The following is a 72,089-nucleotide window of genomic DNA, read 5'->3' on the forward strand; positions in this document are numbered from 1 at the left end:
AAACAGATCGTGTAATTATTTGTATCAACTTTGTAAATTCTAAGTCTTAGAAGCTGATGATTTGTACCACCACTTCTTGGTTTAATTTGTAAAAGTTCAGATAATTTTTTATTATTTTCCTACAATTTCATTTGGATTGTATTGAATGTTAGTTGGCTTACCTAGCGGGTCGAGTTAGGTGCCATCACGACTAGTGATTTTGGGTCGTGACACATATAGTCGTAGATTAGTTACTCCAAATAGAAAACACATCAAATAATTTGTTTGTCCTAATTTCAATGCCTTATTATTTAGTATGAGTGTTAAATTCATTATCTGCATTAAAACTTAATTTTGATGTTAACGATGATTGTGTATGTACTGTTTAAGTATTATTCATAGCTATATCCTTCTTGTGAGACAGTATGTCATAATAGATAATACAATCCTTTTTTTTTCTTTCTTTTTTGTTGTAGTGTTGTTATTATTTGCTTGTTTGATTATGATTTTGGTGACTTTGTAGCATGTCAATTTTGTATGTTTAATTTTCTTAGTTATTTAACTTTGACTGTTTATTTCTTTCATCTTCAACAGTTATAATATTTTTCCATTATAGTTTTTTTGATAATCTTCATTATACTCCATAAAAGTGCACAATAAAGTATCTATGGTGGCAAACTTGAGCACACACAAAATATGTATGGTTCCTACTTTCGTGTTGTTGTTACATACTTTATTCATAAATTTTATCATCTTTTATATTTTCTTCAATATGAAATTTTTTACTTGAAAACTTATGAGATAATATTTAAATTCTCATCAAAAGATTAATTTGCGTGAACCATTTTCTAATCTATATAAGTGGTAAATATTTTGTGAAGTACGACTAATCAAAACATCAAACTATCAACATTGATATGCGATTGTTGTGCTAAAATTACTGATACTATTATATTTATGCAATTCAACTAATATTCTTCTATTAAATTCACATATGAAATGGCTCATAATTTTGAATCAGACAAAGGGTACATGTACTTGCAATTATGATTTATAAGTATGAGTCAAATTTATTAATTTCAACAATTATTATCTATTTCTATCACAATTAACTACTATTTCTATGCAGCTGTACACCATAAAATTGACATTGATTTTCCAGACATATTAAGGAAGAAATATGTTGATCGAATTTCTCTACAGCTTCTACAAAATTATACTTTCATTAGACAACTTCTTGACATGTACGCGACTCTAAAAAAGAGTAGGTTACAATTTCTTAACACAAGGCACAAAGTTTAAGACGGGTAACACTTGAAACTAAACCTGTTTAACGGGCCGGGTTAATCCGTTTTCGGACCGGCCCAGATCAGTAGTAACCCGGACCGGTGGTAGGGGGCCGGGTAGGGCTGGGTTAAGGGGTTGGTCCATATAAAAAAAATTTACCGGTTAACCAGACCGGCTCGGACCGGTTCAACGGCTATTTCGGAATTTTTATTTATTTTTTAAAAAAAAATGTATTTGACCGTTGGCAACTGTCATCTTCAAATTTGATCGTTGCCCAACGGAATTATTGTAAGAATGGCCCTTTTTTGGGTAATTTTTTTTAAAAATAACACTTTTAGTAATTATTAATTTAGCCCTTTGAAAACTATAAATACACCCCCTCTCTTCTTCATTTCTTCACTCATCTCTCATTTCTCAAACTCAAATTCTCAAATCTCAATTGTCATTCTCTCATTCTTCACCTAAATTGCAATCAACTATTTGGCTCTCATTTTTTTTGAAATTTAATTTATCGTATTATTTGAAGTTTGAAGTTTGAACAATTGATGTTTCTTCGTGGTAACATTGGAGTTGCGAAAATCATGAAGTGTTCAATTTATTGCAGAATTCGGTGCACTCCATCCAACTCTTTCTCTTATTTACTATTTTATTTATATATTTAATTTTTGTTAGTAGTTAAATTTTCACAATATGTTTAATGCTGCAAAAAGAGTTTATAATAAGGTTGCTAATCGGGAAAATAGAAAAAAAGGTACTACTTCAACATCTAGTAGTAATTTAAATAACTCTACACATATTTTTAAAACATAACCTGATAATAATATAGATTATGAACAATTATAGGAAGATTTCGGTATAGAAGATAATGAATTAGAAATTGAAGATGAGACTACACCTAGCAGTGTTGGAGTTGGTAGCATGGGTGGTGGTCGTGGCGCTAGTAGTAGACTACCTGTGGCCCCGATTACTAATCGGAGGAAAAAAAGTAAAGTTTAAAAATATTTTGACGAAATAGAGAATTCTGATAGAGTTAGATGCAAACTTTGTAAAGATGATTTTAAACATAAGACTGGAGGAAGTTTAGGGGGGGACTGGAACACTTAGTAGACATATGAAAATTACTCATCCTATAGAATGGGGCTCTGATTTAGATGAAAATCAAGGAACTCTAAACCCTAGTACTGGAGGACTTATGAAATATAATAAAATGAAGGATCGTGAGGAGTTAGCAAAAATAATTATTTTAGATTGTCTACCTTTTTCTGTTGCTTCTTCATCATATCTGACTATGTATATTCAAAGGATTTATAATCCCTTATTTAAAGGTATCCCTAGAAGTACTTGTAGATCTGATATCTTTAGACTTCATGGACAATACCAGGCATACATACGCTATTTGTTTGACCACCTTCCTTGTATTGGCCATGCTGTAAATGGAAATGATTATTTGACAATTACATGTCATTGGATAAATAATAATTATTGTATGCAAAAACGTATTATCGCTTTTAAATACGATGAAGATCAAAGCCATACTGCTATTTTTATAAGTACTACTATTTGCGAAGTTGATAAATTTTATAATCTTAATAAAATAGTATTGTGTATGTGTTTTGATAATACTTCTAACAATAATGCCGCTATTTCAATATTAAGACTGCATTTGAAACCACCACTAGACTAAAATTTTCATGTTAGGTCTGCATGTCATGTTTATAATTTAATCGTTAAAAGTGACTTTGATTTATTTTTGACTGGGATTACTCATGTTAGAAGAGCAGTGGGTGTTATTCAAGGAAATAATAGGCAATTTATAATTAGGGAATTTAAGACTAAGTGTACGGAGCATAACCTTAAACCCAGATTCATGCCACATGAAATTGTTACTAGATAGAATTATACATACTTATTTTAAAAATGTTGCTACAAATATAGATTGCCGATAACTGAAGTTGCTAATGCGCATTGTACTGATCCAAACTATATGTTAACAACTAATACTTGGAAGGCCATTAATGATGTTCAATTTTTACATAAATTTTATACAGCTACTAGTGAGTTTTCTGGAGCATATTACCCTATTGTTACTATGGCTTTCGTACATATAGCTGAAATTTTTTTTTCTACTCTCTGAATTTAAGAAGAAAGAAAAATATAAGGACGCTGTTGAAACAATGCAAGCCAAATTCAAAAAACATTTCTTTCTAATTTCTCTGATTTACTTTATTGGTGTTGTTTTAAATCCTTCTATAAAGATGTCTAATTGTCACCAATTAATCAATGCTTTATATAGTTATATGGAGATTGAACCAACTGAAACCCCAGATATGTATTATTGTATGAACAAGCTAAATAATTATTTACAATAATTATATAATTATTATGCAAATATAATTGATGATGTTGCTATTAATGAGGCAATGTTAATCCCACTATGCATTGTACTACTTCTACTGCATCTGCGAATATGGATGAAGATGAAGATCTTGATTATTATAATATTTGGGCTACTTTTACTTCCACTCAAACCAGTAGCAGGAACATTGATGAATTTCAGTTCTACTTGCAAAAGCAATCACAGCCTCGCAATAAGGATTTTTCACCGTTGGGATGGTGGCATGAGAATGAAAAGCAATTTTTTGGTCTTTCTGCTATGGCTCAGGACGTGCTGAATGTGCCAATTTCAACTGTTGCATCAGAGAGTGCATTTAGTCAATCAAGACAACAACTAGAAGACACCCGTCACTCATTGGGAAGCAATGATTTGAAAGTTTTAGTATGTTTCAGAGATTGGATTAGATCGGAACGAAGAAATCAGGGACGTGAAGATATTGATAAACCAGAAGACGAGGAACTTGGAGATATATTAACACATGGTCACCCATCTGAATTTAACACTCTAGAAGATGGCCAAGAAGTTCATATTAATTATGAAGAACTTACTAAGGCAATGCAAAACCTTTGAAGTTCTAGATTTATATTTAATAATTAAACTTTGAATTTACTCTTTTTCGTTAATTTAATTGTTGTTAAATGTAAACTTTAATTTGCAAGTTTGAAATAAAAAAAGAACTTGCAAATTATAAGTGTAATTTTTTTCCATTTTCAATGTATTATATTATCTTAAATTCTTAATGAAATATTCAAATATAAGAATTTTAAAGTCTTTGCATCCTTTATTCAAACGCTCTTTTTATAAGATTAATTTTTTGTTTTATATTTTTAATTTAGTTATAAATTTTTTTTACATAAACCCGGCCCGGCCCCTTAGGCCTAGAACCGTTCCGGTTCAATTTTTGACCGGATGGGGCCGAACCCGTTAAGCCCAATTTATAAAACCCGGAACCCGGCCCGAATTGGTGACCGGCCGATCACTATCTTTCTCGATCCGGACCGTCCCGGCCCACCCATTTGTCACTCATACTTGAAACCATAGCCAACATTGCTCATATTCATGTATAAAGTATGTATTGTTTAAGCATAGTAGGCTCACCATAAATTAGTTTTGAGCTTACATTTTTCTTCTTCAAAATTTGTCTTAACTCATTGCACGCTTATTCTAAAAATATTCATATCGCTTTAAAATATTTATACTAATTAGCATGGGATACACGTGCAACGCACGTGTCCAAGAACTAGTATATAAAAAATAAAAAAAAAATAAAAAAAAAAGAACATTAGTCGAATAAGCTAAAAACAAGAACAACTCAGCAGATGCTGAATTATATCTCCCATCAGACACAGAGAAAGTAGGTAGAAAATGATGAGAAAACTCAAAACTCCATGCATACATATAAGTTTTTAGTAGTTCTGGCTATTTGATATTTTAACTTATTTGTAAGAGTTTGATTCCTTACCTTATAATCTCATTCCCCTATTTTCCATTTTTCTACCCCCAATTTCTTTTATTAAAAAGAGTCCATAATATTGGACAGTACTCGTAGTTGTAATACTAACAACCAATCTTTCTAAGGAAGATCAGTACTATATTGTATTAATTATCGTATGAGAAAATCTCATAAATAGAATAGTTTGAATGATAAAATTCAACATGAAGCAATGATTTTTATGATAAGTTTAATTTCTTTTGCAGCTGTCCGATTTTAAAGATGAAAATACTACAATTCACTGTTAATCTTCACAGATGAGCATTCCAAACCTTAAGTAGCCCATTTTGTAGTAGTATTAACTTGGGCCTGAACAAAGCTGAGATGCTTTCTTACAGGTACCAAAAAGACACTATTTATCAATAATTCGCCATTTTAGTTATAATATCAAAAATAGCCAAAAAAGTACCAATGATATACAACATTCAAAAAATATAGGCATAAAAATATTTTTTTTTCAATGGATATTGTTGCAATTCGTTGAAAACATATAGATGAAACAATATAAAAAATTTGAGAAAATTTAAAGGTGAATTAGACTAGTTTGGAGTCAGAATTCATTATCAATGATATACAATAGTAAAACAATTTAGGCAAAAAGGGATTTGTTTCAATGGGTATGGTTGAAATTCATTGAAAACAAATAAATTAGGCAATATATAAGATTCGAGCAAGATTGGAGGTGATTTGAACCGGTTTGGTATCAAAATTTGTAGTTAAAATTGTGTTTACAAATTCTTTTGTGACACATGTATCACGTGTGTATCTCACACACAGGCAGTGGCAGATCCAAAATTTTATACAAGCGGGTTCAATCAAAAATCACGGTTAGTCAATTGTATAAGTGCAGCGGTAGAGGAAATTTGTGCACTGCTCTTTTTTGTTCATCCGATCACTTCAAAATGAAGACATTTGTTTTTTTTAAAAAGGTAGGGGAAATTTTAAAAAAATAACAAAGAAACTTTTGCCCTTTAATTTTTTAAAAAAATTATCTATATAAATTAACAAATTTTATTTCAAAAATTTAGCCAAAGAATATTTAACCTACTTACAAATCGTACTATAACTCTAAGAAATTTAACATACAAAGTTGTTAATTACAAAAGACACGGAAAAAGAAAAGTTATAAAATAAACTAATTTATACAAATTGTTAAAGAAAAAGATATTTTACACCAAACTAAACTTTTGAGTATAACACAAATTAACAATTTCAATATAAACTAAACTAAATTAAAAAAATACAAGTAATTTCGATAAAGCACCAAAATAAAAATTCGCTTTGTAGAAAAGATTACATGTTTTTGAAGTAAAATAAAGGAGTTTAATAAGAATAGATGTTATTGGATTTCAATAAAGAAAAAAATCATAAAGAAAAGTAAGAAAACAAAGACAAAATAGGAAACATCAAGGCCTAACAGCACACACCAACACCAATAACCCAGTATAATCTCACTAGTGGAGTCTGGGGAGGATAGTGTGTACGCAGACCTTACTCATACCCTGGGGTAGAGAGGCTGTTTTTGATAGACCCTCGGCTCCCCCCTCCAAGAAATCCCTACCTTGCTCTTGGGGTGATTCGAACTCACAATCTCTTGATTAGAATAATATATACGTTTAGGTAAAAGGCCACAGTTAATTCGTTGCTTTAGCAAAGGTCCGAACTTGCAACCCTAGCCTTACTTTGAACCCACTTGCCACCGCTCTACAACTTTTGTTAGTAACAAGTGGGTTCATGTATTATAATACTTAACAGTTTCATAATTTTTTGATAAAATTTCAAGGTAAAAATAATTAATTTTTTTAACGAATCGGGTTCAACTGAACCCCCTTCCTATAAGGTGGGTCTGCCCCTGCACACAGTTATACATAGATTCACATGATATACACAATTGATACACATATGACACATATGTGATACACAAATGATACACTGTGAGATACACATATCATGTCTTTTCATATTCATCTTCTACTTCAATTTTTCAATTCAAACCACCTCAAAACTCCACAAAATCATCCCAAAACTGAGATTCAAACTCCTTAAAATGTACCTAATCTATTTCAACAATATTCACTCAAAAAAGCACAAATTTGACCCTTTTTGGCTACAAATATCTAATTGACTAACATGGATAGAATTTTATATTGGTAATATTTTATGAATTGATCAATTTTTATATAATTGGCTTATGGGCAGACTTTTTTGGGTAAGTTACATATGTAGCCGTCGGGCACTAACTTAAGACAACCGCTTAGCCCATTAATTTTGATTACAAGTTATAGCCAAAGCATATTACATTTGCTAAAAATAAAAAAAGCCCAGACCCAGCTCACATCTTGCTTGTCTCTCCCTCTTACTGCTTAGTGCTTCCCATACTCCTCGGCAAATATTACATGCGGAAATGATACCAGGTAGTCACTTTTAAGCCTGTTATTTAAAATATATCCACAATATATTTAAAGATTAGCCAATTTCGTTCAAACATCAGGACACAACATCCTAGAATTTTAAACCTCAAAGTTCAAACGTCAGGACATCGTGTCCTAAAATTCAAAAATTATGTCCAGAAGTTCGAATCTTATGTCCTGAATTTTAAATTAATAGTTCAGAAATTCAGGACACTAGTCCTGAATTTCAAATTAGCAACTCAAAAATTTAGAATACTAAGTCCTGAATTTTCAAATTCAGGACACTTAGTCCTGGAGTTTGGGTGAATTGACTAATCTTTAAATATATTATAAATTATGAATATATTTTAAATAACAAGCTTAAAAGTGGCTATTGCTGCACTTCGCCCATATTACGCATGTTTGGGCCAAAAATTATCTTAGTTATGTTTAGACTATATCAGCATTAAGAGGGCCTTCGAGGGGTGCCACGTGCCACCAGTACGACTTCAACAAAAGACATATTCAAGGTCGAAGTGATCTAACAAGAGATGAAGGGCTGGGTTGGGGAATCAACAGAGATCAAGATCGAGGACGAGCACTCTTCTTAAACAGAGTAATAACGGCTAGTTTTAGGATAAGACTTTAAAGAGAATATTCACTAATATTCTCTAGATCATTACTGTTAGGGTTTTGTGGCACATGTCCCCTTATATATAGAAAGAGACATAGTTATAGGGGACATGGAACACTCATTTGTAAGACAACACATTGACATTCTCTGAAGATTCTTGCTTTATTATACACATACAAAATATATATTTTTCTTAAGATCCTTGTCTAACTTTTCTCCCACAATCCAAGGAGAATCCGAATATTCGAAGGCTCATCAATCATTCATCATTCTCAGAAAGAATACTAAAGAATCTTACCCTTTTCGGGTGACTCACATGCTTTTATTTACTTAAATGTCATCCATTGCTATTTATTGTTATTTAATGCTACCTCCTTCATTTTTGGATCATTGAATATAACAATGTTGTCACCATTTATTGCTACTTAGATAATACCTGTATCATCTTGCTACAAAATCGGTTAATATATCTTTTGGCTAAGATTAAGGGCCCGTTTGAATTGGCTTAAAAAAAGTGGCTTTTAAGTTAAGTGCTTAAAAGTACTTTATAAGTGCTGGAACTTATTTTATAAATAAGCAGTTACGTGTTTGGATAAAAGTACTGAAACTTAAAACAAGCTGATGAAGTGTTTGGTAAACAAGTGCTGGTAAGCACTTTTTCTTGTTAAAATGACTGAAATATCCTTAAAGTTGTTAAAATTATAAAGAAGATGATGACCATAATATTATATTTTCCGTTCATAGCTTCAAATTCAGGGGTAACACGTAAATTCATTGAATAATTTGATTTTAGAATATAGTTACACCAATTAAAAAAAAAAAGGAAGGATTCAACGACTAAAAAAATTAAATGTTATGGAACCAAAAAAAGAAGCCAAAAGAACAATATTTACAAAATATTGAAATGTATCAAACATTATTTAAAAAACTATTGTTTGCTTCACGTTAAGAACTTCAAAAAATTGACAAATATTGGAGAATGAAAAAAAAAATAGTATGTTGTAGGGTTTTTACTTAAGGGTAATTTCGGGATTAAGAAAAATTATAAGGGATAAGAATGTAATATCTTTGGTCAAAGCAATATGGCTTTTAAAGCCAAGTTAGAAAAAGTTGGGTTTGCCAACTTATTGGTTTTGGCTTTTTTTTAAAGCAGATTTTAACTTTTTTTAAGCCTATTTTTTTGTTGCCAAACACTTCCACAAGTTAAAAACGGCTCTAACTCTATTTTATCAGAAAATCTAAGTGTTTAAACCTATATCTAAAACAGTTTGGCACCGTCTGTGTTGATTTCTTAGCTAATCTTTTTGTTTTCATTAGATCTACAACTCACGGGATTTGCTAACCTAATGAGCCACAAAGTTTTTCTCCTTCTCTGCACGTATAGAAATTTCCATGGCAGGTAACCAAGGAAACAGAACTAGGGCGACATGTGACGTCCCCAGCAGCCTCATGAACGCTACCAACGAGAGTTATGAAACACTGGGCGATGATGTGACACCCATTGTTTCCCTCAGGCGCGAGAGGTCGTCTCCCCCTCATTGTAGCACAACGAAACCAAATGGGAAAGGGGCTTTCACGTCTACGGGAGAAGAGACGCCACCTGCCATGAAATACTATTGGTTCAAATATACCCCTTTATGTTAACACTACAAGAAAGGAGGTTTTCAGTGGCGACTACATTTGTTGCCACGGAAATAAGGGATTTGGAGGCGACTCCCTAAAGTCGCCACAGAAAATATATAGATTTCGTGGCGACTTATTTGTCGCTACAAAATATACGTTTTTATTAGCGACTTTACATAGGTCGCAACAAATATGTGCCACAAAAAGGCTGGAAAAAAATTCCCGCTCAAGAAAAGTTTGTCTCCAAAAGTTTTTGTGGCGATTTATATTTTGTCGCCTCTAAAAGGTCTATTGTGGGGACTTGGTCGCCACTATACGTTTATTTTGGTGAAAAACAAAAAGACTCCGGAAAAGGACAAAAAGTAAAATGAACAAAAAAGCAAATCTTACCTACGTTTTTGGGTCAGAGACTCAAAGGTACTCCTTTTCACTCTTTTAACTCATTTTCCCTCAAAAGCAACCCTAAGTATACCCAAAATTCAAGAAGTTAACAACGATTTCTTCCAAAAATTTCATTTCCGTCGAAGAACCCATGTCCTAGGCATGTTTCTCATTCTACTTGCACACCAAATTGGGTTAGTTTCTCTTTCTATTTCCTAAAATTTTGTGTTGTTTTGTGGGTTTATTGATTTTTTTTTTCTCTGTTTATTTTTTGATCCATCTCTATATATATGAATGGTTAATCGTGGGTATTTGAGTCCATATTTATTAGCGAGTTTGATTGTGTTCAAAGATGAATGTTTCGACTTTGCCAGTGGCAAAAGCTTCTACGGCTCAAGCTATGAGGCAAAAGCTTCTATTGCTTCTCTCACTTCTATGTTTACCTTATTTTCCTTTTTTCTTTATTTGGTTTCTCTGTTCCTGCTACTGCTAGGGTGTGTAGATTTTTTTTTATCATTGAATTTTGAATATTATTAATAAGTTAAAATTAAGCTAATAAAAGTAGTTTTGTGTAATTAAATTTTTGTCTAAACCTTTTAATAGGTAGTATCTTTTATTTTTTTGTATGTAACAGCTGAAATTATTTTATTTTGTAAAGCAACTACATAATTAATAGTAGCAGTTATTGTTCCTTATATGAGATGTGGGTTGAGAGTCTTTGCATAGTTATATATGTGAACTGAAATTCTTTTTTACTAGAAGTATTTTTGCTAGTATTTGTACTCGGCCAGAATTGCATAGTTCAACACAGGGGCGGATCCAGGATTTGATGGCTACGGGTGTCACTATTTTAATGTAAAACGATCACTAGTGAAGAAGATTGAATTAGGGTGTACATTCAGTCGATTCGATCCGTTTTGGATTACTTTGGTTCGGTTCGATCCATTTTGAATTTATTCAATCCAATTTTAAAAAAAATTATGCATAAACGAATATGTGATACACCCCTTCCATCTACATGTAGCTGATTAATATTATATTATGTCTTTGATGCATCACTATAAAAAAAAATTGTAATTAATAAAATAACATTATATGGATAAAAAGAAAATGATTAGATTATATCCATCCAAATAAAATACGAACATCCAGGAAAAGACAAAGGAAGCAAATATATAATATAAATAAATAATAAAATTAGAATTGTATAAGAAAACTGAATATTTAAGATGAAAAAAATAAGAGAAATTGACAAAAGGAACATAAATAATAAAATTGGAACTGTATAAGAAAAGTGAATATTTAAGATGAAACAAATAAGAGAAATTAACAAAAAGAACATAAAAAAAATAAAGGCTAAAAGGGAACAACGAGAGCATCTGGAGTGTGGATCCCGGGTGTTGTGCATGGAATTTCAGAACTTCAACCATGGCACCTTCAGTCATTTTGTGACTTGGGGTGCCACTTGTTCCTTATGTAGGCGTTTTTGTGAAAAATACTAGTATGTATATAAAACTTTATCCGAACGACCGGGTGGCGTGCCACCCCCAATTCCTTACATAGATCCGCCCCTGGTTCAACACATGCCTATATAACTTTGTTTGTTCTGATTATTGATCACATTACACTTTTTACTTATTAATTGGTTGGATTTTTTATTGTAGAAAATAAAGATGGATAAAAGTTGGTTAAATATTAAGAATAGATGTGACATAAGGTATATTAAAGGGATGGACAGCTTTCTTGATTGGGCATACAGTCAACCAAATGTGAGTACCGTGATTCGTTGTCCTTGTAAAGGATGTAGAAATACCGTGTTCAAGGCAAGAATCCAAGTAAGAAGAGACTTGTTGGGTAAGGGCTTTTGGGAGAGTTACAAAGTGTGGGACTTGCATGGAGAAGTGTTAGTAAGAGTTGAAAATTCTAATGTTGCAAACAATAATGAAGTAGAGGATGAAAATGTTGAAGAGGATAATATTCCTGAAATGATTCATGATGTTTTTGGGTATACGAACATGGAGGATATGAATAGTCTTCCAAAGGACAGTGAAGAAAATGACATTGACATAGAGGACAATGACGTGGAGTGACCAAAAAATAGATTTCTTATGTCTTTCTGTGGTGTTTTCTTATATAACTTTTGGCTGCTCTTTTTTATGGGATTTAGATAAACAGTGGTTCTTATTTGGACATTTAAAGTGAGTCTTATGTGTAATATTTAGAACTTATTAAGTGGTTTGATTCTCTTTGCAAGAGAATAATTCTATTATTCTTTTCTATTTGGATTGTTATATCTTGCTGGTTTTGGTTCTCTTTGTAAGAGAATAATTCTATTATTCTTTTCTGTTTTGATTGATATATCTTGTTGATTTTCCTATGCAGATCCGATATTTGGCTTCTTTTTCTCAATATATTTTCACTCAATCTGAAATTTCTCTATAGTTCCTGGACTATGCATAGGTTATGCTAAAATATGAATCTTTATTCATACTTCTTATATGATGCTGCAGGAAATTAAATGACAGGAATTGGACGAGGTAGAGGTGGAAGGGATGGAAAGGGCCGTGGACGTGACAACATTGGAGGATTTCGGACACAAACGCAGCCACAAGTATCTCAGAGACAAATACTGCCACAAGTATCTCAGCGACAGTCACCGCCACAAGCATTTCAGTCGCAAATACAAGCTTCAATAGAATCTGGATCAAGTAACTCTCGCCATGGACTTCCGATTGAGTCACACTCATCACAGATTTTTGTTGAAAGTGCACATCCAACTCCGGAGATTGAAAATAGTGGCCCAGGTTAGTTCTCTATTGAAATCGAATTATGATTTCAGTTGGTATTTCAGGGAGCAATATGAAGATTTATAAAAATAATACATGTTGGCTATTACATGCTCAACATGTTGGTAACTGTTTGGCTTCCTGGAAACTAGCCTTTGAATATTCATCCATATTTATTGAGCAAAACTTCCTGAATCTAGCCTCTTATTTTCAACTACTTTATCTTCCCACTGAAACAAATATCTTACCATATGCTTTTTTGTAATGCTTAAAGTGATTCTATAAAGCAAAATAACAATGATAACAGTGAATTAACAACGGTTTATGTGGATCTTTTGCGTCACAGCTTCGTGCAACAAATCAAAGAAAGGCAGAGGAAAATATAAATCTTTACAAGTGGACATAAAAACGAAGCACGGAAGTAAAATTTCTATTGTCATTCCAGATGACATTATAAGAGCCGTGGGTCCTGGGTCTAGGGATATTGTTAACTATTGTGGCTTGATTAAGCGAAGCACTATCTCTTTTAGAGATGGTAATTAGCAGGCAATAATTGCAAAACATGGAGAAGCAATGTGATTGAAGGTTAAGGTAATAATTTACTTTCAATGTCAAATTGACTTTTGTGTCACACGTTATATTTACTTTCAATAGCTTTACATATTTATCTTAGGATAAATTTGAAGCTAGTGGTATGCGACAACATGTGTTGCAAGCTCTTGTGATCGACACTATGCAAAGGCTTTTTAGAGCATGGAAGACTCGACTGCATGCTGACTACTTCCTCTATGATACTGATGAAGAGAGATTGTCTCATAGGCCAGATGATATTACACCTGAAGATTGGGTGTCTCTGGCAGAACATTTTGGAAGTCTAGCATTCAAGGTAACTTGATAATAAAAATGCATAATAAATTACCATTTAAACGTTGGCTCTTAATGTATTTATTTAATTGCAGGCTGTGAGTGAGAGGAACAAACTAAACAGGGGGAAACAAACAACTAAGCACTCATGTGGCTCAAAGTCATTTGCCGAAGTGGAGGAATCGACGGTACAAATGCATTTACCCCTACCACTATATAATTATTTCTAATTCATTGTTGTTATTATGAGGTTATAAATGTAAACTATTTTCATTTGTTGTTATAAATCATAGAGAAATCCTGATAATAGAACAAATGCAGCACCAGATCGAGTTTGGGAACTCCAACACACTCGTAAAAATGACCGATGAAAATAGGTGTGGTCGGATCCACAGTCACAACAAATTCATGTAATTTCTTTACATCAGTATTTTATTTTTTGCAATGTGCTTCCTATTTTATAGTGTAAACTGTTATCCATAATTGTAGGGCCTACTCCAAGAAATTGTGGCTCAACAACAATCTGAAGAAAATGAGCTTCCAATTAGTGCAGATGAGATTTTAACCACTGTACTTGGTGAACGAACTGGCTATGTTCGTGGAAAAGGATACGGAAAGAGGCCTCCAAAAAAGAGTCGTATGCAGCAATTAGACTTAGAGGCAGGTATGTCTTCTGCCATGGAAAGTATGTGCCAACAGATGCAAGCGGAAATGGATAGAAAATTGCAAGAAGAACGTGAACAAATGGCTGTTGATTTGGAAAGAAAATTAGAAGAACAAGTGGCTTCTAAGTTGCAAAGGAAACTAGAAGAGGAGCGCTCACACATGGATATAAAATTTGACAAAATGATCTAAGTGAAGGTGGATGCGATGATGATAAGAATGCAACAGGTAAACATGTATTTTTTGGGTGTTCGGATATTTACAGTGAAATAATATGGACCTTTACTCTCCCTGTTCACTTTAATGCTAAGCATCTGATGCCTTTCTCCCTCATAGTTTTGGCAATCTAAAAGTATAGGCCATTTGGTCCTTTCCCTGTTTTGGTTTATTGTTGTTATAATGCATCGAGTTAGATTTGTCGAAGTGTGGTGCCATTAGATCCTATTATTATCTATTTTTTTTTGTAAAAAGACCTCTAGATTATCAATTGCAAACAAAATATGGTGGAGTTCAATTTCCATACATGGATATGAGTGGCCAATAATATTTTTGACGTTCATAGAAGTCAGATTCTTTAGTTGTTTATGGAAGACAAGATGAGGAATGAACTTGAAATTATGTTATAGAGATTTTAGTTTCCTTGCTAGGATTTTATCAAAGGTACTATAAGTTCCCTAGCATTCTGAGTCTTTTCTTCATGAGGTGCATAGCAGATTTATCATTTTTATCTTGTTGCTTCTTCCATACAAGTATAAGTTTGTAGATGATGTGCTATGTACCAATTAGTTTCTCCCTGAGTCTAAGGGATTCCAATAAACTAAGACAGCATAATTTTCTTCTCTAGATACTTTCAAATATTTAGTCCTTACGTTTTATTTTAATATCGATGTTGGTAGTAATGAGAAAATGCAATCAATCGTTTCATTTTTCATTTGTTCATTAATAATGAGAAACTACAATTAATTAGTTATTTAGTTTTCTAATTGTCGCTATGCATGAACCTTGAACTATGTTCTGTCAAGTGAGTATCCGACCTCCCCTCTAGTACTTGACTAAGAATTTGCATTCCTTTTACATGTTGCATATACTAATGTATCTTTTTATTTTTCTTAATAGCAAGGATGAAATATTCAACAATGGGGAAATGAAGTTGCTCAAGGAGTTTTTTGAAGATGTTGCGGTACTTTGAAGATATTGGACTAGTTTACTGATTATTCTTTTTGTATATGGTAGAATACATTGGCGTATATGAAAATTGTTTATGTGATTTGTTGTTTGTACGCACAATGATAATGTATTGACTACTTTATGTTGAGTTGACCTTGTAGCAATGAAAAGAATCTATTGTTCAGATTTCACAATATTAATGAATTGTATTATTGTTTGGCGTTTTAATATAAATATATGAAAAAACTGTGTATTACTTTTAGTTAAAAAAATGCTTTTCTAGTGATTAAATTTTCAAAGAAGCTTATTTGTGGCGACCTTTTGTTGACACAAAAATATCTTTTGGTGGCGATTCTTAGCTGCCATCAAAACCAAATAGCATCAGTGGCGACGCAAGTTGACACAAAAGGTGAGACTTTCTGTGACGACTAATATTGCCACTAAATTAATAATTTTCTGTGGCGACTATAGTTGCCACGAAATGCCTATACCGGCGATCTGAGTCGCCACCAATTGTAACATTCAGTGGCGATTATTTCTCAAAGTCAATATTTGGAGAGATCTTACCATACCATTTGTGGCGATATCTTATACCATTTGGAGAGATCTTACCATACCATGGTCGTCACAGATAAGTATCAACCACTTAGTATACTCAATGACCATAGAGTCGCCGCTAAAGATCATTTGTGGCGACGTTTTGACTTTCGGTGGCGACCTTTGTCGCCACTAATAAACTCATTTCTTGTACTGTAAGTTTGTCCAAAGTGGACATCCAATCCTACGTGACACTGATATTTGATGAGGTGGATGCCACATGACATGCCACCTCAGCGCCCCTAATCCATATATAAAAGACTAAAATTTGAAATATAATTTTTTTTATGGTAATGGTAATGGTGGCAATAGTGGTGGATGGAAAGGAAATTTTAGTGGTAGAAAAAAAATAGAAGAGAGGGGCAAAATGGGTTAGGGGCGCTGAGGTGGCAAGCCATGTGACATCCACCTCATCAAATGTCAGTATCACATAGTATTGGATGTCCACTTTGGACAAACTTAACGGAAAAGGGGTATATTTGAACTCAAAGTATAATGAAGAGTATATTTAAACCTTTTATGACAGCACATGAGTATATTTTCTGTTTCTGTAATAACATAAGTTGCCAACCAAATAGAAGAATCACATTTGAGCTTCAAATTGTTTCACTTCTACATAAAAAGAGAAGTCCTCATAACCCTAAATGTTTAAAACCTTTCCCTCCCTCTAACCCCCCCCCCCCCCCAAAGACGTCGTTACGCTCCTCATAAAAAATGTATAACAAAAACAATTAATCATGTCCAGTTTAATTGTTTTCTACTATACCAATTAGGAAAATGCAAAATGCTAATAACCCCCTCAACTGCTATTGAGCCCCAAAGTCCCACAAATGAATAGTACCATCACTAGAACAAGCTACTATATGCCTTTCATTTGCAAGTATAGCATTTACTTCCCCTATTCTCTCCCTTAAACTATAAAGATACGCCCCATTTTGTACCGCCCAAACCCTAATAACTCCTCCCACATACATTACTGCGTACCCACTACTATTCATGCATCCAACAACTCCACGTTGAGACGCTCCCCTCACGTTAAACCTGCATGCCTCCTCCAAATCCTCCACTTGGCGGACAGTGGCAACGCTCTGTCCGTCCACTGCCACGAGCAATTCGTTCGTGGCATCGAAAGATCCTACGATGAGTCCTTGTTGGAAGGATCGTTCTTGGATTATCAGGCCTTGGTTTCTTAAGTTGATTACAACAAGGCGTAGGCCAGTGCATGCCACGGCTGCGTCTTGAGTTGTGAGCCGGATACGGCTCACGAGCTCGGTTAACTCGGTGAGGAGGTGCCAACCCATTACTGCTTCTGGATCGGTTAAGTCACCGCCGACGAAGATTAGCTCCTCCGTTTCACTATTCCATATGTGAAATGCACGGCCCGGAACACCTGAAATATTATCCAAAAAAAAAGGAGACACTTTTACATATGATGAAAAGCTTGGATCACGCTACAAATAATCAAATTGAAAGTACTTATTGAGTTTAGCATTTACTGAAACGGTAGACTAATGATGAGAAATTAATAGGTGTAATTACTTAGGATAGTAATAGAGTCCAACTTTTACTTCAGGCATTGGCAAGTCGATAAAATTAAAAATTTTACTCTCATTTGCCTTGCTCCTTGCATGGAAAATGGAATAATTCTACTCTACATTTTGTCTCCTTGTCCATTTTAATTAGAACCACTACTTGGTTCAACGCGTGATAACGTAAATCAAGGCATTATTATAGTTAACCTGCTTTCATCTTTTTGTCGCTCCAACTTTAACAAATATGGTTTAATCTTTTATTTTGTTGGGACAGCAAGCTAAATAGGAAGATACTTTTTCTTTTGTTTTTTCCCTAACAGTCCCAAGGAAAAGAAAAAACATTGCTCAAGGAAAAGTTAATCAAGCTTCCTTTTGAAATCTTGCATCCCGACTCTGAAAAGTAAATTGTATTCAACAGAAAAACTTATTATAGTATAAATTTTAACACTATAATATCCTATATTCTCCATCACATTGCTTCATAATTAGTCATGATATTGTACAATTTAGTTGGACAGGAATTTTAATCTGTTTTTCTCTCTGTTTTAAATTTTTTGGATAAATTAATCCTAATACCCACAAAAATCAACTTTTAGCAGTACACTACGTACGGTAAAAAGAAAGCACATACAAACACAAATTAATTACGTGACCAAAAAAGAGAACAATAGACAAAGTTATGAATTCACCTGCATAGAGGCCAACCCACCACTGATCACAGCCGGCGAAGTCCACTAAAGCGCCGTCATTCACCACGTCTCCTAAGTGTGCACGGCGGGGCGGGGCGGCTCCGCCGATGACTGCCACATGTATATCACCATCTAGAGAAGCAAAAACAAGCTGGTTCTCATCCGACAAAATGATCCCGGAAACAGCTCTAGAGTACCGGCCAAGCCGGTCACGGAGTTGGGGATGAAACGTCGATAAATGAACCCTAGTAGGTAGATGAAACAACTGAACCGAACCGTCGGAGAACCCGACGGCTAAATGACGATCGGACAATGCGAGACGACGACAAGAAAGGCCGTCGTTGTTGTTGTCGTCGTTGTTGTTTGCAGGTACAAAATGGAGAGTGTGGTAAATGTACGTACGTTGGCGGAAATTGTTGGAAGTTTGGTGCCAGTATATGTATTCGTTGTGCCATGTTTGGCGGAGAAGATGGCGGCGGTTCCATATTTTGAGGGTTAAATTTTGCCAGAGAAGATCGGAACGTGACACTGCTCTCCATGTTGAACACACCTGAAAATATTATTAAGAAAATACAAAGTTCAGCAACTTCACTACAACTTATAAAAATTATGCACATGTTGCTTTTGATATCATATTCTTTTGCCAAGCTAATCTTTCATTTATTGTCTCAGTATTGTTTGCATCACTAACACAATATGTAAAAGTAAAATAAGTATTCTAAGTTTTGATAAATAAAGTTACTCGATTTTTTTGTGGATGAAAAATAACAAATGATGAAACAACGAATACACCACAATAATTACAATAACAATAAATTCAGTATAACGAGGGCACACTTTATTTCTACAAGATTGGAAAATTATTTCCTATAGAATATAGGTAAGGCAACAATGAAAGCACAAGCACCAACACACTGAGAACTGTAATGAGTGAAGCTAATGCATAGTCCATCTCAAATTATTAAATAGTTTGACCAAAATGTTTGTTTGGTTTCCAAAGAGTTCTCAAGTCGAGGCTTGCAGAAGCAGAGAGACAGTTGGAAAAGGCATCCAAAATCACAATCTGGAGAAATAAAAAAACAAAAAAAGGAGAATAATGGCACGCGCGTTTTGGGTACTTTTAACTAGAGGGTCGTTTGGCAAGATGTATAAGAATAATATTAAATATAATATATTAATAATATTAGAATTAATAAAAATAATTTTTTTATGTTGAAATTAGTTATGTTAAGATTGTTTCTTATCAATTGTTTGGTTCAGTATATTAAAGGTCTTGAAAGGATAATTCTGTCTTTATATATGCTTATCGATGTATAAAAAATTATGATATTGTTGGCACCATGATTTGCTATATATATATATATATATATATATATATATATATATATATATATATATATATATATATAGTACTGAATACGGTATATAACTAATACAAGTTAAGCAAAATTACCAAACAAGGGATTAATAACACAAAAGCTAATACATATGTAATATTTTTCCTAATACATCCTACAAAAAAATCCCATATTTCTTAGTTTTAATTTATACAAATTTATTATTTTAATCGGTCTTAAAAAGAAATAAATTTAAAAATAATTTAACCTAAATTTATTAATTTTATTCTTAATGGTAAACTTCTATAATATTACTATAATATATGTAAAATCATCAATTTCATAACTATATAAATGTATGACAACTTACAAACTCAATTAATATATTCACATAAGTTGAAGGGGAATCTAAACTCGCACTCGTTTATTATCCTTCAGTATAAATTTACTTATTATATTTTTATTTTAACACCTTAACTCAATCGTTTGTACATTAATAAATGCACAAATAAGTGCAAGTTTAGGTTTCCCTAACATATCCAAAACGATGGCTTCACGTGATGGCCATTTGGAGAGACATGGAAAAAAGCCTTTTTGCATGTTAATAGCCATGTGTGTGGCCGCAACTCCTACATATACTGATATACATTAGTATAATATAATATACTTCTCACGTTTTAATTTATGTAAACTTATTTCCTTTTTATTTTGTACTAAAAAAATGATCATTTTTCTTATTTGAAAATAATTTACATGTAATGATTTATACCCACATAAAATATATTTACCTCATTTTACACAATAAATTTAAATTTATTTTCTCTTTTATTAAATTTCGTGTCAGTTAAGTGAGTTAACCTAAATTGAAACAATGAGTAAAAATTTTCATACTATCTAATCATTCCTGGGATATATACAAGTCGTTTCTCGATCCACCACAGGTTGGATTAAGAGCCGTGTGATGACTATCTAACACGGTTCGAAAGTACTTTTAATCTTCATAATTATTTTTTTTTGAAAATAAAAGCAGGCTACTTTCTATAATAATTAAAACTATTTAATAATATAATTGTTTTATACTAACAATATATATAAATTAAACGTTAAGGAAAAAGAAAGAAGAGAAAATCCACGTACATAGTGTAAACAAAAGCAGCACATCAACAATTTTGTTTTATTCTCGTTTTCTTTTATATTAACTAAATAGAAAAACAAAATAAACAAAAACTAAGTTAGTCAGATTTTAGAAGGAAAAAAAAGAAAAAAAAAGATATATGTGCAGAAAATGGAAGATGCTTAAGTTATATTTTAATAACAAAATAATACTAGGTATAAAGGATTGATCGTTTGGCACAATAGTGAGATAAACCAGGATTCACCTTCTATATGTGATAGTTAATTCTATTATTTTAGTGTAAACTTTATTTCGAGCCTTGGAACAATGGTAAAGTTGTCTTCGTGAGACATATAGGTCACGAGTTCGAGCCATAGAAATAAGTGTTTGCATTAGGGTAGACTATCTATATCACACCCTTATGGATGCGTCCCTTCTCCGAACACAGCGTGGACGCAAGATACCTTGTGTAACAGGCTGTCCTTTATTTTAAAAGTAGCTATCTATAATCAAACTTAGGATAAATACATTTCAAAATTTATCACAGGATTACTATCTTTATCCCAAACGATCCCTAATAGGAGAAGGGCATATTTTAAGGAGAAAATAACTCGTTATGTTTTTAACCTATACTATATTACATGAAATGAGAGGAAGTAGAGGACGGTATGCAGGTAGTAGTCAGAAAAATAGTGTAAGTAGGGGTCTAAACATAGAGTATATATAGTAGTACTGTATTTGGTACATAATAATCCTACTATCAGGGGAGGGGAACAAGAAACACTGTCATTTCCCTTCTTTTTCTGTCACAAATCTGGCTAACAGCAAAACGGTCAGACATAAATATCTATCTGCCAATTAAACAATTTCTTTTAAGAAAATTAATGTTAGTACCAAGCACGATGCACGGATAATTTAACAGAATATTAATCTTATAAAGTTGTGATCTAATATATTATATTATTTTAATAAATATTAGTTATATTTTATTATTATTGTGTACAAAAATATGACAAAATTTATACAAACTCAAAGAATACATATCATATAGTAATAAATAGATTATTTGTTCCTTATTTATTCTTATTGTCAAATTAGCAAATAGTTAATATTATACATTTACTAAAGTGACTTTTTATTAACTTGTCAATTGGCTTAATATTTTGATACTACTTCTCTTTTAATATAACATAGATATATTTTTTTTTTGAGTGTTATTTATTTATCTTTTAATTTTAGTTAGTTCAAAATATAAATATCATAAACTTATCTTTATCTCCCTCTTTTCATACATTCTTTTGTTAGAAAGCTAGTTTATTTTATCTTTAATAATGTCACTTGGCTTTTTGTAGTTATGCCACTTGGTTTAATAAGATTATTTTTTCTTCTACTTTTAATTATAGATAGATATTAGGAAGAATACTATCCATTCAATTTGAATTTTTTTTTTTATATTTTAATTTTTTTTTAAATTTCAACTTGAATGTACTCCATAATTTGAAGGCGTAATTTTTTTTATATATATATACTTTCGTTTTTTATTATAAATAATTATAAAATATTTATATTTATTAATTCAAATAAATAACCAATTAATTCAAAATTTAAAATTCAAAATATTTTTTAGTTAAAAAGATAGTTTATTTTATTTTAACAATGACACTTGATTCAATGAGATTGCTTTTTCTTCTACTTTTAATTATAGATAGATAAGATGTACCTTGTTAAAGAAAGAAGATGACAGGAATTAAATATTAAAAGGATAATATAAGATATAATTATTTGTTTGTATGGATAAGGTTGGAGAAAGAGGGGAATATTGGGTTCATGAACTAGTGTAATAAAGGGGGAATGGGCAATCTTACTTCTTAGACATGCTTGGTTTTGGCCAAACTTTTAGTAGACATCTTCACAGGTATTATATAGTTCGTCCGTTTAAATTTAATGATTTAGCTTGACTTGATTTAGCTAACCTCCTCCCCCGAATAACAATTAGCTATATGCACTCTCTTTTTTTTTGGTCTTATCCGGTGTTCGATACTCGCATTGGAGTGTAATTATATCCGGATTCATGTTACGTAGAGCACCATTCGGGGGAAGCGCTCTTTATTAAAAAAAAATTCATATCCAAAGCTCGAACCCGAGAAATTTGACTAAGGGAAGAACAGTATCTGCACTGTCTCCTTTGGTGGTAGATATGCACTCTTTAAGAAAGGAGCTAGCTATATATGCAGTTTAGTTGTACGTACAATACAAATAAAGAATCTGCAACAGGGTCTTTATTTTAAAATCATACTTAACCTTACTAGATTTGCAAAATAGTTCTGATTTAACAGTTTTCCTGGAAACCAACAAAGGCGTAATGATTAAGAAAAACAAAATACTCCCATTAGTACAAAAAGAATCGGGAGCATATAATGCTTACATTTTTAGACTGCTACATTCAGAAAAAGTGAGCTTTATTTACTGTTATTTCTTAATTATCGTAAATCCCCCCACCTACCAAAGAGAGAGTAATGCCCAGAAAACATACTATGATTACCCAAAGGATAAATAAGGAAACGCGATCATTATTGTTCTTGTTAAATGCAAACTAGCTAGTAGTAAAAAAGAAAGTTCCTTTGGATATTTCTTTGTTCCTGTCTCCATATATTGGTTAGTGGAATCATATTAACTAAGCATCTTGGAAAATTAAAAGGAATTCTTTTTAATCATTTTGAGAATACGGGGTGGTTCATGCATTGAACAACCTTTTTTATTAAAAATGGGAATCGGTTGCCCCAATTATTTTCTTAAATACATTCTAAACAATGACAAAATACTTCTATTTTTAGAAAAAAATAACTTTAAACTTCTCATTTATCTTTATGAAAAACTTTATAACTATACAAGTAGCATGATATTGTCCATAAATTTCAAAAGAAAAATACTCTTAAATTTCAAGATGAGTCAAACTTAGTAGGCGTTTGGACATAAGAATTGTAAAATTCTCGAAAAAATGGTAAAAAAAATTTTCAAGTAAAAATGGTATTTAAAATTTAGAGTTGCGTTTGGATATAAATTTCAGTTTGGGTTGTTTTTGAAATTTTGTGAGTGATTTGAGTGAAAGTTTTAAAAAATAGATTTTTGTTGTTTTTTAAATTTTCGAAAGTTTCCAAAATGTATTTTCAAGTAAAAATTAAAAATTTTATGAACAAACGTTAATTTAGAAAAAAAGTGAATTTTTTTTAAAAAATCTTCCATCAAATTTTATGTCCAAAACGGGCCCTTAATTTTGAATATATAGGAGGGAGTACTTGTCAGTAGTTACGAGCTAGTATTACATTACAGGTGCAAAAAGAAGAAATAGGGGCGGAGCTAGAGTGTAGGGAGTTGGTTCGGCCGAACTCAATAATTTTGGTTCGAACCTTGTATTTGTCTTAAAAAATTTATCGACTATATATAAATTTTTAATTTAGAATCAGTAACTTAAAACGATTAGAATTACGAACCCATAAGCTTAAAATCCTGGATCGAGACTCCAAGGAGAAAAATCACACTTAATGAAGTGAGAGAATTATAGATATCTAAGAAAGGTGAGTCCACAAGCTAGGGAAATTCTAAAGCTTAAAATGGATGATGCAAAGAAAAGGAAAGGTTTTCAACAAACCAAAAGTACTATTTTTGATTCAATCGCAACAATATGTGCTAGAAAAGGACTGCCCAAGAGTGGAAAATAGAAAATAAAATCACTTTTATTTGTTGGCCTAATACTAGTCTGATATACAAGTACAACCTTCCTCTAAAGACTCTTTTTTCTGCCCAAATTTCGTCTTCTTAATGGCAGTAACCAGTTACTAGTACTTCCAACATTTTTTCTACGTTTTCAGAAAAAATTTCAATGCAAAATCTGCATTTTGTCACTATATTTCTAGTTACTAATTACAACTTCATGGGTTTGATTTGACCAAACTATCCTTACAACCTCTTAGCATAATGATTATCTCTAATATTTTCTGTTTATGGAAAGATGATTACGCCTGACTAATTACCATATTTATGTAGGTTCATTCACAATCCCAAACCAAAAAAAAAAAAGATAAAGAGAATTTTACATTATTAGGTATAAATTGTTGGCAAGACTATCCTTGTGAGTTAGTCAAGCAACTTCCTTTGTAGGAGAACTTTTGTTCCTATAATTTAATTTACTAGTATAATTTTTATTAATCTACGATTTCAGGTACTATACGTTCTTATGACTCTTATGAGTTACTATATTTTTTTTAATATACATAAGATCGAGTTGTTATAACAAACTAACAACGTCAGAGGGCAGATTGAGGATTTTTAGTCCACGAGTGCACTACTAAAATAAAGGGAAAAAAAGATACTAAGTAGGAATTGATCCCTTTCCTTATTAGTAAATAACTCAACGTTCAACAAAGTGCACCATTCAACCTTGAAGCTAAACTAATTTTAGAAAATATATACATAAAATATCTAATTATTTTGCGAAGAGATTATGAGTTCACGTGCCCCATAATTTCTCCTATAAATTCGCCCCTGAATAACATATCCAGTATGATCCCACAAATGAGATTTAGGGAGGGTGAGGTATATGTAAATCTTACTCCCACCGTGTATGAGATAAAAAAATTATTTTCGATATACCATCAGCTCAAGAATATCATGTTATAACTAAAATGATAACATATCATAATATTTCTGTGATACCTTAGAAAAACGAAGAGGGTCAAGGCGTATGTAGCATATACATGACGGGGTTCAATTGAATTCATAATTTTTGATGCGGGATATAAATTTATGTGTAAAATCTACTAAAATTATAATAAATAGTAGATTTGAACCCATAACTTTTAAAAATATAATGAGTTTAATATTAAAAATCTTAAAGGCTTAATACATAAAGTTTAAATCCTGAATCCGCATACGAATAAGTGGTTGCATACCTGAAAAAGACTGGAGAGTGCTTGGGCAGCAGCAAGGCGACCAATGGAACGAGAAGCATCAATGGCTATTTGTAAAGCCAAAGCCTCCAAAAATGGCTCCGGCCAAACACCATTTCCCCCACCTCTACGCCTCCGCGGTGAAGACGGTCTACCACCAGTTCCTCGTCCACCGTCTCCGCCTCCATTACCGCCATCTCCTCCTCCTACTTCTTCTGAAGACGACATATATATGAGCTAGTATAATAACAATAACAACTATGCCTCAGTTACAAACAAGTTAAATTCTGTTCGGAAGTTGGATATAAGCCAAAAAGGAAAGTGACTGTTGGGAAAGATCCTGCTACTGATGATTATATGTAGTAAGAAGTGATCAGAATATATAGAGAGAGAAAGTGGGATAATAGATAGAGGTGTTAGTCCTGCAATTTAAATATCACAAACTGCGTAAAATAAATGAAAATTGGGAGGTTTCTATTCGCTGGTAAAGGCGGCGGAGGAGAACATGGTTCGGACCACAGCAGAGGTTTCAAAAATGGAACAACAGCATGAGAAGAGACTGCTGGTCTGTTCCATTCTCCATAATCCTTTTCAGGTGTTCTTGACACGTCGATCTTGGCAGCGTGATGCACGAAGTATCGCGTATTCACCCAAATTTCAGGAAAAGATAGTAACCTAATGGGTACGATGTAAATAATTTATCCTAATACAAACACAGTGACACAGCCCCTTATGCCAAGGGTGATCAAGCGCATACACTTCACCGAAAATTTATAATACGTGTATAAGTTAAATAATATTTTATATAGTTATATATTATATTTTGAACACCCGTAATACAGTTGAGTACGACAGTCTAGTGGTTCAGGGTGTTTAAAGTGATGTATTGTTCACGTTTTCAAGTTTTGCCCATTTTGTTTGCCAAAATTAAAAAGAGACCATTATATGTGATCTATTTATTTCTTTTTCAATCTAAATAAATTCCTAATAAAATAACTTTTAAAGGTTAAAATTTATGTAGAAATAACCAACTAATCTTAAAAGTAATTTTTTTAACTAAAAGTTATTTCTTAAATAAATTTTATAATTTAAAAGTCAAGCTCTACAAAAATTTCTTCAACAAAAGCTTTCTACAAACTACAAATACTCTCCACTCTCTCTTTCCGTTGGTTTTATATTACTTTTATTAGTAAAATTTCTAACGTTGTCTTTTTATTATTTTAATTTTGATTTATAAAATTATAGTTCTATTAATTTTTTCTTTAATATTTTAGCTAAATATTGCGTAGTTTGATTTAAAAAAATTTAGTACACAATTCATTGACAAATAGGTATAGTGATTGCTTTCACGGTGCGAACCCTGATCGTATAGGTATAGCTTTGTTGTTGCTCTATGGTTCCCCTACATACTTTTTATTTTTCTATTGTTTTTCTTTTCCCCTCAAGAAATAGAACTCCTTTATTTTGCTTTAACTCAATTTTCTACGAGATTGAATCGTCAAAATGAAAGAAATTTATGAAAAAGTGTTCTTATAGGCGGATCTAGGATTTTAGTTCTATAGGTTCAGCATTTAAAGTTATAAATTCATATCTATTATTTATTGTAATTTTATATTTTTTTACACATAAATTTATATTCCGTGTCAAAAATACTGGGTTCAGTTGAACCCTGATAATTCTATAATGCATACGCCCCTGCTTATGGACCTTACCAATGGGAATATGAAATACTAAAAGGAAAGATTTTGTACTTTCTTTTATTGCTCTTTTGAGTATTGTACTTTGACATGTTTGAAATTGGAAATAGGACAATTCTTTTTTTACAACTACTATATGTCCTTGTGTACTAATGGAAAAAATCCATTTTCTTTTTCCTTTCAGTCTCTTTTTCCTGGATTTTATTGCTTTACTAACGGTGTACACGTAAAAGGAGCCCCCTTACACTTCCAATTAAACAAATGATTAATGTGAAGCATGCTCCCTTTCTACTTCAATAAGTATGTAAGTAACTTTTTCTATTAATAGAAAGATGGTAGTTTATATATAGATAAAAGTTGACACATAAAAGAAATAAGTATGATTTTGTGCTTGCATGGTCCGTGGGAACCAGATTTTTCATTAAGCATTTTCAAAATATAATAAAATAATCACACAAAAAAGTCAAAAACTAAAATTCAATATATATATATATATATATATATATATATATATATATATATATATATATATAATAAATGAATATAACCTATTTACACAATGTAATTTTTAAAATTGACACCCCCATAAGAGTAGCTCAGCGACCGCTCGTATATTTTTGGAAAATGTGCCTGCAGTGCAATTTGAGAAAATTGTTGGGGGTGAAATCCCAATTTACCGGAAAAGTATAATATACGCCCAAGTTAATGAAGTTGCCGAATTGAAGAAGTCAATCTTTATCACCAATAATAATAATTATAATTAAGTATAATAGCCTGTTTGGATTGATTTATTTTTAGTGCTTTTAAACCAAAATCTCTTTTAAGCCATTTTGTAGTATTTGAATAAAGTAAAAATTACTTTTAAGTATTTATTTTTAAGCTAAAGTTAGTATTAGTACCCGCGTGATACGCGAACACAAATCATGTCAATTTGGTTCAAATAATCTTAAAATATAAATCTCTCGGATAAAAATTATATAAATATTAGATATTAATTAAAAAGTAGGATATGAATTTATTGTTCAAATTTCGTAGTGGACAACCTATTTTTTTCTATATCTGTAACAACCTAACCCCTTGATTTTAGTACTTGTATTTTGTTTCGCTGTAATACTACATGTCATGTTGTGATATGTGAGCACATTAGATTATATTATTTTAACAAAATTTTTATTCACTTTATTTTTATCTGAATATCAAATATGTCTTATTCAACACATCATTTTTATGCAAATTCTTTTTTCTTTTTGTTCTTTACTTATAATCATTGTATTATTTAATATTATTATACTATTATATAATCTTTTATTAGCTTAACAATTAACTTAATCTTCAAATTTAATACATTTTTATGTTTGTATCCTCTTATTTAAAAATTTTTAATCATTTAAATCTATCAGTAATATTTTTAAATATAATTTAATTATTTAATTTATTTATTTTTAAATTAATTTAAACTATAAGTGCTCTCACACTATCTCTATTTTTCTTATACACTCTCTTCCCTACTATAAATTTTAATTAGTTTTTATATAAATTCTAATATATAGTCTTATTACGTTTTATGTGGCTTTTAATCAACTTGTAACTTTATTTAATATTATTATCAACTACTATGGTTTAATATAATATAGATAAATATATAATTTTTTTAATCATAAAATAAATATTTATTTTGTTTTAAAATATTGCTCGAAAGTTTTAAATTATTTAAATTTGTTAATAATATTTTTACGTATATTATATTTAATTTATTTTATTTTCTAAACTTATGATTTATATATCCTCACATTATCTCTAATTTATTTTTATTATTCAATATTTCTAGTTTTTATTTTATCTATTAGACTTGAGTTATGTGGAGTTACCCATATTATGACCTTTCTTATCATAATATAAAAATAATTCTCATCTCAAATTTAAATAAGTTTTACTCCATTTTTTTTATGATAAAAAATTTGAATTGTTATTTTTCTCTATTTATTCTTTATTTTTGCTATTATATTATTCAATACCTAATATTATTACATTGTCATGTGACTTTTTATTAGCTTGTTTAAATTTAATAGTTATTTCTACCATACTCATTCTAATATAATATAGATAAAAATTAAAAATTATTTTAATAGTAACTTTGACTTTATTGCTTATATTCCAAAATATGATTTTTCTTATTATATTTCAAAAAATAAATCTCATCTCAAATTAAGATAATTCTTATCATTTTATTTTCTAAATTGGACTGCATTTTCACAAAATTATGTTATGCTTTCAAACTTAAACTAACAGCACTCAATTCAGATATAAATCATACAAAAACATTTTCTTAATTATTTGATCACATTATATCTAAATGTTGTTGTAATATTTACATATAAAATATTCGTTTGACCGATTTATTAATATTAATATGACTTTATTATTTTTGTTATTAAATATTTTTTTCTGATTATTTAATTTTTTTCTTACCTTATAAATAATTTATATATTTTATGTAAAATCTTATTTTGCTGCTTGAATTTTTTTATTTCCTAAAGTCAATAAATCTTTAATATATTAAGTAAATTTTAGCTTTATTTTATATTTTAACTTACTCTAAAGTATAAATTGTCATAGATTATCTCAATTTACGTCTTTCTTTATTTTTTATCTTTATCTATTATAATTTTTTAATTTATTTTGTACCTCCATATTTCTAGCTAATATAGAAAAAAATCTATGAGTGGATTTAGATTTGTCTAAGATCTATTTAGATTATGTATAATATTCATTCAACTATTTTCATTAATTATGTTTCTATTTATAATTTTTAATTATTAATGTTGTCCTAAAATTGCCAAGTGGCTTCATTTTTGCTTGCCACTTGGTTTAACCACAATCAGTGGCGGACGCACGTGGTGGCAAGCGGGTTCAACTGAATCCGCTTCACAAAAAATAATATTATGTATATGTATAAATTAGGATAAAAGCTACGTAAATTTTGTATAAATATTTTATTTGAACCCACTTGACAACTACTATTTTACGACTAAAGTTATGTACTTCTAAGATTGAACCCTCTTGCACAAAATCCTGGGTCCACCACTGACCACAATGCATACCACCCTCCTTTTAATATAATATAGCTGACAAAAACAAGCCAAAAGCTAAAACTAAAATTCATAACTTATGACTTATGCTTAAAAGTCACTTAAAATAAGCTCATCCAAACGGACTCTAAATCTCAAATAAATTGGGATCGAGTATATAAATTTTCACTTTTTTCTTTCAGCTCATTTATATCATTATCATACAAAATAAAATAGAAGTGCATCCATCGTCGGATTATTCTGCTATTGACAAGATATTAACGAGGAAAAGACGAAAATCGATCCTTTCCCAACTCTGATCCTAGTTTAAAGCAATAATAAGCATCTCTTCAATGGGCAAAGTCCAATGTCATTTGTCTGTTAGTAGTTTTATTTTGACATGCAGACCAAATTACCATGTTTGTGTAAACAGTAGACAAAATTTGGGTATTTTCTAGATTGCTTCTAGTCTCTAATCATATTAGGTAGAAACATAATTTACAGAAAATTAAAACATAAATTTCGTTCATCATTTTAGATGTTGGATATAGAGGCAGCATTAAGCCACAGGTACTGAGAATTTGCTCGCAAAGCTGTAACCCCATAATTATTTGCCATGCCGCATTTGGCGCAACTTGCAGTAAGATTAAGAATATTTACAGTACTGCTAAAATCAAATAGTAAAACTTTGCGTAAATTCGAAGGTTCTTTTTTCACAATTATTTCTAAATATAGAAATATATTATTTTAAATTTGGAATAGACTGAAAAAAGGAAAGTGTATCTTAAAGTAGGATATAAAGGGGAGTATCATATATATAGACCCTACACTCCTTTTGGTGCTCCTTTTTTACTACGTGGTGTTGTAAGGGATATCATTTCAATGCTATTTTGAGTTAGCTTAAACAACCAACATATTATACTCTCTTTTCGTGTAACCAGATTTCATCTCTCGTCTATCTTTTAAAAGATTGTTGTTTTAATTACGACTAACTTGGATGAGTGATACACTCTTCTTCAACTATCCACAAACTTTAGTTTATTTTATGGCGAAGGATATGATTAATTCAGGGACTGATCCAAATTCACTCTGTGCAGCTATAACAACACGAACAAGCCCTCAAAAATCCCTAGTAAAATTTGGTAAGCTATATGATTTTCGCTGTTGATGTCGCTCTGTACAACTTATCTTTATTAATGATGTGAAACTTAGAACAAGAAACTTCTCATGAAGTCAAATTCCATAAATTTACTTGAATTTTAATCTAAAATGCACATTTTTTTTTAACTATCAAACTTACTTTTTAACCATTATTTTCAATAAGATTAAATTCATATGGAATATAGAAAAGCAAAGGGGCTTATAAAATCAAAACGTAGAAACCGATTAAGAATAAGTATAATGGCGTTCAAAGTGCAACAGTATGCTAACATCAGGCCTCAGGGTTAGCAAATGCAAAGAACACGGCATAAAATAGATACTCAATCCAACTGCACTGTTTTGAGGAAAAAAACATTACAAAAGACACATTTGTTAAAACTAGCTTTTAACCAGCAAATATTCTTAATCTAATTTTATGTATCAACTTCACGTATACGCATGCCTCAAACAACAGCAACATTAACAACACACTACTTTTCTTCAAAGCCATAATAACTACAATGCTAAGGGAACACTGTAAAAAACTAGTGTTACGACTCTCACATCTACAATGGTAACATTATAATGGATTTCTACTGCATGGCTTTTCTTCTCGTTACAAATACTTGATACCTTTGAACAGCAATATCTTCAGCAACCTTCATTCTAACGTAAAGCTTTAGATAATTTGGAAGAATTCAAGCAAAAAGGTTAGCCATCTTACATCATTTGCCACTTTGGTACAAAGTAGTGAAATCATGCTTGAACCTGAGAAGTAGCAATATTATGCTTGAGCAATGCCCTTTTTAACAAGCATCTCATACACTTTGTCCAACTTATTCGGATCAACATTGAACAGACCATGAGCATCAGACTTCTTGGTGATGTTGCCATTCAAGATCCCCATAGACATGGTCTGCAACATGTTTAGATAATGAGCCGGCAGGATCCTGATCTCATCACAAAGCTGTTTTTCCTGCATTTGCAATTGCCACAAATGCAGGTTAAGATTAAAAGGATGCAGCCATACGCTAATAACAAAAAAGTTTCGAAAATTATCGTCTTTCTGGGTCAGAATTGCCACATCAATCCCCATTCTGGTATATATAGTAAGTCAAATGAAATCGATTGCATGGTGAATGATCTGGCAGCAGAAACAGAAGATTCTTACAGCTTCTGAGAGTAACTCAGCCCCGAAAAAGCCACTGACATCCCAAACGTCTAAAGCACTTCCAACACCATGTGGTGCAGTGGTTGATGATAAGTCCTTGTAACAAGAATCCAGCATTTCAGGGCCTGTAGCAACTCCTCTGGGGCTGCTGTTATGCTCCACTTTAAAGTGACCTGCTCTTTGCAAATATTTGCCACTTGGGCCACTCTGGGAGTTCTCCTTTAGTCTAAGCAAATTTTCTTCAGTTTCCCGCTTTCTCTTTTGTTCAATATATCTTTCAGCCTCAGCTGAAGTTCGGCAACCAGCAGCTCGGGCATCCTGGGTGCAGGGACTGAATATTTCAATATTAACACTAACTTGAAAACTTAATAGACAAGACACTACATACAGTGTTTAAATTTGTCACATATGCCAGAAGTACGTGCTTGAGCCAACCTATGGGTCTTTAATTTTCACCAAAATTTATTTGCTTTAAGAATTGGAAATGCATACCATGCAACAACCACTACCTACAGCACCCCATGGTGTGACCGACTGTTACTTAAGCGGGATGAAAATCACAGGAGACCGGGGTTCAAACCCCAACAGACGCAAAATATGCTAGATTCTTTCTTGCCTAAATTTTGGTGGACAAAGTGACCGAATAGTTGTGTTGATGGGAGGAGTAGGCATCCTACGATAAGTTGAAGTGCGTTCAAGCTGGTCCGGACAACACCGTTACAAGAACAAAAGAAAAGAGACCACTACCTATGGTTGAGGAAAATAGCTTGCTTGTAGACTTTATGCATGGTAGTAACAAAAATAGGAGAAAATAAGTTGTAATTTTAATACAAAATGCTTAACGAGTATATCGTTAAATTATAAGATCAAGTGTTAAAAGTAATAAAACATTATTTTTAAAATTTTGCATATCATTGAGTTTGTGTTTTTCACATTCCCAATATATTAGTACTGGCACATGACGTTTTAATGTGTAACAAAACATGATTACGAGTTATTAATGTTCCAATATGTGTATACGTATTATATTCATTCCAAAGAGATTCCAAAGAGCCCAGAAAAGAGGATCATCATTCTGGAAGTATGCTATTAGCAAGACTTTTCATCTAACCTGAAGATCTTGTATTCGTTTTACCATCCGGTGCTCCTCAATGATGCTCCTCAGGAAATCCTCATGCTCCTCTTTTGAATTAAAACGCATGAACACCCTGTAGCAACGGCAGATGTCCTTCTCCTCCGGGGTGAGGTCTTTCTCGAAAGGGTCAGGATGAAGTAGATTTCTTTCCAAAATAAAGTCCTTCCTACGTTTCCTCTCATCAAGCCTGCAGAATATTAACATATTGAAGAATTTCACAAACTAACACGAATTAAGGGTCTCATGAGCCATTAATTAGCACATCAGAGCAACTAGCATAGACAATTGCTGATTGTACTATATAATTGCCTTCAATAGATACATTTTCTCATGAATACATAGTTCAAAAATCCATATCGACAACATGATGCACCAGAAGCACCTAACAGGGATTCGCTCCCCCCTCCCAAACCACAATCACGGGAAGATTATCAACCAGACCCAGTGAGATGTCAACAGGGTATTGAACTACCTTCAATCTGAGGACAACTGAAAATGCATACGGGCAGCAGAAACTTACATCGAATGGAATCTATTTTTCAGACAGAAGAGAAATGCATCACAGAAGGGGACAGTTAAAATTTTACAAAATTGCTATGTTGCTCAAGGCAAGTTGAAGTCCACTATTCATCCACAAGATCCCCGAGAAAACTAAAATAAAGGTGGTTCTACCAGCAAGCATCAGTTGCTTCAGCTGAATGAAGCATTCAATAAAACCACCTTAAAGTCAAGAGGCCAATTGACATTTTCAGATGTGGCAAAAAGTTAAAACTTTTAGAATCAGATAGCTCTCTTCTGCATTGATTCTCGCACTTGGAATAGAGGGGGGGAAAAAAGGAAAGGGTAACTGATAGAGTTAGCATTTAACGTTCAGTTTTTTGCATATGCTGGGGAAAAGGAGGAAAATAAGTACCAACATCACAGTTCTGTGAGGATTACTTACCTTTTATAGTATATACGCAATACCCGCAGTTTCAGTTCACGTTCAGCGTTGCTATCTGTCTCTTTAAATTCCATATCAGCCAGCATCTGCTCAGCATCATTATCGTATTCAATTTCAAACTCCTCTCTCTTGGAATTATAACCACTCAATTCTGTCATAGAAGGGCCCTCATCCATTGCAGTTCTAGGCTTTTTCTCTCCGACACTCCTGTCTGCAGGACAACCTAAAGTCGAACAACAAAAACCTCTTAGCATTTCTCTCTCAGATAAAAAAGTTACCATGTGTACTGTAAAGAAATTATCAAATCTAAGTTCTACAGCAATGATATGGAATCTCCCATTCACAATCAAGTAGAAATTTGGACTAAGCATATACTTGCAAAACTTTCTTTGCCATATTTGGCTTTCAAAATATTTATGAACAGCATCACGCAACAAGAAGTAGTACTAAATAATCATACTTTATAAGACTAGTACATGGATATCCGAATCTTAAAGTGAACACCCTAATGCATGATAGAGCAATGATGCACGAACAGTAAGCATCACTATTTTCTGCGCTCTAATGCTAGAGCAATTGATACCTTCCACTTTGATGCTATCATGGTTCTCCTTACTATGGAGTACGCCAGATGTCCTCTTTCCAGCTCCTGTCAATGTACCAGAAGCAGAACCTCCAACTGAAACCAAATCCGACATGATAGAGAAAGTAAGTGAACATATGCCAGCATAAACCGAAGGTATACTAATTTTCTCGCCATCTCTCTCTCCATACACACACACACATTATACATATATTACTGCCTCTGCAGGACATTGGGAGAAAATTTATTTCTACTTTATTCTTTTTTTAATGGGAGCCGAGTTGGGAATGATCCTAAGGGTAGCAACTTGTGCCAGACGCTAAACTACCTGAGGCAAGTCCAGCTGAATTTTCTTCCCGTTGATCTTCCATCCTGAAAATACGTGTCCAAATGTATGAGAACAGAGAAAACTATGAAACTTGCTTTTATTTGGAACAAACCCGACTATACTTGATTCTTGCAGAGAATGGAGACTCTTCTTTAACATTCACTTCCTGGGGAGCAGCATATCCTAACAAGAATAAACATTCAATTAGTAAGAGACAATGTGATTCTGAGAATGGCGGATATGCTTGTACTTCCTCCAATGCATCATTACTCCATTATCAAGAAATGATGATATCTGTTGACTACAAATGGAGCAGAGCAGACAGGCCTATGAAAGAATGCAGAAATCAGACATTTCTGGCTATCCCCCTTTTTTGTTATTTTTCTGATGCCATAAAGAGGGGGAGGGGGAGGGGGGGGTACAAATGATCTTGGTCTGCTATATAATTTTTATTCATCAAATGAAAAGGGAAAATTCAGGGTCCCAGAAAAACCTGCCAAAATTCTGTTTATAACCCAATACAGACACAATCTCTTGACTAATGGCCGAACCAGCCAATTGAAGTAAACATCATCCTGTCCAACGTGAGGTAGGAGGAAAGCACAGCTTGATTGTGTTATGCAGTGAACACAGTAAACTGATGCACTGACAAGAAAGCATACGAAGCAGATAACTAAGAGGCAAAACCATTGTAGTGTCAGTGCCCAGTCTATGGGTGTGCATCATTTAGCATATACCGAATTTCGGTATCCGGTATGGTATTTGGTTCAAGTGTTTAAAAAATTCGGTATTTGGTATGGCATTCGGTATTTCGAAAAAAAATACCAAAATACTGATACCATACTGAAATACATACTAACTTACACAATACACATATTTTAGATTATATATAAATATAAAAGCCCTAAAATTTTACTTCCTTTATCCTTATAGGGTTTACTTTTTTACCTTTCCCCCTTTTTCCTTTGTTACCTACTTACATTTCCAGCTTTCCCACCTAGGCTTTAGAAATCAGAAATCGGCAATTTCAGTTTCCCAGCTATATTTATTTCAAAACTGACGGTAGCAAACTGATGGTAGTCCAGTTCAAAAGTTCATATAAGATCACACATACCTTTCTTCTAACTCGCTCTTTCTAGAAATTGGAAGTTCTAGAAGACACTTTCTTTGATTTATTGTTTTATCCATGATTTTTTTTACCTCTTAAAGACAAAAAACGGAGTTACAATCCTCTATCCAAGCTGAACAAACCGAAATTAACAAACTGAAAGGAGAAAAGTCGAACCATACCGAATTTAATCAGGTATGGTATTGGTATAGCATTTTAAGAAACCGAATACCGAAAATATCGAACCAAAATGTCTAAAAACCAAGCTAAACCGAGGGACGAACACCCTTAGCTCCATTCATTCAAGTTAGTCCCAATCTGACTTTAAGCTTAAGACCTTGTTTACTGATAGTGGGTCCGGCCAGCTTCTGCATACCTCAACTAAGAGATATAAAAAGCAAAATGAAAATACGAGAAAGAAAAGCTCTAGAGTTTATCCATCTCGAACAAAAAAAGCTTTTGAGTTTACCTTGCTCCTTGGCCATGGCAAGAAGTTCCTCTCTGCTCTTTCCCATAACGTGAGACATGTCCTAGAGAGATTGAACGTAGATTCAGCTTTTCATATTGAAGCCTTTGATGTAATGCTGCACTGTGTTACGAGGATCTCTTACCGGAAGCGGAAAACAAGGAGAATTAATATATATGGTATTATAATGGTCAATACACTGCAATTTACTTTTTGTTCCAACATGTTCTGCAACTTCAGCCCAGTTTGCCAATCCGTACATTTCCATGCCCTGCAAAAGAAAAAGAGGACAGGTGATAAACTAAAAGCAAGAGATCTGCAATCCTCCAAAAATTATGTATAAGATCTAGATCATTAAGATACATTAAGAGAACTTGTAAACAAAATATAGAGTAGAGAAATAAATGATAATTGAAGTATTTAACACAAGCAGAAAGATGGAAAACTACCTCTAGAAGTAACATTTCCTCATCTGCATTCCAGTCAGCACATATAAGAGGAAATGACAGGTTATCCTGTTGATAGAAGAAGGCCTTGAGTACATAGCCCAGACATATATTTCAATAGAAAATAAGAGGTTATAAAAAGGGTGAGAATATAACTATGTAAAGTAGAAGCACAAAAGAGCCGGACCTCCTCCCACAAAGTAAACGTGTGAGAAAAATTGCTTCGGTTAAGATCATTGATCAGTTAAGACAGGAAGTTGATATCCACTGAACACACAACCACCTACTAATCCCATTATTTGTAATTAAGCATGATTATAAGCTGGCTTTTCACTCTTGAGCAACAGCTTCATAAGAACCTTGTTCCTATTTTGAGAGCACAATGGGCATATTAGCAAAACCCATGCTTTTAGGTTTGACAAGTTCAACAAAGTAACCATATCAATCTCTATTGCTTAGCATCCACATAAAAGGTGTAAACTTCAACTCTACCTCTCTAAACATAGAATCAAAAATCAATATGAGCATCCAACTTACTTCCATCACATGAAAATCATCTCCTGGACATAAGCATCTCATTATTGCAGTTAGAACAACCTTTTTCATGAGCATAATCATTACTATCTATTATCTTCCATCTCATTATGAATCCAACTTAGCCCACTATCGGTAACTAGGTAACGGATTATATCCAGAAGCTTGTAATGAAATCATGAATAGTGTTTCAACAGACAGCAGCACGCTTTGACGAACAGGATAAGATCAAAAGCCATCTTGTCTAGCAGATATGGAGATAATTAACTATTGATATCTTACGACTATGACTGACCATCAAGCGGCCAGGAAAACTGCACAACCCTTTCATATTAGCTGAGTGGTCAACTTTCAGATATAAAACCAGGTATAGAGTTCACCTTGCAAAATCTTTTTAATTTTTTTTCTTTTTAAAATGGTCTTTAAGATGTTATCTACTCAGCAGCTTCAACAACTTCCATAATATTTTCCAGAGCCTTGTCTAAAGCAATTAGGATATACACAAAATGATGATATCTGCTTCAGCAATGTGAGATCAATGAGGAGCATGAGCTTTGAACAAAATATACTCCGAATTAGCGCTGCAAATTAAAGACTGCTTCAAGCATTTTCACCGACTTAAATTATTTCTGTTCAGTTGATAGATACGAATAACACAATAAGAAAAGTACTTCACTGAAGTAGTCCACCATTTTGATGAGAAATTCAATTAGATGAAGTCACTAACCATAACCCTATACAGATGATTGCTTTTGTGAGGTTGCACTTCTGCTCCAACAGAAAAGCATTCCACACAAAGATCAAAGTCAGAGCACACAGCACATTTAATTCGAATCCTTCCAGAGATGTCTTTATTGCAATAATTGCAATGGTACAAGGCTTTTTTCCCGTCGCTCAATACTTGGCCTTCATATATAGAGACAAGACAAATTATAAGGTTCAACTTAAAACAGGAATTAATTCGTGATTAGCATCTGAGTAGAAAATCAGGCATAACAAACAAGGCTCCAGAAATTGGAGTAGTTACAATGCATGTCTATGTCGTGGGAGCACACTTACAGTGAAGACTCATAAATTGTTCTTTTTTTTTTCACAAGTAAGAAAAAGAAATAGAACAATTTATGGCACGGTCTGTTCCGCCATGAACAAGATTAAAATATGAAACATGAAATAGAAGGTAAAAATAAAATTTTGTTCCACAAACATGGTCACAAACTGTGATGAATAAAGAATTATGTACTCTCTCTCCATGTGAAATCTGACTTGGCACCTTAGTATGAGAAGAGTTAAATTTATAGTCTTAATTATTTATTTATGATAAACAGTTAAAATTTAAACAGTTTAGTGTTCGTTGCAGAAACATGATTGGTCTTATGTTGAATCTTGTGCTTCTTTGAGAGAGAAATAAAACAAAAAGTTTTATTGAAAAGAGAAAAAGAGAAAAAGGGAATTCCCCATGAATTAAAATTTGTGACACACAAATGTTGCAAGACTTTCCTCGGGAAGAGAAAAGGGGGTTCTATGAAAGTTTTTTGCTTCATACAAAATGTAGCAACACTTTCCTCTTAAAAGTAAGACTTTCTTTTTTAGATAGACGGAGTAAATAGTTTGAATGTGTCTAGTTTACAAGTCAAATGATGTTTGTTTAAACTGAGGGGAGATCCTGCTTTTGTAAATTTTTCATTCCCCAGGATGCTAAATTGCTAATTACCCATGTATAATCTCAAAGACCATACCAGCAGCTGCAGTATCAAAATTCTCCACATTTGGTACTGTCCTTTTTCTCTTTGACCTACCAAAGAGTTAAAGGGGCAAGGGAAAAGTAAGTTATGAGATCAGGCCAATAAACCATAGAATCGAATTAAATACAGCTCTGTATGAAGCAATGATAAGTACAGAACTACGTTTACATAGACACATATCCGTACATGATATGTAATGCAAGAAAATTTACTGTCTATGCACTTGTGAAAAGCAATGTTCTAGACCAGAAGGTAAGGATCTATATCCGAGCAAAAGGTTAAGTAAGCCATTTGGCAATGGAGCCCAAGCATCGGCTATCACCGCTGCTGCTCTGTAATACTCCCTCCATTTCAGTTTATGTGAACCTATTACTATCCAAGGAGTCAAACAAGATTTTCTTTGACCATGGTTTTTGTAAATACTTTTTAATTTGATCTGTTAACTATTGTGACTTATATCATTTTTTATGTAGTTTCTAAGTATGTAAATTTTATTTCAAAAAGATTGAAAATTCTATGTTCGAATTCACACAAAAAAATTAGTCAGGAGAAGAAAAGGAAAACAAAAGAAAAAGTAATGTGCTTAATAGCTTGGTTAACTTTTTAAAGTTTAACTCTAAGATGTTAAGAAACAAAACACTAATGCAAGTGAGAATGACACGTCTAAAAGGGCAGCTCGGTGCACTAAGCTCCCGCTATGCGCGGGGTCCGGGGAAGAGACGGACCACAAGGGTCTATTGTATCTCATTAAAAACAATTTCCTTTTTTCTAACAACTAGGATCACATTGGCAAGGTGCAAGTAGCAAGCATTGAGAATAAAATGAGATAAGGTCGCTTAAAATGGTCTGGTCGTGTTCTGGGTCGACCTCTAGATGCATCAGTATTTAGGTGTGAAATCATGGTGGGTGAAGGTGCTAAAATGGGACGAGGTAGACCTAAAATCATTTGGAAGGAAGTTATTTCGAAACACCTACAATTTCTTGGAATCCATGTATCAGTAATAGCACTTAGTAGGAAAATGTATTAGTCATGTTAGTACATTATTTAGGTCTGATGCTTTTCTAGAAGCATCTTTATCATAGGTTTATATGGCAATAAAAATATAGAAAACTTCTAATATTATTTTTTACTATTATTTATATATATTTAACTTATTTTTTTACTTGTACTTTTATGAATGATTATGGCATGAATGAGTTTAAATGGAGAAACATGGTCAGTCAGGATTCAGATAGCCGATCCCTACTTGTTTGGGACTGAGACATAGCTGTTGTTTAGGAATCGCATTGGCAAACAAATCATGGGACTATCCTCTCAAGAAAACGCAATTTGAATAGCAGCTAATACACGCTTTTATATCAAAAGTAACAAAAAATGTAAGGAAAAGGAAAACCTCAAATAGATATTAAATTATCAATCAAGGGCTTTTTATTGGGTTCTGCTAGAGCTAAAGAAATTTAAACTTGATTCTTCTGCTGAGTTAGAACATGCCACTACATCCTATGCAATTTGAGTAAGCTCCTTCTCATATTAACAGAGATTGAGAAACAAGACCCTCGTATTCCATATCAAAAACCTGCAACTCAACCTCTCTTTTCCCCTCATAAAATCAGTATCTAATATTATAATTCAACAATGCTATATCATCATTGATTAATCGAGCCAATTCAAAGTTCAAACTAAGACTTCCAGCCTATCTCTCATTTTCCTTTGTATCTCCAACTCTTCTCTTGTTATATAACCTAACAACGATAACTTTCTTCTTTGCTTTTTCACTTAGTCAGTATCCTACTCTTAGGTTGCTCAATATACTAACATAAATAATGGAGTTGTAGCTTAACCATGTTCAAGTATCATGCACAAAACATCAGAACTATTTGGAAATACCTAAATATGGTGCAAATACTATAAAAGCAGAGTAAAATTTAAAAAAGAAATCGTTAATCAAATTGAATAAGCAAATTATAGTTTAACTGACCTCTGACTTGGATCATCATCGGCGGACTGATGTACGGCCCGAGAACGACCCATATTTTCCTAATTGGAGCTCCGAATTTGAAAAATAGAGCTTCAATTGACTTGCTGATAGAACTAAGAGGTAGAGATCCAGTCGTCACTGTACTCTAGTGTGTCACAACTCCGGCTATCGGACAGATAAGTGCGATAGATTATTGGGAAAATTCCCAGATTTGGGGAATAAAGTATACTTATTTAATGTTTATATAGTTGGTTGAAATTAAGAAAATGTTTTTATCCTATAAAAAATGATTAATTCCGATTATAAGGGTCAAAACATTTAATTTATTTGTATGAACTAGTACATTGATCCCTTAACATTGTCCTTAATTTTTCTGCCAATCTAATTTTGATGTGAATTTGTTGATGTACGACTGTTGCCTTTAATTTATTTTTATTCCTATGTTTGGATTTTTGACTTCTGATAATTAAAAGGTACGACATATTATATTTGTGTAGTATCATATATATTCGTTAAGTAGTTTATATCAACCTTTGATTTAGTTAAAGTATCGATTATTTAGTTATTTTCCTAATGGCTCATTAGCATAAAACTAAGTCATCTACTAAAATCATTTTGCCATGGTGTATTAATAAATTCTTCGTTATTAGCACACATTTGCCTATTGATCCGTCTTAACGGATTCTAATATTTCTTAGTTACCAATTCAACAATTTTTTTTATAGCAAGTTTTTTAAACCGTTAATAAATTCCTTAATGGGAATAGTAGATTAACTAGTTAGATTAACAGACAAATTATTTACGAATTTCCATTTTCAGAAACTTGATAACTTTCTCTCCTTCAATATCTTTGAAATTTTATTTTATCCTCGCATATAGAAGTAGAAATCAAGATCAACACTTCTGCGTTAAAATTATTACTCCATCCATTTTATTTTATTTAATGGTGTTTGACTAGCCACAAAGTTATCTAATAAAATAATTTTATAAAAAAAAACTCAAAGAAAAGAAGCAAGGCTGAACTATTGATTAACGTCCTTCAAAGAAAAGAGTGTATTCTATTCGTTGCATGAAGAGTTCGATCCAGGCTCAGCATGAAAAGCTGGCGGCATGTTTCACACATCCAGTTCAGACTATGTTTTCGATCAATCTCATTCTCGTCTCATACTCAAGTCTGACTTCGATCATTATCTCTCGTCTGCGCAAGATAGATTCGGCTTCGGTGATTCACCATTTGAAAGGCGGGTGAACGCTATCGGTACATAACTAACAAAGTTCGGTTCTGTTTCGATCGTAGGTATTAGTGAATGAATAAAGAAAGTAGTTATATGATAGATTTTTTCTTTTTGGAACTTGTGATCTTAAACTAATCATGAAATTTTTGCGGCTTTAAAAATATATCATTAAAGGTAGAATGAATGCTTAAATTTAAAATATTTTCAAATATAAAATTATGCAATATTCTTTTTAAACAGAACAGAGGGAGTAAAATTGAAATACTCCAATTACAAAAGCACCTCAAAATATTCAATGTGACAACTAACAACCAACTATAAAATTAAACCAGAATGATTCAGATTTACTACAGCAGCTTCGTGAAAAAAAGTTACTTGAATCTCGTTATCATTTCGACATGTCTCTAAATCAGCATCAAAAGTTTCAGATATAGGATACAATAATGATGCACTCAAATAAGTGAGGCAACACCAATTTAGCAAATGGTCAAACGAGTAAAACAGCTGCAGTTAATTTATGTTGAGCTCTCAGAAATCAGGACAAGGCAAAATTTGGAATATATTAATCCTTATTATAATATCCAACTTTGCTTCCTAAGATAAAACAAAGTGTTTGTGCCAAGCTTGTGTGTGTATCGATTAATCCGCTAGATACCTACTATCTCCAACCAACACAGGTACAGGATATCATACCAAGACTTAGGTAGATGTAAGATCTCGTCTAGTGCTGCCTCAGTTGGGATTCAAATGTTGGTTCCGAGGTTGTTGACTTGTTGCTTCAACTATCGACCGCTAGGCCACCCCTGGGGGAAACTTATAGACCATAAATATGTCAATGCTCGACTTAAAACAGAGAACGGGAGAAAGGGAAACAAATTACATACACGTCTCAAACAACCCTCATCGAAAAGCTGCTGAGACTTTGAGCTACATATGACATATAAATGGAAATAGATGAAACCAAGTTGAACTTTTCGTTGCCAAAAACTAGGGATCAGGACATGAAATAATTTCCAAAATAAGCTGACTAACTTTTGATCAAACAGCAGATAAAATAACACGTTGGCTACTGGCAAAAATCCTGCCCAAGCTTTCTCAGAAAGGCACCTACTACAAAAACTAGTAAACTACAACATGGTATGCCAAGCCCCTAAATGACCACCAAAACAGAACATAATAAAACACTAAAAAATCATTAACCATGGAGAAGCAAAGGGAAGATGTGAAAACGATCGAGATATCCAACGAAACAAGGCTATAGTTGAGGTTCCGAAAATAGGAGGCGGCCCAAAATGCTAGAGAAATGCTGAATACTGGGAATCGGAAATGTTTCCTTGTTCCTGTACAGACTAAGAGAGTCAAGCTCAGAGCTCATCTTGTGGATAGAGTTACCTAGTACCTGTTGCTGCTAGGAAGTAGCAGGTATCCCATGGAATTAGTCAAGATGCGCGTAAGCTGGCCCACACACCAAATAAAAAGAAAATGGGAGAAGAACACCTCCAGGAATGGAAAATACTGAAACCATATTTCCAGTTCCTATTACAATTCAAGACTTCTCAAGGAAATAAAAGGAAGCTGCTACGTAAATGCAAGTGGAAATCAAAGACAACAAAATCAAATATTTTGAGCACAATAACATTTGCTGGACATGAGACAGGAGATAAAATGAGTTGCGAAGCTTAACACCTTGTATGTCTTTGAAAACAGCAAGAAGGCACTAGAAGTTTGACTCCTAGAGGTATCCCAACTCTCTATCAGATGTTCATTATCCAGGTAACATTTCAGAAGTACAGCATTATTTAACAGCTGAGAGTAATCTTTGAAAAAAAAAAGCTTCAATTATCTGATATGGCAAACTATTTTGCTCATGAAATAAAAGCATGTTGGTACGCGAGCAATTGATTTTTTTTAGAAATTAAGGGCAAGTTACAGATGTTAGGAATAATGAGAACAAAGTTTTGTACAACTTACATTCTATCTTCTCGTAGAACTAATCACTGTTGCTATATCAAAACCTTTGTCCGTGAGGCGTCTAGCTTCTATTTCTTGTAAAAAATTTACATTATATCTTCAGTCCATAGAACTAATTATTGTTGTTTTATCAAAACCTTCAGGCATGAGGCGTCTAGCTTCTAGTTCTTGTAAAAGTTTTATGATCGTTCCTTCTCTGCCGCATCTGAGAAGTGAGTTGCATAGTTCAGTTAACATACCCAAATCAGGGGTAATAGATATTTCTACCATCTCTTTCAAGACTTTCAACGCTCCATCATAATCCTCATTCTTGACGAAGGTGGACGTTAATAGAGTCAAAGTTGGCTTATTCGGGTGACAACCTCCTCTGACCATGCTTTTATAGAGTTGAAAGGCACGGTCAGGATTCCTTCTTGCACATTGTCCACTAATCAAAGCAGAGAAAGTAGAGGAATTAGGAACCAAGTTTGCCTTATCAAGTTCTTTGACCAAAAATGCAGCTTTCTTTGTCTTCCCCTCTTTGCAAAGTCCCAAAATCAATGCATTGTAAGTCAAGATATCACCCTTCAATCCATTGTTCGCCATCTCCTCAAAAAGCCGACTTCCCATTTCAGAATTACCAACCTGGCTATATGCATTTATCAATGTATTATACGTGACAACATTAGGAGCCACACTGATTCTCTTCATCTCACTAAAAAGTCTGCTTGCTTCATGTAATTTCCCTTCCTTACATAAACCGTGAATAAGAGCATTATAAGTAACACTATCTGGACATACCCCATTCTTCTCCATCGAGCTCTTAAGTTTCAACGCAACACTCAAGAGGCCGCGGTTACAGTGTCCAGCAATCAAAGTATTATAAGACACAACAGTCGGTTTCAAGCTTATGTTCTCCATTTCCCTTAAGACCTCAACAGCCTTTTCTAGTTTTCCCAATTTGCAAAAAGCACTCATAACCATGTTAAAGGTATAAATATTAGGCGAAATCCTTGACCGACGCATCTCCTTATAAAAACCTAATGCAACATCTGTCCTATCCAAACTAAGCAATGAGCTCATAAAAGCATTGCAAGACTCAACAGTAGGAACAAAACCATATTGCTTCATACTACAAAATGTATCACTGGCATTCCTAAACTTCTTCAAATGAGCATGACACTTAAACAATGAGTCAAAAACACGTGGCGAAGAATCACACATTCGATACGATAAAAGTACAGCTTCAAATAATTTAGCAGGAAAATCAACAGAACCTGATTTAAGAAGCTTCCTCAAAATTGATTCAGCTGATTTAAACTTCTTATTCTTAGTAAGAACATGAAGAACAATGGAATGATTCTCAAGGGTATTTGAATTAGGGTTTTTAACCTCAACCCAATTGAAGAATTCAAGGGACAAAACATAATCTTTTTGAATTTTCAATAAAATGTGCTTTACTCTAAATGGGGTTAAACCAGAAGCTAAAATCTCAAGCTTAGACCAATCAGAATGTATAAGGTGACTATGTGCTACATTAATAAAATCAAGATCTTGACCTTTAGGCTCAGAAATAGTTCTATGAGGCAATGGAATTGGGTCCAATTTTTTTCTTTGGTGGGTATTTTTGGGTAATTCAAGAAAGGTTGAAAATTTACGAAAATGTTTTAGACACTTCATTTCAAGAATTTTCTTGAGTTACCCAATTGAAATTTCATTGAGGGGGAACTAACCTTGTATAAAAAGAGAAATCTTTTTGCTTATTAATTGAAGGTGGACTTCAGTGTTTGAGCTGCGATTGCAGGGTACCCATTTTCAGGTACGAAAGGGGGTGATTTGATTTCTTACATTTAAATATTTGCCCACAATTTGTTACTTAATAGAAAATGTGTCCCCGGTATTTTTTTGAAATTATATTTACCTTCCGTATCACCCTTGGTGGGATTTAATCTTTATTTTTGTAACTAATTGGTGATATTTAATCTAGTAGGAAGAAAGTATGAGAATTCACTGATTTTTAAGTTTGTGGAAAAGGAGGACTGTGGTAAAGCAAGCAAAAATGCCAAATCCTTAAAGCTGAAGAATATTTTCTTGCTATTTCTTCTTTCTTTTATTATTGTTTAAGTTTTTTTATTGTTTCTAAATTTCACTTTTCTATTATATCCAAATGATGTCATTACTAAAAGTCTCGAGATATTAGTCATCCTTTTATTCACTCAGAAATGTATTTTTATTTTCTTTAATTTTTTGCACATTTTTTCCCTAATAAATTAGGAAAAATTATGCGATACATCAAATATTACATCGTATTTATCATTCATAATTATACTTACAGCAAATTTATCATTCATAGCTATATTTGAATTTAATAGTAAATCCATAAAATAAGGAAATAATTATTTTGAAATGAAACAAGAGAGCAACAAGCTCTTGTAGCTTAGTTAGTTAAAGCGCCAATTTAGTTAGTGGAGGTCTTGAGTTCAACTCTCAAAAATAAGAGAGCAACAAGTTCTTGTAACTTAGTTGGTTAAAGTATCCACTTAGTTAGTGGAGGTCTTGAGTTCTTGTAGCTAAAGCACTCATGAGTTCTTGTAGCTTAGTTGGTTAAAGCGCCAATTTAGTTAGTGGAGGTCTTGAGTTCAACTCTCAAAAACAAGAGAGCAACAAGTTCGTGTAGCTTAGTTGGTTAAAGCGTCCACTTAGTTAGTGGAGGTCTTGAGTTCTTGTAGCTAAAGCACTCATGAGTTCTTGTAGCTTAGTTGGTTAAAGCGCCAATTTAGTTAGTGGAGGTCTTGAGTTCAACTCTAAAAAATAAGAGAGCAACAAGTTCTTGTAGCTTAGTTGGTTAAAGCGTCCACTTAGTTAGTGGAGGTCTTGAGTTCTTGTAGCTTAGTTGGTTAAAGCACCCACTTAGTTAGTGGAGGTCTTAAGTTCTTGTAGCTTAGTTGGTTAAAGCGTCCACTTAGTTAGTGGAGGTCTTGAGTTCTTGTAGCTTAAAGCGTCCACTTAGTTAGTGGAGGTCTTGAGTTCTTGTAGCTTAGTTGGTTAAAGCGTCCACTTAGTTAGTGGAGGTCTTGAGTTCTTGTAGCTTAGTTGGTTAAAGCACTCACTTAGTTAGTGGAGGTCTTGAGTTCTTGTAGCTTAGTTGGTTAAAGCGTCCACTTAGTTAGTGGAGGTCTTGAGTTCTTGTAGCTTAGTTGGTTAAAGCGCTCACTTAGTTAGTGGAGGTCTTGAGTTCTTGTAGCTTATTTGGTTAAAGCACTCACTTAGTTAGTGGAGGTCTTGAGTTCTTGTAGCTTAGTTGGTTAAACTCTCAACAACAACATTTTATTTTTCTGTATTTCGCCTTAGTTATATTTGTTGCTTGTATCCTTTGTAAACACCCTTGTATTTCGCTTCGTTGCGCGTTTGAATACAAGTGATATGAAAATTTCTTAATAAATTATACTAGATGGATTTTAGGACTACTGTTTATTAAATTTTTGACCTTGTTAAGAAAAGTCTTGAGAAAATAACCTCAGGGCAGAATTTTGAAGTACGCTGGTAAGATTTTCAGGAAGTCATCCTGGCAATCGCCATAATTTTGAAGTACCTTAAATTCAGCCACAAAGCTAAAATATTTGGTGAACCGTCAAGATCTGTGACAAAATCCTGACGATCACTAGATTTTTTCAACATGAGCTAAAAAATTTGGTGATCATCGGGATTTTGCTACAAATTCTAACAATCACCATCACTTGCTGAAATGAAATCATAGTGAGCATACTAAAATTTGATGCTAAACTATTTTTTCAAAACTTCTGTTATCGGAGTCAAAAAATCAACAATGGCACAAAAGTATCATATATTTGACATTCTCCCTTTTTTCTCTTAAGTATTTGTCCACCAACATTTCTACTTGACCCAATCCAAAATTTTCTTTGGGCTTCCCCTGAAAACCTCAACCACAGTCCAAGTCTATTGTCTCTGCTAAAATCTTCAAGAAGTCCGTAGGTTAGGTGTGTGACCTCAACAACAAATGCCCCCAAGTTTTTACTAGGAGAATACTAGCTCGTCTTATAACTTTAAAACAATCTCATTGTACTTAAAATCCATGAAGTTGCCAAAAAGAAATGTTCAAATTTTATCGAGATTATTATAGTAGTGCCACAAAATTTGCTTTTAATTTGGAATTTCTACGAGTTCACAAACACAAGATATTTTATTTTTCCCACCAAACAAACACAATAGATTGAAAAAGATTAGAAATTTTCTGGAAAAAGACGTCAGAAATAATCAGTTCAAGCAATCGCGGAACTACAAATTTATGTGTTCAAGATTTAATATATTTGTACAAAAGTAATATTTGACTTCTTTATATAGAGTATAATTTTCCGACGAAAGATATTCAATCGATCATCCTTTGCAAGTTGTAGCTCTGTCAGTGGCGGATCTACTTAGGCATATGTGGGTGCTAAAGCGCCCATTACCTTTCACCATATTTAGTAAATTTACATAGGTAATTATAGAAATATTTACATAAAAATTGAGTGAGCACCCACAACTCAACTCTTTTTTTCTTTTCTTTTAGAATTTTAATCGACGAGCCCCCACGATTTTAAAATCCTGAATCTGCCACTGAGTTCTGCCGAGAGTCCGAGAGATTGGTAAGATCCATTAATTAAATAGTATTCTCTGGTTGCCTTCCAAAATTGCTGCATAAATAATGGGGATATCCAACTCTCTCCCACAAACCCACGTGGAAATATACATTTAGTACTAGTACATTATTTTATACTGTTGTTTTTTAAATCAGAATAATGTAGCTTTAGATTCCACAATGTAAGCATTGAGCTAAAAGAGCAGTTAAATTTAGATATGTCCCTTTCTTGCATTGATTGAAACACAGAGGCAGTTGCCATTTCTTTTAGTTTCTCTTCTTAAGTCTTTTTCTGTTTACCTTTCTTGTTTGTTCATTTTCTGCAAAGCTTTTATCACAATTGTACTGTTAAAGAAACTTCATTAATGTTTCTTACCTCTGTTAAGCTGAGCAAATGTTAGTGCATTGTTTGATTCTGCTTGGCTTTTTCACTATTAGTTGCTTACTTTTCCTCACAATATTATGATATTTCTCCCCTCTTTTTGAAGTTGATATCACTGTGTGATTATTAGAAGTGGTACTTTTTTATGAAAAATATTTACTCGCATTAAGTTTTTGTATTTAATCATGTTAATTTACTGCAGTTAAGTTAGTATAGTACTATAGTATAAGGTGCAAAAACATATGTTTACCCAAAAAACGAATGAGTTGAATTTGTACGTAGTTCTAAGAATACGTGGTATAACTTGACACAAATTCGTATGAGCAGAAGTGTCGAGTATTGACTGTCAAGAATGAAAATACAAGATGAAGGTTAAAATGGTAGGATAATTTATGAATAAACAAGATGAAAATAATGTATGAAGCCTAAAATGGTAATCTCTCAATATGGAGCATATGCACGGTATCTGAGTTATGGTGTCTTAATGCCTCAATGGTTCGATCCCTTACAGAGATAATAGTCATCCCTCTTATAGTGGGGAATCCTACTTTAAATATAATTAAAAATACATAGTGGGGAATCCTATTTTAAATATAATTAAAAATACATAGTGGGGAATCCATGATAAATCAAATTTTCTCTAGTTTCCGCCGAGATTCCCTCTCTTAGTGCGGTTGTAACGGCTCTTGTCTCTTGGCTCGATCTTGACCGGACTTGGTATCGGTCGATTTTCAGGTTTAGAGCTCGATGTGGGTTCAAGCTCGATATTGACTCAGGGTCGGTATTGGTTGGCCTCTAGCCCTTAAGCTCGATTCCATCGCTTCTCATCATAGTTCGATTTGGACTCGAGCTCGATAATGACTTCAAGCTCGGTATTTGACCTGTCCCTGAAACTCGAAGCTCGTTTGTGCCTTCTTCGGATTCCATCTCGATATTATGAAGACTCTCTTCGGTTCCTTATGTTCCCATCTCGACCAGTCGTACGAAGGCCGAAATCGATTTCGACCGAATACAGATAGTCCACTCGTTTCTCAGGAAGGATGTGGCGAGAAACGATATGATTTTCCAATGGCTCGATCAGATATACACTGACGTTTGCATCGAGCCCGACCATGACATATGTGATAGCTGTCCCGTCGGTTCAGTTTACCAAGGCATTAAATGTGTATCAGACGGTGGTCGGCCACTGTTGATATTGAACCGTCAATCCACAATCTATAAATAGCTTCTCTTTTTACCATTTATCACTTTTACATCTCCAGTTTACAAATTTTCTAAGCTCTTTCTCGCATCTTCTGAGTTTATATGCAAGCCTGTGATTTTTACTACAAAATCTTTCTTCTGTGATTTTTACCGCAAAATCTTTCTTCAAAACACCACATCTTTGTCATCTTCTTCTATTCTAGATCTTCAAAACTAAAATGGTGAAAACATCAAAAACCGTTCCTCGAAAAGAAAAAGCTTCTTCTTCACAGCCTGCCGCCGACAAAACACCGTTGGAGCCACGGCCTGAAGAGTGTGTTCCCTGGGCGTGTGTTCTTTCCTCCGATTTTAAGGTCGACAAAGGCTCGTCGGTTCCCGGCCGATGCGAGCCAGTATCGAGGTATATATGTTCGATAACTGAGGGGCATCTCGAAAAGATAAGGAAATATTGCAACAAGGAAAACAAAGGAGTGGTAATACCGTCTCCTAAAGAAGATATTACTATTCATGTGAAAGGGTTTTTAAGTATGTATACTTATCCTTTCACGTTAGGTCCTCTCGACCCCTGTTATCATTGATTTTTGCCGTCAATACCAAATAACCCTAGGCCAAATCCATCCTTCTTCTTGGCGGATCGTTATTTTGATCTGTTTTTTTGTGAACAAAATCGAGGGGATGTCTTTCACCCTCTACCACCTCATTTGATTGTACAGCCCCCGCCTCTTTCGAGGCGGGTTAATAAAACTTCAGCGCCGGGATACCAAGGTTCTGTTCTCGAGCATAGACGAGGACAATGATCGAGGCTGAATGGGCAGGTTCGTTCGGGTGAAGACTTCGGACCTAATACCGGCCGAGAAGATGCCATTTCCTGAGGAGTGGAACATGAAGTGTAAGTGTAACTCTGTTGTTTCCTCTTATTGTTTTTCCCCTTCGTTTCTTTCTCACTGATATCCCCTTTTGTGATGCAATGGTTCCTTCGATGCCCGGTGTAGTTCCTCACCTCAAGAACTGGGTACGGGACCTGGCTTCGACCTCTACATACGCCGAGCGCACATGGCGTGATTTGTCAAAGGGCTGATGGGAGGCCAAAAATCATGATAAGCCTCTTTCTCGTATCTTTGATAGTTCGAACGAGATATTTTTCATATACTTAATCAATTTTCTTGTATGTAGGCCTGGACAAGGATGCGGTTTTGAGGGGGGCGTCCGGCGAGGAAGAGGCTTCGACCTCTATTCCGAAGATCAAAAATCGAAGATGAGGATGGCTCGTAAGCCGAGGAAGAATACCATCCCTTTGACCGAAGAATCAGTTCGGCGTCTAAGGGATGAAAATGAGAAAGAAGAAGACAACCAGTCTGTACTGGTGGCCAGAGTGAAGAAAACCATTGATGCCTCAAAGGCAGCTGGATCGATGGTGGTTTGTGTGTCTCCGCCTCGGACTGAGGTAGTATTGGAGAAGGATTCGGGCAAAGTCCCCGAGTTAATGGAGGTCGTGGATGCCTCCCACTGAAGTCAACAACCTGTGGGTATATCTGAAAGGGTCGATCCTGAAGCTCTCCGAACTGAGGAGAACGCCTTAAGCGAGTCGCTTGGGGCAATAGTAATCGGAGACTCGCCTACTCTCCCTGCATTTTTTGAAAGTGTAATTCGGGAAGCCCAAGCTTTGGGGGCCCTCGAGATAAATCGGTCTCATGAAGGCGAGGACCCCTTTTGTGATTTGTTTAATGGTGTCGAGGATATTGCTGGCCCTAGTGATGTGTCGGGCCTTTTCTGTGAAGTGCAACAAGCTCTGAATCGACTAAGCTCTAACTCCCTTCGTTGATACCACTTTTATGTTTGCTATTCTTTTCTAACTTCTTTTCTTCTTTCTTTGTAGGTCACAGCGGTTCATCGAGAAGCATGTTCTTGGTCTCGAGCTGAGCTGCGTCGGTACAAGGCCGACCTCCGACGGGTCACGGAGGAGAGGAACGCCCTTAGACTCCTCTTCGGGCAAAGGGAAGAAGAAATCAAGGACCTCCGAGCTAAGTTGTCCAAGGCTCATCAAGACCATACCGACCTAACCGGGCAGGTAATGATAATCTTAAAAATCCATGGGCTCGATCCTGGAACGGTCGCTAATATTTCGATCTCACAGTTGCAGCAAAAGCTTGAGGTGATTGGGAAGCTTCGTGAGGAAGTCGATATGATAAGGGCGGAGGCCTTGGGATGGAAAGATGGTAACCATCTCGCCGCAGAAAAAGAAACTGCTCGAGCCCAATTATCATCGGCGAAAAACCAACTTCAAGGCATGGAGGAGAAGAGGTTGGTTTCAAGCAAGAAAAATAGAGGAGCTCGAGGCTCGGTTGGCCTCCGAACTTTCCAAGTCCAAATCTGACACCGAAAAAACAAAGGCTAATGCGGATGCATTCGTGGCCGTCTATCGGGCCGATGCTGAAGCTGCTCAGGTACAGGCAAGAGAGGCAGCCGAGATTACTAAAACTCGAGCACATTGGGTTGCTTAACTTGTTAAATGCCAATCTCGGAGGGAGACCCTCGAAGAGATCCATGCTCGAGGTTTCGATCTCACCGAAGAGATAAAAGGGGCTAAAGAGCTCTAAGCCGATGTTGAAGCCTTGGCTTCCGATAATGATGGCGATGATGATGATGATGATGATGATGATGATGATGATGATTATGATGATGATGATGATGATAATGATGATGATGGTGATGGTGGTGGTAGTGGTGGTGGTGGTGGTGGTGATGATGGGAGCAAGAGTAGGTCCGAGAGCGTTGAGGAGCCCGATGGAGAAGAGACCGCCCCCGGAGATAACCAAGAAACTTAGCCCTTAGTTTCCATTTTGGTTTTTTTGTGTAGGGTCCTGTTGGGACGTTGTAAACACTCTTGTGTATATATATATATATATATATATATATATATATATATATATATATATATATATATAACGATCTTTTCTTTTCCCGACTTGTCTCTGTTTTATTCTCTGCCTTGTTTCATTCATGCCTTATGAAAGTTTTCATAAGTTTGAGGTTTTAGGCAATTTGATCGAATTTAGACCTTGTGGTCTTTATAACCGAATGAGTGCTTGCCATAGGCTTAGTGGTCGAGTAAGTGATCACTCAAACTTAGAGGTCGAGTGAGTGAGCTCGAACTCGAAGCAAGGTAGCCCTAAGGCTTTATTGGTCGAGTGAGTGATTACTCGAACTCGAAATAAGGTAGCCCATAGGCTTTATAGTAGAGTGAGTGCCTGCTCGAAGTAATGTTAGCCTGTAGGTTGTAATAGTCGAGTGAGTGATTACTCGAACTCGAAGTAAGGTAGTCCGTAGGCTTTAAAGTCGAGTGAGTGCTTTGCTCAAACTCGAAATAAGGTTAGCTCGTAGGCTTAGTAGTCGAGTGAGTGATTGCTCGAACTCGAAATAATGCTAGCTAGCCCGTAGGCTGTAGTAGTCGAGTGAGTGATTACTCAAACTCGAAGTAAGGTAGCCCGTAGGCTTTATAGTCGAGTGACTGCTTTGCTCGAACTCGAAATAAGGTTAGCCCGTAGGCTTAGTAGTCGAGTGAGTGATTGCTCGAACTCGAAGTAATGTTAGCACGTAGGTTGTAGTAGTCGAGTGAGTGATTACTCGAACTCGAAGTAAGGTAGCCCGTAGGCTTAGTAGTCGAGTGAGTGATTGCTCGAACTAGAAGTAATGTTAGCCCGTAGGCTGTAGTAGTCGAGTGAGTGATTACTCAAACTCGAAGTAAGGTAACCCATAGGCATTATAGTCGAGTGAGTGCTTTGCTCGAACTCGAAATAAGGTTAGCCCGTAGGCTTAGAAATCGAGTGAGTGCTTGCTCGAACTCGAAGTGATGTAGCCCGTAGGCTTAGTGGTCGAGTGAGTGATTGCTTGAACTCGAAATAAGAGTAGCCCGTAGGCTTAGTAGTCGAGTGAGTGCTTGCTCGAACTCGAAGTGATATAGCCCTTGGACTTCGTAGATAGTCCCCGAGTGAGAATGGTTACTCGAACTCGTTGATTTTTCGATTGGTAGTCCCCGATTTATGGGGTAATGATCGGCCCTTAAGCCTATTCGCATAATAGATCTCGAAATAGAGAAATCTTTTCTTGGATATAAGATATCGGTAAAGAAGAAATTTTTTCTTTGTAAGTCATTATACATGTGTTCATGTTTTGTGCCAAGGCTCGGGCCAACTACATGAGCATGGTTCGTTTTGACCATTTAGCTCTTACAATTTTTCCTATCGGAACCCTGTTGTTATGAAGTAACTTTCTTGCATCGAACTTGATAATCGAGCATCGAACTTGATAATCGAACATCGAACTTGATATATTTGAGGGTAATGCCCCCCCCCTACGCCCCCCAGTATTCGAGGTTGATTGTAAAGAGGCTTCGGATACTGTTGAATTGTTCTAAGTTAGCACGATCAATAGTTGCCTCATTAAAAACCTTGCCGAAAAACCCATTTGGGATAAAACTGGTCTAAGGGAAAAAGAGTGCAATGCGTGCTTTTAGGCTTAAGGCTATGTTGAACAACCCATCCTTGTTCCTGGCCGAACTCCTGCAAGGGTTAGTTCCGAAATATAAACGAACATGGGAGGGTCATACCTTAGCAGTAGTATCATTTTAGGTACGACACGATCCAATTGCATGGTAGTTGTTTGTCATTTATAACACCGAGCTTGTAGGATCATTTACCGACGATTTCGAGTACCTGATACGGTCCTTCCCTTCATTTGGATTTCTGGTGTTAAGGGTGACTTTCCTTAGCGCTAAGTCCCTGATTTTAAAATGGTGAAGATTGGTTCTTCGATTATAGTATCTTTTGATCCGTTGTTTTTAGGCGGCCAATCGGATGAGATCGGCTTCTCGTTTTTCATCCAATAATTCGAGACTAGTATTCATAGCCTCGTGATTTGACTCTTTTGTTGTATGTCGAAACTTGGCACTGGGTTCCCCGACTTCGAGTGGAATCAAGGCCTCAGAGCCATATACTAAGGAGAACGGGGTTGCCCTCATACTGGATTTTGATGTTGTTCGATATGCCCCAAGGACTTCGGGTAAAATTTCTCTCCATTTCCCCTTAGCGTCGTTCAACCTTTTCTTTATGTTTTGAATGATAGTCTTGTTCGTCGATTTGGCCTGTCAGTTCCCACTAGGGTGATACAACATTGTTAATATCCTTTTTATTTTATGGCCTTTGAGGAATTTCGTCACCTTGCTGCCGATAAATTTTTTTCCATTCACATACTATTTCGGCGGGTATCCCAAATTGACATACGATGTGATCCCAGATGAAGTCTATAACTTCTTTCTCTCTCACTTTCTCGAACGCCTGTACTTCAACCCATTTAGAGAAATAGTCAGTCATAAATAAAATGAACTTAGCTTTACCTGCGGCCGATGGCAGAGGGCCGACGATGTTCATCCCCCATTTCATGAATGGCTATGGGGATAGGACTGAATGAAGTTGTTCTTCGGGCTGATGGATCATCGGTGCAAACCTTTGACATTTATCACATTTTCGAACAAACTCCTTGGTATTTTTTTCCATGCTATCCCAGTAGTATCCTACTCTAATAATTTTGTGTACCAGTGATTCAGCGCCAGAGTGGTTCCCACAAGTGCCTTCATGGACCTCGCGTCAAACATAATCGGTGTCTCCTGGTCCTAAGCATACTGCCAATGGTCCATCGAATGTCCTTCTGTATAATGTTCCATCTTCAGCCAATGTGAATCGAGCAGCTTTGATTTGTAGGGTCCTCGACTCTTTAGGGTCTGATAGGAGCTTTCCGTTCTTCAAGTATTCAATATATTTATTCCTCCAATCTCAGGTTAAGCTTGTATAGTTTATCTCGGCATGACCTTCCTCGATCATGGATCTCGAGAGTTAGACGGCAGTCCCAGAGCTGATCTCGTCTTCCTCGACTGATGACCCCAAATTTGCAAGTACATCGGCCTCACTGTTTTGTTCTCGAGGTACATGCTGTAAAGTCCATTCTTTGAAACGGTGCAAAGTTACCTACAGTTTGTCCAAATACCTTTGCATTCTATCCTCTCGAACTTCTGCTCCCAAGCTTTTAGCTAGCTCGAGACCGCTATTTCCGATATTGCCAAGTACAAGTAAAGTTTCTCATCTGCCTTCGGAGTGTGAAGCAGCGGTGGGCTTGATAGGTATCGCTTCAATCCCTCTAATGCCTGTTGGCATTCCGGGGTCCAGGCAAAATCGTTCTTCTTTTTGAGTAGAGAGAAAAATTGGTGGCTTCGATCCGACGACCTCGAAATGAATCGGCCTAAGGTAGTTATCCATCCGGTTAGTTTCTGTACGGCTTTTACACTGTCCACGACGGTGATGTCTTCGATCGCCTTGATTTTATCGGGGTTGATCTTGATCCCCCGATTCGATACCATGAAGCCAAGGAACTTGCCCGATCCGACCCCAAAAGCACATTTCTCGGGGTTGAGCTTCATGTTGTATTTCCTTAAAATCTCGAACATTTACTACAAATGAACCAAATAGTCCTCTGCGCGCAGGGACTTAACTAGCATGTTATCAATATAAACTTCCATTAATTTACCTATTTGTTCTTCGAACATTTTATTTACTAGGCGTTGGTAAGTAGCTCCTGCATTTTTTTTAGCCCGAAGGGCATTACATTATAACAATATGTTCCATACTTGGTGATAAATGAAGTATTTTCTCGGTCCTCCGGTTTATTTGGATTTGATTGTACCCGGAATAGGCATCGAGAAAAGTAAGGATCCCGTGGATGGCTGTGGCATCGATCATGCGATCGATGTTAGGCAGTGAAAAAGAATCTTTGGGGTACGCCTTGTTTAAATCCTTATAATCTACACATATTCTAAGTTTGTTCCCTTTTTAGGGACTACAACTACATTGGCTAACCATTCGGGTATTTCACCTCCCGAATGGACCCTATTTTGAGAAGTTTAGTTACCTCGTCCTTTATGAATGCGTGCTTTATCTCGGACTGGGGTCTCCTCTTTTGTTTTACCGATTTGAACCCGGGGTCCAGGCTTAGCCGATGTGTTGTTATCTCCGATGGGATCCCTGTCATGTCTAAATGGGACCAAGAAAAATAATCTATGTTATCAATAAGAAATTGAATAAGCCTGTTCCTGAGTTCGAGGGTTAACCCCGTTCCTAGGTATACCTTTAGCTAGGGTAGGTACTCGATCAATATAACCTGTTCCAGCTCTTCAACCGTTGCTTCATTGGCGTCGGAATTTTCGGGAACAATAAAAGTTTGAGGGGTCAGAAAATCCTCTTCTTCTTTTTCTATCTCCTGCTTCCCCGATTTGGTCAAGGCTGATGGATGTGATTGCTATTTGACTTCCTATTTACCTTTGATGCTCAACCTTTCCGAGGTTGATAGTGCCGATATTGGTGTTACCTCATCGACCGCAAACATTTCTCTTGCAGCATGCTACTCCCCGTATACTTTTTTTACACCGTCCGACGTCGGGAATTTCATCACTTGGTGGAGGGTCGAAGGGACTGCCCTCATATTATGGATCCAAGGCCTTCCGAGTAGGGCATTGTACCTCATGTCACCCTCGATTACGTGGAACTTGGTATCTTGAATTGTTCCAACCAAATTCACCGGTAGAATAATCTCCCCTTTAGTTGTTTCACTGGCCATATTGAAGCCGTTTAAAACCCGAGCTGCGGGCACGATTTGATTATGCAGGCCGAGCTGTTCCACGACCCTCGACCGGATGATATTCGCCGAACTACCTGGATCCACTAAAACACGCTTAACTTGAACTTTATTTAATAAGATAGAAATTAACAGAGCGTCATTATGTGGCTGAGAAATGTCTTCTGCTTCTTCGTTGTTGAATGACAAAGTGCCTTCGGGCACATAATCTCGGGTTCGTTTTTCCATAGTGGTTGATACCTTAGTGTGTTTGAACATGGGTCATTGTGGAATGTCGACCCCACCTACGATCGTATGAATGACGTGTTGGGGTTCCTCCTGTTCATTTTTCCTATTGGCGTCCCTTTCTCTGAAATGATTCTTGGCTCGATCGCTTAGGAACTCTCGAAGGTGGCCCTCGTTGAATAGACGGGCTACCTCATCCATTAATTGTCTATAATACTCGGTCTTGTGGCCATGCGTGCCATGATACTTGCACAACAAATTTGGGTTTCTTTGGGAAGGATCGGTCTGTATGGGTCTGGGCCACCTAGTATCTTTGATCCTTCCGATTGCCGATACAATGCCCGATGCATCGATGCTAAAGCTATATTCCGATAATTGAGGTGCCTCTGTTGGATCGACATGCTTGTCAAAACTACTTTTTCTCATAAATCCCCGAGAACTCTGTCCTCGATCACTTCTTCGATTGTTCCGGGCGGAATTACGTCCTGAACCATCGTTCCTTTGATCTGCGGTATATGGTTGATATCGGTCTCTATTCGACCTTGGCTCCCTGTCGATATCCCTCTAGTTTTTAACTATCGACCTGTTCGGATGTACTGAACCAGAAGGAGCTCCTAGTTGGTCATCCTCGACCCTGATCTTCGATTGATATCGATTGTGCACATCTGCCCAGGTTACGGTAGGATACTCGATCAAACTTTGTTTCAACTGACGTGATGTTATCGAGCTCCGCTCGTTCAACCCTTGGGTGAAAGCTTGAACGGCCCAATCATATGTGACCGGTGGCAATTCCATGCGTTCTATTTGAAATCGGGGCACGAACTCCCTCAACATTTCATTACCCCTTTGTCTTACCTTAAAAATGTCTGATTTCCTCGTTGCGACCTTTATGGACCCTGCGTGTGCCTTTATGAAAGAATCTACTAACATGGCGAATGAGTCGATGGATTTTGGTGGCAGTTTGTGATACCAAATCATTGCTCCCTTCGAAAGGGTCTCTCCGAATTTTTTCAACAGTACATATTCGATTTCATCATCTTCTAGGTCATTCCCTTTAATGGCACATGTATAATAGGTGGCATGTTCGTTGGGGTCAGTCGTTCCATTATATTTAGGAATCTCGGGCATGCATAATTTTTTGGGGATTGGTTTTGGAGCTGCACTTAGAGGAAAAGGCTTTTGCACGAATCTTTTGGAATCCAAACCTTTCAACACTGGTGGTGCCCCCGGGATCTGATCGACCCTGGAGTTGTACGTTTCCACCTTTTTGTCGTTTGCCACGATCCTCCTTTCTCCTGACTCTATTCGTTTGGTTAGTTCTTCGAACATCTTAGTAATTTCGGGATTAGTCCCCGATTCTTGCTCATATGACCTTACTATAGCTGGCTCCGTTCTGTGGGTGACTTCTCGGGGTGGACTGGACTCCGGCCTGTTCGGTATCTGGGTTTGACTCTACAACTGTGCTATCGCTACCTGTTGAGCTTGCAACATTTTAAAAATCTTACGCAAGCTAATTTCGTTTTCCTCAATGTTATGGGTGTCTCGAGCTGCAAATCGAGTACCACCATGAATGTTATTTTCAGGTTCAGAACGTTGGTTTGTATCAATGGCCACATGCGAATTAACTTCTAATGGTACTTCGGCTTGAGCCCTAACAACATCGATAAGCGGCCTTTCGGCCCTTGGCGTCAAGTTGTTGTTCTCACCTTGAAGGCCAACTTCATTATCGATAGGTAAGGCCATTAATTTAGAGTTCATCGTTGCTAATCCGAAATCAAATACACTTTCAACCACAAGCGTAAAATGGTGTGTTTTACAGATTCGTATCAAATAACCACTGTTATCCTTAGCCCCATGGTGGGCGCCAAACTGTTTACCCGAAAAATAGATGAGTTTGAATTTGTACGTAGTTTTAAGGGTACGTGATATAACTTGACACAAATTCGTATGAGCGGAAATATCGAGTATTGACTGTCAAGAATGAAAATACAAACAAAGTTGAAGGAAGGATAATTTATGAATAAATAAGATGAAAATAATGTATGAAGCTTAAAATCATAATCTCTCAATATGGAGCATATGCACAGTATCTGAGTTATGGTGTCTTAATGCCTCAATGGTTCGATCCTTTACAGATATAATAGCCATCCTTCTTATAGTGGAGAATCCCACTTTAAATATAATTAAAAATACATAGTGGGGAACTCATGATAAATCAGTTTTTTCTAGTTTCCGCCGAGATTCCTTCCCTTAGCGCGGTTGTAACGGCTCTTGTCTCCTAGCTCGATCTTGACTGGACTTGGTATCGGTCGGTTTCCAGGTTCGAGCTCGATATGGGTTCGAGCTCGATATTGAATCGGGGCCCAGTATTGACTCGGGGTCGGTATTGGTTAGCGTCTGGCCCTTAAGCTCGATTCAATCGCTTCTCATCATAGTTCGATTTGGACTCGAGCTCGATAATGACTTCGACCTCGGTATTTGACATGTCCCTGAAACTCGAAACTCGTTTGTGCCTTCTTCGGATCCCATCTCGATATTATGAAGACTCTCTTCGGTTCCTTATGTTCCCATCTCGACCAGTCGTACGAATGCCGAAATCGGTTTCGACCGTATACAACATATTAATCAACCATGATTAAATGATCAATGTCAATACTAAGACAACTAGTATGCATTTATTTATTTGACAAAGGGTCTGAAACAGTCTTTCTACCTGCACAAGGCAGGGTAGCGGCGTAGTCACATACATTGAAGGTTGGTCAACCGAACATCCTTCATGGAAGAATTATATTGTATATATAGAAACTTATATTGTGTATATAGGTTAAAATTTATTTTTTATGAGTATATTAAATTGTAACCACCCTTAGCAAAATTTTCGATTTCACCACTGGATAGGAGTAAGGTTTGCGTACACACTACCCTCTGCATATTCACTTGTGGGATTACACTAAGTATATTAGCGGCGGTGGTGGTGTGAAAATCAACTTTATCAATAACCTTCCCCTCTTTCCCTTATTTACTTTTATCAATCACATGGGAATATAACATTTAATAGCTAGTTAATACTGCCAACTACTGAAAATTAACACTATTTAACATATAAATTAAGCTCATTTAATTTGCAATATGTCGTCATATGAATGACTACTACACAAGTGAAACTGAGAATTTCTTCGTTATATGTTCGTCTCCGTCTGCACAAGTGAAAACATACATTTGTGTATGGATTGGTGGCATATTAAAAAACGACAATGATATGATTTCAGCAATTTTAAATTATAAAATTTGATTAATATTAATTTGGACATTATTTTAACCATGTTTGACTTGTTTGCTTAGAGCAGATATCTTACAAAAACAAAGTACATAAGAGAGAAGTTGACGGAGTGAGTGAAAAATGTGAATATTTTTTGCGGACTTTGCGGGTTTTCCCTTTGTAAGTTTGCTATTATCAAATTCCTCTTACCAAGAATCCATATTTGTTCTTCTCATATATGTCCAAGAGGCAAGTCCAACACAATAAAAACAATTTTCCATGACAAGTTTCTTTCCTCCTATTACCCCCTACCCACACAACCTTTCCCTATCCCTCATCCTATCTTAGAAATTTAATCTATATACACTAAAGGGAAGCACGATACACGAATCATCTTGCATTTACGTATGGTCGGGGAAAGGGTCGTACCCTAGAGTATGATATAGACATCCTATCTTATAGGTTGATTTCACATGACTCGAATCCGTGACCTATATAAATCACACAAAAATAACTTTACGGTTGCTCCAGGGCTTTTTAATCAATATATACTGATGGTGTAGAATTCTTTTACATATCAACATAGTTTAACCTATAATAATATGTAATCTGCTTTATTTTTATTACCAATCATATATTTTATGAACTGTTGATTATAATGCTATCTTTTAAATGATCGGACCAGAGACGGATATAGAATTTTTAGAATATGTGTGCACCACCAAAGAAAGGAGGGGAAAAAAGTATTAAGTAGGAAATGATCTTTGCTTCTTCGAGTAAATAATTAAGTATTACACTAAGTGCATCATTCAACCTTTATGGAGCATGAGTGCCAATACATAATATTGGACCAACTCTAGAAAATACGTACATAAAATACTTAATTTGACGGATGAACCAAGGTTCACATGCCCCATAATTTAAGTTATAGATTTGCCATCTAAATAATTACTACTTTAATTATACGGCCAAAGGGCCAAATATACACCTCTACTTTCGAAAATGGTCTAAGAATACTCACCGTTATACTATTGAGTTATCTATACCCTGCACTCATACTTTAGGTTTAAATATACCCCTAATTTAAACAGAGGGACATGTGTCATCGTCCTGTTGGTCAAATCTAAATATCTTCTAATTAATTAAAAAGATCCATTAATCATACTCAAAAAGTAATTTTTTAAAGAATTTTTTTTGTAAAAACTGGAAAAAAATAGAAATTATTTTTACTAAAAACTAAAAAAAATGAAAATATTTTTTTTTCAATTTTTACAAAAAAAACTGCTTTAGAAAAACTGAAAAATATTTTCTAAAACAATGTTTTTGAAAAAAATGAAAAGAAAGCGGAAAATTAATTTTCTAAAGCAATTTTTTTTGTAAAAACTGAATTGTTTTTACTAAAAACTAAAAAAAAAATGAATTTTTTTTTTCTTCAGTTTTTACAAAAAAAGCTGCTTTAAAAAAGGCTGAAAAATATTTTCTAAAATAATATTTTTGTAAAAACTGAAAAAAAATAAAAAGCAAATTTCTAAAGTAGTATTTTTGTAAAAACTGAAAAAACAAATATTTTCTACTTTTTTTCAGTTTTTTGTTAAAAATATTTTAGTTTTTTTTAGTTTTTAATTGCTTTAGAAAATTATTTTTCAGTTTTATTTTTCCAGTTTTTACAAAAATATTGTTTTAGAAAATATTTTTCAGCTTTTTTAAAGCAGTTTTTTGTAAAAACTAGAAAAAAATATTTTCATTTTTTTCAGTTTTTAGTAAAAAATATTTTTTTAGTTTTTTTCCAATTTTTACAAAAAAATTTTTATTTTTCGGGTATGGATAATGAGTCTTTTTAATTAATTAGGAGATATTTAGAATTGACCAACAGGACGGTGACACGTGTCCCTCCGTTTAAATAAGGGATATATTTGAACTCAAAGTATGACTGCAAGGGTATAGATAACCCAATAGTATAATGAAGGATATTATTAGACCATTTTCAAAAGTAAAGAGTTATATTTGTCCATTTGACGTTAACGTTAATTATATAGAATTAAACTTTCTTAGAAAGCCCAAAATAGTAGGGTGGGGTGGGTGGGGTGGGGGTGTCGGTTGACACATTGATATATGCACACTTGTGTTTAACTGTTTATAAAGAACTAATGTCAATTCAAGATTCTGTTTAGAAGTGATATTTTAAATATATCCATTCTGTCTCATAGGAATTTGGGGCTTTCCTTTCTATACCAAAATCCTAACACCAAAAGACAATCATATAGGTGCCACTGACCAATATCTTAAGTTCTTCCTTTTGGTTTGATTGGATTGGACTTTCAAAAGATACATCTGTTTATTTTTTCCCTTTTCTGCTCTTTCTTTTTCTTTTTTGTGTAATAAAGAGAAGAAAAGCATGCATAAAATCCTATGATATGACTTTTGACTGTGGCAGTAGCTACTGTTTATCGCTTTGTTTAGTGAGATCGTAGGAGCAATTTTATACTATCATAACAACTTAATCTATTTATCTAAAGAAATTCTTACCTCCTTTTACTACTATACTTAATTTTTCTTCGTATCAAAGGGATTCAACATTACAAAAAAAACTATTTTTACTTTATTTGCACAGTATAACTTTCCAACAAAGGATATTCGGTTGAACCCCTTTGATCTAAAAATATATTCAATAAATACATTCCATTATTATTTAACATTCATATTATAATTCCTGCATTATAATACGAACGAAGACGAATGTATGTAGTGAAATAAAGTAGTACACGGTATTTGTAATTAGCTACACAAAGTTACTAAGTACGACCTCTAAATGTAAACCCACACGCCCCAATATCTCAAATTCCACACTTACTCCTCACAACTCACGAGAAATAAAAAAGAGCTACAAATAAAACCGAGGTCCCTATATCTAGACCTAGGACTAGGATTCTAATTTGGTCTGAAATTCACATCCATGTTTTCATATAGATTGCATTTATCGATGTAGAGGTTTATTTAATTAGTTTTACCGATTTTTAAGACAAAGATAGAAAAGACTAATTATTGTGTATCCTCATGACAGCACAGGACATAGAGAGGTACATGAGTTTAGTTCAGAATTCAGATTATTGACTTTGGAGCAAGCGTTTACTAATACTAACAATACTTAAATTTATATAATCATGGATATTTTGAAATGAAAAAAATTAATTGCTATCGCAAAAATATATAAAAAATAATTTTATCGATGAATCTTTGTGGGTATAATTCCGTATGATTTTTCTTTCCGAATTGTTCTCTAATATTCGAGGGCTTAAGTTTTTTAATATAGGATAATGCGAAATTTCTTGGAATGTATTAGATCTCCATGAAAAGGAAAAACGCTTGTTGATCACTTTGGTGCATTTGAGGAAGATAATATTTGATGTCTTTTCTCTCTTTGTTTGTGAATATTCTATGAATTTATAAAATTTCGAAATAAACAAAGTCTATTGAAAGTTACTCTTCCAAAGTAATTTTAGGAGATGTAATAATAATGTTTTACTAGTTATTAACTCATGAATGGTTAATGTCAATTTATAAAGAAACGGGATTTTCACAATCTCCATATTCATGCATTGAAGGAGCATACAAACTAAAACATTAACATCAAAACAACACATCTTACGCTACGCAACACAATAACGTTCACATCTGACTTCACTCACAAAATAATGGACCCAAAAAAAAGTCTGTCATTTGGAGATTCAACTATACAAACAACAAAAACAACAAACAACATTTTTCTCCCTATCACCCCAGCTAGCTATATATACATCACCCCACCCCTATAACCAGAGGCGGAGCTAGCCCTTCGGACCCAGTAATTTTTATCCAAACTTTGTATTTGTCTTAAAAAATTATTAAATTATACGCAAATTATTAATTTAGAATTCACTAGCTTAAAAAAATTATAATATTAAACCCATATATTTCAAATCATGACTCCACCTATGCCTTAAACTCCCAATATCTAACATCACCTAACCTATGCCTTAAACTCCCAATATCTAACATCACCTTCAATCTAATAATTCAGAAGCTACTCTTGGATTCTTGGTTCTAGCTCTTTTGCCCCTTGGCACTTTTCCTTTTGGCTTCTTCTCTTCTCTCCCTGATACCTACCAACCTCCCTAGCTACCCTTACCAAAAAAATTAAATACTTCTTCTATTTCAATTTATGTGAATGTAGCTATTACTATTTGGAAAGTCAAATAATAGTTTTAATTGTTGCTTTTTATAAATAATTTTTAAAAATTTTAAATTATTAACTATTATGGTTTATCGTATTTTTATGTACTAGTTTCTACAACGACAACAACATATTCAGTGTGTTTCCATAAGTGGGATATAAAGAGTGTGAGGTGTACGCATACCTTACCCCTATCTTGTGAAAGACAGAGGAGAGGTTTTCGATAGGCTTTCGGCTTAAAGAAAAATATTTTCAAAACAGATTTTCTTAATGATGTTTCTAAATATATAAATTTTATTTCAAAAAATTTTAAAATTCTTATTCGAATTTATAACGAAAATTAGTTAGTTTGGCCCGGGTACTTTAAAAAGGTTTACATAAATTAAAACAACTAGAGTAATATATATCGATAGTACAAAAAGATTCTTCTATACTATAATAATTGCATATTAGTTATCATTTTTATTAGATTATCGGTTCTTCTTATAAACAGATGATTGCATAAACAGTGGCAGAGCTAGCATGCTAGTCTAAACGTTTTATTTATCTTAATTTTTTTAAAAATATATATAAATTATTAATTTAGAACTCAATAACTTATTAAACAAACTTGCAATCTCAAACCCATAAACCTGCCTCTTTGTATAAATACATTTTGCACTGTAAGGCCAAAAACATCCATATACTTTTCTTGTAAGTCAAAACCCTTTAATTTCTTCTCTGCAAATATCCCTTTTAACTTCTTTTACTCATTTATCTCATCAACCCCTAGCTATTTCTATATATTCTTGAGATTAGAGCTTTGTGTAAGACAGAAAATGGGAAGCAAGTTTTTTATCAATGATAATCAAGATTTGCTGATAGAGATATTGAAGAGGCTCGACGGTCGTTCCTTAGGAGTTGCTGCATGTGTATGTAAACAATGGTGCGCCATCACTCGAGACGATTCCCTGTGGGAGCACCTCTGCTTTCGCCACGTGTCGCCGCCGCCGGACGGTGTGAGGACGGTGGTTTTGGCGCTCGGTGGGTACCGGCGGCTGTACATGGTGTGTGTTAGACCAGTGTTGAATCGATTGCGAAAGTGGAAACCAATAGGAATGGAGTCAGCTTCTGATTCGGAGGTTGGGAGGCGACTTTATTGGACGCGCCATGAAGTGGAGTTGTCGTTATCGTTGTTTTGTGTGGATTATTATGAAAGGGTGTTGTTGGGCGGCGGCGGTGGTGGTGGTGGAGGAGGAAGACACGGCGACGCTGCGTGTACGTCGTCGCTTATGTTCCTTTGCAACGCCGTCAATGTTTGAAATGGTTCAAATTTGGAGATGAATGAAGATTATTGAAGCCTAGCCTCATTATTATTCTTTTATGTTAATTATCTTTTCTTCTTCTTCTTGTTTGGTAATTGTAACTTCTGCCATATGGTGATATTTAATATAATTACTCCTAATTAATATTGCGTCGGGACTAATATTCTTTCATTTTATTTTCTTCTTGGCCAAAACGGCCCCTTAAACTTGGTTCTAGTTTTCATTTTAACATTTTAATTTAGATCTTTTCCTATTGAACATTTTAACTGTACTTTGGATTATACCATTTAAACACAATGCATGACCGGGCTGTAAAAACTTAAGCGCGTGTTTTTAAACGCTTCCCACGTGGAAAAACATACCAATAATAGTCTGACACGTGTTTATTTATCCAGGTCGGATAAAAAACCTCGTTTTTACCTTACCCATATACCTCGCCTCACTTAATCGATCTTCCACCCCAAATTCCCTTTCTTTAGCCTAATAAACCCTAATAAACTACATTGAGACCGATTTCCCGTGGAATCTCCATCGATTTTGAGTTAGATTCAACTGTCCGTCAACTATTTGGCCATTATATTACTAATACGGGTAATCATTTGCTTCTTTTGACCGTGGTGGTGAGTGGAGTTGGTCGTAACTGGAGCTGGTCGTGACTGGAGTTTCGAGGGTTTAGATATGTTTGCAGATGAATATATTCTTGTCGATTTTTACCATGGTGGACATATTGTCGAGGATCCTGTCCCGAGATATATAGGAGAGAGGGGTGAGGATGGTCACATGATAGACAAGGACCACTTTTCTCTTTTTGAGCTTCCGTCATACACAAAGGATATGGATTATGCTGAGGTAGAGGGTTTTTATTTATTTAATCATAAATCTAATGACTTTGTCTTGATTGAAAATGATGAACAACTATATAATATAGTTTTTCATCTTAATCATCTTGATCATTTAGATTTGTATATTAAGCATGTAGTTAATGAGCTTGTGTTGCTTGATGAGGCTGTCCCATGTGGCCTTTTATGTGGGCCAGAAGTTATTGAACCAAGTAAAAATATATTAAATAAAGAGGCTAGGGCAACATCTACTGTTCCAGAGGATATAAATGTCCAAGAAAGTGCTACAGATAATACATCAGTGCCTGAGGAAAATCTAGCTGATGTTGGGGTTGCAGGTGAGAATTTACAAAGGGCTGAAGAAACAACAAACATTGATGCTAGTTTAGCATTAGGTCTGTCAAGTAGTGAGTCTGAATTAGATAATATTCCCGATGAAGATGATAGTGATGTGAATGAAGAGCTCACTTCATTAAGGCATGAAAGAAGAAAGAAGAAAAAACAGAAGAAACAAAGAAAGAAACATACTCCAACTGAAGAGATTATTCTAGGAGAAGTTGGAATAGATAAAGGCTATGAGGATATTGGCAGACCATCTAAGAAGGACAGGTTTGCTGGAAAATTAGGAGGGGATGAAGACTACTACACCAGTTCTGATATTGGAAGTGATGATGCTGGAAAATTAGGAGGGGATGAAGACTACTATACCAGTTCTGATATTGGAAGTGATGATAGCACATATGAGTTAGATGTTTTAGCTGAAAGGGGTATTGACTTACCTCCTAGAAGGAGAAGTAAAAAGGTAAAGTTTGACCCTGACTGTTATCTTGCTATTTTTGAGCTTGGTATGGTATTTGAAAATGCTATAGAGTTTAGAAAAGCAGTAGCCTCATATGTTGTGGAGAACAAAGTGTAACTAACAATTACGCCTAATGAAAAAGATATGGTTAGAGTTAAGTGTAAAGGAGCCAAGTGTAACTTGGAATTGTATGCAAGCAATTATGGAGATTCATGTGACTTTACTGTGAAGAAATACCATCCAACTCATAAGTGCAACACCAAAAATAAGAATAAATTATGTACTTCTAAGTACATTGCTAATAAGTATAAAGATAGGATTATTTTCCAGCCAAATATTAAGTTGTGGGAGATTCAGAATTTGGTCAGGGATAAGTTAGGTTTGTATGTTGGAAGGACTGTTTGTTACAGGGCTAAGTGTAGGGTGATAAGTCAATTCATGGGTGACTGGAGGATGAAATTTAACAGACTTGCTGATTATGCTAATATTATTAAGCAAACAAATCCTGGGAGTTCATGCTGGATCAGAACAGATAGTGAGACTATTCCTGGCAAGAATCTGTTTGTCTATTTCTATCTATAATTAGATGCTTTGAAAAGAGGATGGTTAGAATGGTGCAGAATGATTATATGATTTGATGGCTGTTTTCTAAAGGGAATCTGCAAGGGTGAGTTACTTGTTGCAGTTGGTAGAAATGGGAACAATCAAATATTTTCTATTGCATAGGCTATAGTTGATCAAGAGACAAAACACTCATGGAGCTCGTTCATCACATATTTGATTGCAGATTTACAGTTGGGAGATGGTGTTGGCTTAACTGTTATGTCAGATATGCAAAAGGTAAAGTTACAATCAACTTTTAATTTTTTTTCCTGCTTTATATATACTGTCCACTAACAATTATTACTATTTTTTGTAGGGACTAGTACCAACTATAAGGAAATTACTACCAATGGCAGAACACAGAATGTGTGCTAGACATATTTGGTCTAACTGGTCCAAGAACTGGAGAGGTGAAGAAAGGAGGAAATAATTCTGGAGATGTGCCAAAGCATCTGATGAAGTAAAATTCAAGGAAGAACTGGAAGCAATGAATAAGCTTGGTTATAAGATATGTGAAGACTTGTTGAAGTATGATAAAGAGTATTGGTGTAGGGCATACTTTAGAGATGATTCAAAGTGTGAAGTCATTGAGAATAACATGTGTGAAACATTCAATTCTTGGATAATAGGTCCTAGGCACAAGTATGTTATAACTATATTGGAAGAAATTAGACATAAAATGAAATGAGGAAGTTTGGTGAGACTTGGGTTACTGACATTGCACCAATGACTAGGATGATACTGGAAGAGAACAAATCCCTTTCCACGAGGTGTAAGGTTATGTGGAATGCAGAACATGGGTTTGAAGTTGATGAAGGTGTGTACAGATTCATTGTTGATTTTAGGACCATGTCATGTACTTGTAGATCATGGATGTTGAGGGGCATTCCATATCAACATGCAGTATGTGCAGTCTATGATAGAGAAATGGACCCAGATGATTATGTTACCCACTGGTATAGGAAGGAAACTTTCCTTAAATCTTACCAGCATTTCATTCAACCAATTCCCAACATGAAGATGTGGTCGGATTCAACAAATCCATCTATAGAGCATCCGGAACCTAAACTTATGCCAGGTAGACCAAAGAGATGTAGGAGATAAACCAAGGATGAACCAAGAAAAAAGTATGGTAAACTATCAAAGAAATGGGTAAAGATGACTTGTTCAAACTGCCAACAAACAAGACACAACAAATTTGGATGCAGGAAAGGGGTAAGTTCTGATATTTGTAATTCTGTCTTTTACGTTCTTTTTTTTGCAATTCTGATATTCTTTTCTTTTACTTCTGTCAGCATGTTCCAAGAAGTGCTACTCAACAAAGTCAAAATATGCCACCACCTCCACCAAGATCATCTCAAGAAATACGATCTCAACAAAGCAATCCATAATCTATATGTGAGGATACGAGTGTTGTCAAAAAACAAAGCAACAACCAATCAACTAGCCTTGGTAGAGGAAGAGGAAGAGGAAGAGGCCATGGACTAGGTAGGGAAAAAGAAAGAGGAACTACACTAGGAGGAGGCTCGGCTAATGCAGCAACCA

The 72,089-nt window shown here is 34.7% G+C and overlaps 5 protein-coding genes across 13 annotated transcripts; 2 read left to right on the forward strand and 3 right to left on the reverse strand.

Moving 5' to 3' along the window:
* The first annotated feature begins 9,958 nt into the window (after positions 1-9,958).
* Positions 9,959-15,857, forward strand: LOC104102247 (uncharacterized). 7 transcript variants are annotated; one of them, XM_070181303.1, is made up of 8 exons: positions 9,959-10,375; positions 12,692-12,985; positions 13,314-13,558; positions 13,622-13,853; positions 13,927-14,019; positions 14,153-14,241; positions 14,321-14,722; positions 15,611-15,857. In XM_070181303.1, the coding sequence occupies exons 4-7, from the start codon at positions 13,662-13,664 to the stop codon at positions 14,394-14,396; spliced, it is 450 nt and encodes a 149-aa protein (XP_070037404.1). In that variant the 5' UTR covers positions 9,959-10,375; positions 12,692-12,985; positions 13,314-13,558; positions 13,622-13,661; the 3' UTR covers positions 14,397-14,722; positions 15,611-15,857. The 7 variants fall into 7 exon arrangements, with proteins under 7 accessions (XP_070037404.1, XP_070037407.1, XP_070037408.1 ...); XM_070181306.1 differs by having other exon boundaries at positions 13,641-13,853; positions 14,125-14,241; XM_070181307.1 differs by having other exon boundaries at positions 13,641-13,853; positions 14,125-14,208.
* Positions 15,858-16,965: 1,108 nt separating this feature from the next.
* LOC104102250 (transcriptional regulator STERILE APETALA-like) lies at positions 16,966-26,245 on the reverse strand. The gene is made up of 3 exons (XM_009609919.4): positions 25,880-26,245; positions 18,480-19,029; positions 16,966-17,648 (listed from the first exon to the last, which is right to left on the reverse strand). The coding sequence occupies exons 1-3, from the start codon at positions 26,102-26,104 to the stop codon at positions 17,065-17,067; spliced, it is 1,359 nt and encodes a 452-aa protein (XP_009608214.1). The 5' UTR covers positions 26,105-26,245; the 3' UTR covers positions 16,966-17,064.
* Positions 26,246-32,086: 5,841 nt separating this feature from the next.
* Positions 32,087-42,464, reverse strand: LOC104102249 (transcriptional adapter ADA2-like). Of its 2 annotated transcripts, none has more exons than XM_070181310.1 (13): positions 42,217-42,464; positions 40,232-40,287; positions 39,223-39,401; positions 37,965-38,030; positions 37,661-37,786; positions 37,519-37,579; positions 36,064-36,124; positions 35,942-35,985; positions 35,614-35,679; positions 35,031-35,253; positions 34,064-34,274; positions 32,953-33,270; positions 32,087-32,757 (listed from the first exon to the last, which is right to left on the reverse strand). In XM_070181310.1, the coding sequence occupies exons 1-13, from the start codon at positions 42,267-42,269 to the stop codon at positions 32,566-32,568; spliced, it is 1,656 nt and encodes a 551-aa protein (XP_070037411.1). In that variant the 5' UTR covers positions 42,270-42,464; the 3' UTR covers positions 32,087-32,565. The 2 variants fall into 2 exon arrangements, with proteins under 2 accessions (XP_070037411.1, XP_070037410.1); XM_070181309.1 differs by having other exon boundaries at positions 35,614-35,709; positions 42,217-42,463.
* A 1,285-nt stretch (positions 42,465-43,749) lies between these two features.
* On the reverse strand, positions 43,750-47,240 carry LOC104094643 (pentatricopeptide repeat-containing protein At4g26680, mitochondrial). 2 transcript variants are annotated; one of them, XM_009600607.4, is made up of 2 exons: positions 45,423-47,240; positions 43,750-44,254 (listed from the first exon to the last, which is right to left on the reverse strand). In XM_009600607.4, exon 1 carries the CDS (start codon positions 47,079-47,081, stop codon positions 45,522-45,524), a length of 1,560 nt encoding a protein of 519 aa, XP_009598902.1. In that variant the 5' UTR covers positions 47,082-47,240; the 3' UTR covers positions 43,750-44,254; positions 45,423-45,521. The 2 variants fall into 2 exon arrangements, with proteins under 2 accessions (XP_009598902.1, XP_009598901.1); XM_009600606.4 differs by having other exon boundaries at positions 43,750-44,264.
* Positions 47,241-67,647: 20,407 nt separating this feature from the next.
* On the forward strand, positions 67,648-68,452 carry LOC104104473 (F-box protein SNE-like). The gene has a single exon (XM_009612566.4). It carries the CDS (start codon positions 67,818-67,820, stop codon positions 68,298-68,300), a length of 483 nt encoding a protein of 160 aa, XP_009610861.1. The 5' UTR covers positions 67,648-67,817; the 3' UTR covers positions 68,301-68,452.
* Positions 68,453-72,089: the final 3,637 nt, after the last annotated feature.

The sequence above is a fragment of the Nicotiana tomentosiformis genome, chromosome 7, assembly GCF_000390325.3.
Source record: "Nicotiana tomentosiformis chromosome 7, ASM39032v3, whole genome shotgun sequence".
NCBI lineage: Eukaryota > Viridiplantae > Streptophyta > Magnoliopsida > Solanales > Solanaceae > Nicotiana > Nicotiana tomentosiformis.

Coding starts and splice junctions, on each gene's coding strand:
- LOC104102247 (XM_070181303.1), top strand. CDS start 13,662: ATGCGACAACATGTGTTGCAAGCTCTTGTGATCGACACTATGCAAAGG. Junction 14,020..14,152: donor CCGAAGTGGAGGAATCGACG/GTACAAATGCAT, acceptor GAACAAATGCAG/CACCAGATCGAGTTTGGGAA. Junction 14,242..14,320: donor CACAGTCACAACAAATTCAT/GTAATTTCTTTA, acceptor CCATAATTGTAG/GGCCTACTCCAAGAAATTGT.
- LOC104104473 (XM_009612566.4), top strand. CDS start 67,818: ATGGGAAGCAAGTTTTTTATCAATGATAATCAAGATTTGCTGATAGAG.
- LOC104102250 (XM_009609919.4), bottom strand. CDS start 26,104: ATGTCGTCTTCAGAAGAAGTAGGAGGAGGAGATGGCGGTAATGGAGGC. Junction 19,030..25,879: donor CACTCTCCAGTCTTTTTCAG/GTATGCAACCAC, acceptor TAATATTTTCAG/GTGTGTTCAACATGGAGAGC. Junction 17,649..18,479: donor GTGGGTTGGCCTCTATGCAG/GTGAATTCATAA, acceptor ATAATATTTCAG/GTGTTCCGGGCCGTGCATTT.
- LOC104102249 (XM_070181309.1), bottom strand. CDS start 42,269: ATGGGTCGTTCTCGGGCCGTACATCAGTCCGCCGATGATGATCCAAGT. Junction 37,787..37,964: donor AGGAAATGTTACTTCTAGAG/GTAGTTTTCCAT, acceptor TTTCTTTTGCAG/GGCATGGAAATGTACGGATT. Junction 32,758..32,952: donor CTGAGTTACTCTCAGAAGCT/GTAAGAATCTTC, acceptor TTGCAAATGCAG/GAAAAACAGCTTTGTGATGA.
- LOC104094643 (XM_009600607.4), bottom strand. CDS start 47,081: ATGAAGTGTCTAAAACATTTTCGTAAATTTTCAACCTTTCTTGAATTA.